Source organism: Lactuca sativa, chromosome 9 (genome assembly GCF_002870075.4).
Source record: "Lactuca sativa cultivar Salinas chromosome 9, Lsat_Salinas_v11, whole genome shotgun sequence".
Taxonomy (NCBI): domain Eukaryota; kingdom Viridiplantae; phylum Streptophyta; class Magnoliopsida; order Asterales; family Asteraceae; genus Lactuca; species Lactuca sativa.
Genome location: NC_056631.2, coordinates 2,651,397 through 2,723,485, shown reverse-complemented (window position 1 = coordinate 2,723,485; position 72,089 = coordinate 2,651,397). Strand labels below are relative to the sequence as shown.

The 72,089-nt window shown below is 36.5% G+C and overlaps 2 protein-coding genes across 3 annotated transcripts; one reads left to right on the top strand and one right to left on the bottom strand.

The window, feature by feature from the left end:
* Positions 1-24,585: 24,585 nt before the first annotated feature.
* LOC111902063 (probable WRKY transcription factor 65) lies at positions 24,586-26,311 on the bottom strand. Of its 2 annotated transcripts, none has more exons than XM_052767271.1 (3): positions 26,052-26,311; positions 25,776-25,916; positions 24,586-25,247 (listed from the first exon to the last, which is right to left on the bottom strand). In XM_052767271.1, exons 1-3 carry the CDS (start codon positions 26,096-26,098, stop codon positions 24,734-24,736), a joined length of 702 nt encoding a protein of 233 aa, XP_052623231.1. In that variant the 5' UTR covers positions 26,099-26,311; the 3' UTR covers positions 24,586-24,733. The 2 variants fall into 2 exon arrangements, with proteins under 2 accessions (XP_052623231.1, XP_052623230.1); XM_052767270.1 differs by having other exon boundaries at positions 25,776-25,912; positions 26,052-26,308.
* A 20,762-nt stretch (positions 26,312-47,073) lies between these two features.
* LOC111902080 (uncharacterized) lies at positions 47,074-48,684 on the top strand. The gene has a single exon (XM_023897956.3). It carries the CDS (start codon positions 47,535-47,537, stop codon positions 48,399-48,401), a length of 867 nt encoding a protein of 288 aa, XP_023753724.1. The 5' UTR covers positions 47,074-47,534; the 3' UTR covers positions 48,402-48,684.
* The last annotated feature ends 23,405 nt before the right edge of the window (positions 48,685-72,089 follow it).

Genomic DNA, 72,089 nt, shown 5'->3' with positions numbered 1-72,089 from the left:
ATATATTTGTACAAAAAAAAAAAATAAAGATCAAATTTGAAAATAACATCACATAAAAACTTAAAAGTAATAACATATTTTTTTATACTTCAATATTTTTAGAGATAAAAAGTAGAGAAACAAAAATGTTTAAATTACAATATATCATTAAATATTTTTGTTTTCTATTTTTCTTATCTAAAGATACTTGAATTACAAAATTATTTATTTTTATCAAAATTTGAATATATTTCTTAATAAATATATAAACTATTCAAGGCAAATTAAAAATTGTTTAGTAGCTAATTATTATATATATATATATATATATATATATATATATATATATATATATATATATATTAAAGTTCTGAAAATTTTTAACAGTAAAGTGGCACATTTTTGGTTTCTTTTGGCCCTCCACTATTTACAACATTGACCCTTTACCTTTATGCTTTTGTTCACAAACAACCCTTTAACCTTGGTTTAAATTTTTCATAACCCTCGTCTTTTATTACATATTATTAGTATTTCTACTTATAACATTAACCATTCACCTTTATGCTTTTGTTCACAAACAACCCTTTTACTTTGGTTTGAAAAATGGTCCCTCAACTATATTTGTGTCACTTTAACGTTGCCTCCTTTTTGTCTTTTTTGGTCCCTGTGGTTTACCAGATTTAACACATTGAGGACAACGATGGACACCGAAATTACTCTTTTACTCATAATCCGATTTTTTTTATTAATTTATAATTCTCTTTTTCGTTTTAAATTAATGTTTTATTTATTAGAAAATACCCGTCCAATACCATAAAGCCACCCACCATCTGCCATCACCACCACCACCACCACCGCCAAAATTACATAAATGGTCCATATGGTTTACCGTGGTCACAAATTCAGTCTCTACTACTTGAAAAGACCAAATTACCCTCACATTAACAGACAAAAAACAACGGTCTATATTTTCCTGATTGGTTTTCCGGCCGCTACCATACGTGGCAATAAAGTTCAATTTGTGATACCATTTCTTTATTTTCCTCATTTATTGTAAGAAATAATTATTTAGATTTCTTTACTTATATAATTAGATGACATTCTTTGTCTTCATTTACTGAATTATCTCAATTCAATTCAACATGCTACTTTACTTTACAAAGCAATATCTTCCGACCCCGACAACGCCGGAGAATCCTTTATAGTAAAATGATTAAATCTTTATAATCAATTTAGCCTTTTTTTCACCTAAGCTGCTACACATGTTAAAATAATTAACCATATGTATAATATGACATTAATTCCATTTAAATCCTTTTCTTTAAAGGAAAAAAAATAGTTTATATGTTTTAATGGTTTGTGTTTCAGAAATAATAGTGTATCATTTTTTTTTATAAAAATAAATATATTTATAAATAATAAATATAGATAATTCTAAAAAAATCATATCAAATTAAAATGGAAATTAGATAAAATGATTTTTTTATACATCAAGTACTTATAAATAAAATAATAGAAAACAAAAATATTTAATGATGTATTGTAGTTTAAATATTTTAGATAAAGTTTAAACAACAAAAATTATTTGTATATTAAATAAAATATATTTATATAAAATAACAAATCAAATAAAAAAGGTAAAAAAATTAAAATATAGAAAATGTAATATTCATATAACTAAATGTCGGAAATGATCTTTAAGCGAAGTTTCACAAATGACCCTTAGGTGAAGTTTCACAAAATATCCGAAATGACCATTCTCCAGAGATATTTCAATTTAACAGATCAATCTAATAGACATCCACAATAACGACCACTGGAGTGCAAAGTTTTGTCCAAACAGACCATTCATACAAAAAAAAGTTTCATAATGACTGTTTTGGGGACAAATTCAAAACTACACACACACATATATATATATATATATATATATATATATATGTGTGTGTGTGTGTGTGTATGTGTGTGTATGTATGTGTATGTGTGTAACGCCCTGATTCTCAGGTATTAATTACATAAGAATTATTGGATGAAGCCCTACTCGACGAGTCGGTTGACCTACTCGTCGAGTAGCAGCGGGGTGGGACCGCATGTTAAGTGACCTACTCGACGAGTCCACTTTGGGACTCGGCGAGTAGGAGCTGGCAGATGAAACCCTAAATCCCGGGGTTTGCACCCCTATTTAAAGAAGCCTCAACCTCCTTTGGCCTCCTTGCAGTCTATGAGAGCTCTTAAAACCCTAATACGTGTGTGTGTGCCATTGTGTGATTGAAGCTTGAAAATAGGATTTTGGAGAGAGAAGCCTTAGAGGAGAAGGGTATTGGAGCAATTGGAGTGTGGAAATCAGCTCTTATCTTAGTCATCATCTTCTGGAGGTAACCAAATCGCCTTTCTTCTTGTGAATCTCTTCCATTGTTGAGTTTTAGGGTTTTTGGTGAAGTATTAAGTTGAAAGGATGAGCTATGGGCTAGATCTGAGGTTGTAACTTCAGATCTGGACCCTCCTTGGATGCTAGAATCATAAAGTTGTTGTACTGGTTGTGATTGAGGTCCCTCTTAGACTTGAAGCTTCATTAAGAACTTAAAATAGACATTTAGAGCCTTTATAGCCATGCATGCACGTAAAGTTTGCAACTTTACGTGATAAGTATGCCCTAGAAGCTTGGATCTGTGATTTGGGGCCGCTACATGGCTCAAATCAAGTCTGTATGGAAGAAGAACCGAATGGACTCGGCGAGTCGCTAGATGACTCAGCGAGTCTTATGAAGATGGCCGTGGACTCGACGAGTTGGATGAACAACTCGGCGAGCCCGATGAAGATCACCATAAGACTCGACGAGTTGAAGAGCAACTCAGCGAGTCGGATGAGTTTTCTCTAGATTATGTATGCGTGTGTATCTGTCGAGTTGCAAAGGAGGGAGCTCGGGATACTTCGAGCACGCAAAACGATGCAAAACGGGAGAGAGAAGAGAGAAAAAGAGCAAATAAGCCGGCTGCCCTCGCATCCTATTTATAGGAGGCTGGAGCCTCGGAGTACGCGGGGGGTACCGGTCCGAAATCGTCATTGCTTACGTATCCGAAGAACTCGAGTGCGAGGCGTGTCATGCTTCGCTGTACGCGAGGCGTACGCTCGTACGCTGGGCGTACTTCGGATGAGTCCGATGACTCCTCTTCGGATAATGCCGGATTTAATAATTAAATTTAATTATTAATTATTTAATAAACTTCGAAAATTCATATCTTCTTCATACGAACTCCGTTTTCGATGTTCTTTATATCCACGCGTAGGTGAGACTACGCTCTACGACTTTCGTTTAGACTCCGCCGGCTAATTTTGACTTTATTTTTATTATTTATATTTTTATTATTTATTTTTAATAGGCCGGGACAGAAAATTTCGTTATAAATTCATAACTTCTTCGTTTGACGTCCGTTCTTGCCTAACTTTTCGTCGTTTCGCTACTAACAACGAGATCTTCGATTCTCGTTTAGATCGCTAAGGCTAAATATCACTCTAACGTAAATTCACTTTTTACGTCATTCAGCGTTGTGCCGGTTCTGTCGCGAAACTTCAACAAGTCATAACTTCTTCGTTATAACTCGGATTTTGGCGTTCTTTATATGCACGGAAACCTTGTAACATATACTACAACTTAGTTAGGATTATTCATCCTAAATTATCTTCTATCAAAAAGTCATTTTTGACGCTTATCGTCTCTAAATTGACTAGCCCTTATCTACGGGCGTTACATTAGATTATTTGTTATTTGATCCTTGTGCTTTGAAAAGTTTCATATTTTTCCCTTTAGGTTTTATAGTTTAAATTTGAACCCAAAGGTTTTGTTGTTTTGAAATTTAAATAGTTGAAACCCTAATGTTTTGAAAAAGGTTTCAAAACTTGCCCTCAAGTTTTGGAATTTAAATTTTGATTAATAGTTTAATTTTGATGTATATTTAAATTCTAAACCCTAATGTGTTGAAATGTTTCAAAACTTGCCCTATAGTTTTGGAATTTAAAAGTTGATTAAAAGTTTAATTAGGAATGTTAAATTCTAAAACTTTAGTATAGTTTTGAAAAAGTTCAAATCACACCCTTATGGTTTTATTAATTAATTAAGGTGTATAATTAAAAGAGGTTTAATAAATCCATAAAAGTTTAGGTTTACAATTTAATTGAATTAAAAGTATAATTGTTAAATTAGAACACCTAGTATTTTGAAAGTATAAAATACACCCTATACTATATATAACATTAAAAGTCTAACATTATATATATGTATGAGTAAAAGTCAGTCTTACCGTTAGTAGGCCTCATTCACGAAGCTGGTCTATAAGGGGTGTTTAAGGAAATTGCCTATAAAATGGCGATTGAATGGGTATCCACTCTTACCCACCGCACTCTTGACTAGTGGAGGGTCGTTAGCCGAACGGGTAGGATAGGACAAATCCTTCCATTATAAGTATAATGAAATATAAAAGTAACTAAATGTTTTCATTAAATTCCCAATCTTAGTTACTTAGGCAAAAGTAAATTGATGCAATTCCGTGAAATTACACTTTGTGCCCTTGCAAAGACGTTAGTGGAGCGTGTGTGGTTTACCGACACACTAAATGGTTCTAAGCAAAGGTAGCAAAGGGTGACTTAATGTTTGTCATAGTTCGGTGGAGCGTGTGTGGTTTATCGACACATCGAATAGGTGATGTAACATGTGAGGGCACCATGTAAGTTTGCATGGTTATTCACACCCGCTTTGTGATCCTCGGCATCCCAGTCACAAACAAGAGGGGCATATCGAGATTCAAACATGCCATTGAAAGTTCAATGAATCTCAAAGGATCTAGGAGTTTTCATAGATTTAAAACTTAAATTCTTTTTCGTTTTTCGTGGTGGAAATTAGTGAATCGTCATTCACTTACCTTCAAATATTCTGCAATTAGGATTACGACATCCGTCTCCCGAGTTGTAGAATATTGTGTTGGGTCCTAGCCTTAGTATCTCATTTGGGTGATTTACTAAGGACTCAATCAATCAACTAACTTGAATTTGTTTTTCTCCCGTTTTGTAGATGTCAAAGTTCGACAACTATGGTCTTCCCAAATTCCGTGGAACAAGCATTCCACATGAAGATGGTATTCCACGATTCAATCGAGGAATGAGAAATCATGCTTCACTTCCTCCTCCTCCTCCTATTGTTCTCCCCAACCCACAAGATCGAAGAATTGAAAGGTTCAATATCACTAAAGCCCTATTGGAAATGAAACATGAAGATGGTAAACCCGTGTGTGCCCACGTTCTAGGAATGAAATCACACATTGATAGGTTGATAATGTTGGGTGTGTCATTCCCAGATGAGTTGGTTGTGAATTGGGTTTTGCAGTCACTTCCTGAATCATATAATGAGTTCAAAAGAAAGTATTATATGATGGATCATGACGATAACCTCATTGACCTAACTTACATGCTCATTGCTGCTGAATCAGAAATGATTTGGCGAAGCAATGGAGCGTATTTGTTGGAAAAGTCAACCGACCATGCTTCCGAGGACGTTCTAGGAGAACCGACCTGCGTTTACTGCCAAAAGAAAGGGCGTTGGATACAAGTCTGCCTAAAGAGTCTGAAGAGTCCAGAAGATGGGAGAGTCAAAGAGTATGGCTGCGCTTCAGGTAAAATCCACTATCTAACTCCATTAAGTTCCTATTCATTAATTCTTAATACATAATGTAATAAGATTGCATTTGAATGTTTTACAGGATCGGTGAAAAGAAAGGTAGCTTGGTGAAAGAGCAAGATGAATCTAATCACAAGGAATGGATCTTGATCGCATGGACTTGAAGATTAGATTTTGAGCTTAGATAGTTATGATAGAGTTGTTAGAAAATTTTCTTTTGAAATACATAGTTTTCAATGGATTTTGCATTGTAAGGACAAATGTTTTCCGATGCTTTTATAAATAATATAAATTTTCGTTTGACATATTTATTTATTTGTTTATTTCCTTGCAATGAAATCGTTATGAAAATTGGTGTTTGCATATTTCTACAACAAATGGATATGATTCTTATTTATGGTGTTTATGGAAAAGTCGAAAATTTACCAAATAGGGAGAGTTTCTCATCGCCCAAGTTTCAATTGGACAGAAATTTGGAATCATGCAACTTGGTTGCAAGATGAATGAGAAATTTCATATTTGGAAATTAGACTAATTCATTGACAAAGTGTCAAGTGAAGGACTTGGAGATCGAATACACAAAGTTGCGTGTTGATCAAGTACACCATAAGAGTAACAAAGATATTCGTCATGATTTACTAAAGGTTTAGTAAATATGATTATACTTACAAGATTAAGTGTAAATCTGAATTGATTAAAGGGTTTAGATCAATAGCAGAACGAATAAGAAGAATCAAGTAGGCAGAAAGATAAAAGTTTCTCCATTCTAAGAAGATGGGAGAGTACCTTTTATGCTTTATGATAGGTCTTAATGATTAAGAACCATATCTCAATTGATACTCTAAATGAGTCTTAGTACAATTGTATGTCTAAGAAGAGGAATCAAGAATTGAAGAAATGGTTAAATCAATAAGTCAATCATATTTCATTCCAATAACGAGTCTTAAAGTTAAGATTGTGACATCGAGTGAAAAAGTAAGGTTTATAACATTCATCAAATGTGGAAAGTTGTGATGTCTTTGATAAGACAAAGACCAACTAGGACCAATTTATGAAGTATTTTGATAAAAACTACGCTAACTCTTGAATATGTGTTTGTCAAGAAATGGTTATTGACAAGAGAATCTTATATGTCAAGGAGTCAGTGGGAGTCTTAGTGGTCTTGAAAGGTTTCAAGAACAAATCAAATAAACCTTATCGATCATCACTAGCACACGAGTTGAGGTTTACAACCTATCGTGATGACATTATTTTTGTTTCTGTGCCAATCCAATCGAGTTAATTATGCATGTGAGTCCTATGAGTTCTCATTTGAATGCATAAAAGGCAAGGACCTTGATCAATGGAAAGGACATTGATAAGAAAAAGGTGAGCTGCTTAACTACTTGGAAGACATGGTGGGCAGCTGTGCTACCATAAGGCAAGAAATCAAGATTAAGAAAGTTCGGTCCATATGAGTTTGAATTTGTCGTAAACCTTGGTTTTGACAAATTCACATGGATAGGAACAAATACACCGTTTAAATCTAAGTGTCATAAGATTTCCTCCTTCATGAAAATGATTGTGAGGAAATGCTTTCACTAAGAAAGATTTTAAGAAGATAGTGATTGTAAAATTGCGTTCTCGAATTCAATTATGGTTACGGTACCCCTTTCCATAATTTGAATTGTGAGGTTTGGCAATTGTTTACACACACATATGAACTATCTAAGGAAAAGATGTATAAGTTCAAGAAGCCTTGATAAAAGATTATCAAAGCACTAAGTATTAGAAACATGAACCTAAGAAATTCAATTAGTATTGTTTTTCTGAAAGTTTAGCTGTTTCTGAATACATGTCGAAGCTAGTGGGAGCATAAGTGTTATGTTTTATAATAATCATCATGATAGTGGGAGCATAAAATTTATGATTGTATGATTATTAAGGAAAGTAATGCAAGGTTAGCAATATTAATTATAGAAAACAAGAGTCATACTTTGCAAAGTTGTAAGAGTTGAAAGGTTGTTTTGCTATAATTAAGGGAGAGAATATTATGCTTCATTTCAAATCTAAAGTATTAGGTTGAGAAATGTTAATAAATTTAGTTAAGGGTACATAGTGTGTTCTTAAAATTTCGATTATGATTACGGCATTCCGCTTCACAATTCGAATTTTGAGAACATAGCAAATAAAACATTGTGCATCGTGTCCCATACGCTTCGGGTATAGGATCGATTGCAAATGCTTTAATGTTTGACCATTCTAAAATTTTCCAAATGTCTAGCACATTTAGAGGGAAAAGGGACTAGAATCGGTTTTGACTAAAATAATTAAACAACTATCAAAGGACAATCCAAAGTTCGACGAGGATTGGTTGCTTGTGAGTAGTTGGAAGCATGGTATTCAATGGACCATATCGACTTATTATGAATAGAAAAGATTCTATTAAGAATGAGTTGTCATATGGAAATTATGGAAATGTTTCCATATTGGATGGACCATATCGACATCATTACGAATAGATAAGATTTTATTAAGAATGAGTTGTCATATGGAAATTATGGAAACGTGTCCATATTGGAAATTGAATATTGAAAATCTATGACTAGATTAGAAACTTTTATGCAAAAGGATGTTCAAAGGAATGTACTTTGAGTGAGAGACATCATATCTAAGGAATTGTCTTGTAACAATCTCCGATAGAGAACTTTGTAATATCATTGGCAATAGTCTTTGTGACGTTGGTGCAGTGACATTGCAGAAGGATCATTGCATAAAGTGTTAGAATCTAGCATATTCTATAAGTGGCAAGTATTTGAAATTATTACACTTATGAAAAAGGATTTGGAGTTGTGAAATGAGAATGGTTGGAAATGTGTTCAATTTGATCTATTTCACAAAAGTAAGAACCATAGGTAAACATTGTGTGCATGCTAAGAAGCATGGGACAAGTGTTGTAATTCAAGTAAGAAGTTGATTACCCGAAACGACAAATAATGAGTAATCGATATGGTGATAAATAAAAGGAGTTTTATTTATACTCAAAGGTTTGAGGCCATATGAGATTAGTATTATTCTTGTGTTTCACATTTGCATGTTTTGACTTCCAGAATAATTGAATTTATTAAGAATAATCGAATTATTCGAACGGGCGACAATCGTTCATATGTTGGATGTAGGTATGAATGAAGACTGTCGTGAATTGGTGTGTAGATTGTCTAAAGAGCATTAGACATAAGCAAATGTTTGCTGCAACGTTCATGAGTGCTTATGAATGTGATTTGAGCATTGGATTAAACCCACACTCACTTGGATCACTCCATGAATTGTATCACGAGTGATTGGTGAGACGATAACATCTTATATTCTTGAAACCGAGATGTGTGAGTTGTATCTTGCAAATCGGTTGCACATTGATAATATGTAAACGCACTAGTAACTTGGTGTTATAAAACATATTGTTGTATGTGATTTGGTTAGTGAGTGCAAGCAAGAATTGTATCAAAGTTTATCCATTCCTTTTATCCAAGGCAGGATAAAAGCGATATCTTTTGGGCCCCTCGATGATTTAGTGATGACAAACGTAAATGCTTGGCCGGGCTAGGGCTAATTTGATTTGTTCAATTAGTCAATCGTCATAAATCGGGAATCGAGACATAGTACAAAGAGAATGATTTGAAATCATATCTCATATGATATCTAGAATGGAGGAATATATGATCCCTTATCTAAGGACACGCGTATCTGATAGGATTAGAGTTGACAGCGGCTTTGGAAAGCTACGATTGCAGATCAGGATCTGAAGTCATACGCAGAATAGTTGTTAGACTTATCCAAGTGGGAGACTGTTGGATTAGTGTCTAAGTCCATAACTATTTTGGTATGTACTTGACCCGATGGTGCATGGTCCTTTTGGGTTGCCTTCACCAAAGCAACTTGATTGGAGAAATAAATAAAGAGAGAGGTTATTATGATTTATTAATATGTTATAAGAATAATATATTAAAGGAGAAATCACATTTGTTTAATTAATATTGGTCAATAATTAATTAAGAATTAATTTTGTGATAAAGTGTAATTAATTAAACTAGAGGGGCTGAATTGTAATTATGTGATAGTTACAAAATAAGGTAAGGATTATCTTATTAATAGGTTGGACGAATTTAAGGTGATAAGGCCTTAGAATTCGACTAGGATAAGGGTTTTCAAGGCTTATCTTATGGTTACTTGATGGGCAAGCAACTAGATAAGGATAAGGACTAAAACCCTAATCTCTACACCTATATAAAGACCCCCCAAGGCTCATGAATTCGTCCATGCCTTCCCAAGAGGTCCTAGAAACGAATTCAATACCTCTCCTCTCTCTTTATACCTTCTCCATTTGGTCTTGGTGTTTGTAAGCCATTAGAGGAGTGACACTTGTGACTCTAAGCCTTCCAAAGTCAATTCAAGGAGGAATTGGGATTGTTATTGCTACATAACAATCAAGGTAATATCATGTGACATCCCCAAAATCTCGGCCAGAAAAGGCCGATTTTCATTTATGCTTTTAAATAATTTCAGAGTAAATCCTTTTGATTTGAAAGAGTTGCGGAATTTGTTCCCAAAACAAAACATGATAAAATAATATTTATCAAAGCATTTCATCAAGAGATGCATTATATAATCAAAACTCGGGATGTCATGTTCCGATACAGACCATAAAGCATAAACGATAACATTACAAGTCATTCAAAAAATATATACATATACAGACTTGTAAACAAAACAACTTGATGATTCAACCATCTTATGCCCTCGCGCCACTACCTGTAATACAAATAAAACTGAGTGGGTCAGGCTTGGGAGCCTGGTGAGCATATAGGGTTTTCAACCCACAATAAATAAGTTATATTTAATTTCACCAACCAATCACTATCCCGATTACCCATTCCCGTTATCCTCACTTTACGTCCCTAAAATAACATCTATCTCAAGGGACCTAATCTAGGATTTTCATCGGGACGGACATCACTGCGAAGGGGTTTCCTCAACCATAGATATCCTAAAGGCAACCATGAGGGGGATAGAGTACACCGGTGAACACATCGTTCACAACACCTACAGGTTATGAACCTGCTAGCGTTCCACTGGACTGTCTAGAAAGAGTCCGTGGTCGTTATCCATACTCCGCTGAATAACTAGATCAACAACAACAACAACAACATTGAGGCCTCTCATCTGTTTATTACACACCAACTATCTACCCATGTTCTACCCAACATATTAGTAGATAAAAATATATATTCTCATACATAGTTTAAAACCTGTATATCATTTTCATTCAATATATATTCCACATAACAGATGAGGCATACCACATAACACGTATTTCATAGAAAGCAATTCAGATCTATGAGATGGAATAAAGTGAATATCCATTCACGCATACAATCACAGAATATACACATAACAAGTATATCACATAAAATACTTCATAGTTACTTGTTAGAAGAAAGTAACTACACCCTCACACATATAAACCACAATTTACTTAATACACTCAAACCGCACTTGTATTATTATCGTGTTTATGAAAGGTAGTATACACTCACTTGATCAGAAGACGATCGGACAACACTACGACTTGCAGAAGTAGTAATCCTCAGCAGATCTGGAAGATCTTCACATAAATCGAACTTCTCGCGGGCAGAGCTTCGGCTCGGGAACCGCACTTCTCGGGATCTTCGGGATCTCGGGACTTGCCTCGGGGCTAGAGTATGATACCGGGGCTTCGGGGTATTTCTGGCACGCAAAACGATGCAAAACGGGAGAGAGAATAGAAGAAATTGGCAAAAGACTCGGCTGCCTTCGGATCCTATTTATAGAGGCTGGAGCCTCGGAGTACGCGGGGCGTACTGGCCTCCGAAGTCGTCACTGCATGCGTCATCCGAAATTTCGACACTCTTCGGAGTACGCGGGGCGTACGTCGGATCGGACTGGTGACTCCCCCTTCGGATAATGCCGGAATTAAAGATTAAAAATAAATACAATTTATTTAATAAACTTCGGAAATTCATATCTTCTTCATACGAACTCCGTTTTCGACGTTCTTTATATCCACACGAAGGTGAGACTACGCTCTACAACTTTCGTTTAGACTCCGTCGGCTAATTTCAACTTTATTTTTATTATTTATTTTTAATAGGCCGCGACAGAAAAACTTTGTTATAAATTCATAACTTCTTCGTTTGACGTCCGTTCTCGCCTAACTTTTTATCGCTTCGATACCAACATCGAGACCTTCGAACCTCGTTTAGAATGCTTCGGCTAAAAACCGATCGATCTCAAATCGAGTATTTCAGGCTGCATACCGCTAAGTCGAAACTTCGATAAATCATAACTTTCTCATACGAAGTCAGATTTGGGCGTTCTATATATATTCGGAAACCTCGTTTCAACTACTACAACATTATCCAACGATATTAAGTTTATTTTACACTTAAATTTTGACGCTTATTTTTATTCTTAATTAATCAGACCACATAATTAAGCAATTAAGCACAAAACATATAATACTCAAATAATACATTCTTATTATTTCAAAACGGGTTACAAAGGTTAACCTAGACTATTACATTGCTAAAAATGGCAAGCCCAGAAACACAGGCGTTACAATTCTCTCCACCTTAGAATGATTCCGTCCCCGGAATCACACATCAACAAACAAATGCGGATAGCGACCCATCATGCCACTCTCCGTCTCCCAGGTGAGATTCGGCCCATTCGTGTGTTTCCATCGGACAAGCACTAACCCAACCACCATGCGTCGCAATTTCTTAGTCTTTCGGTCAACAATTGCCTCCGGTTCTTCAATCAACCTTTTGTTCTCATCGATTCTCAACTCGGAAAGTGGAATCATGTTGGGAACTTCTCTCGTGAACTTCCTCAAATAACACACATGAAAAGTGTTATGAATTCCATTCAGTTCTTCTGGTAGTTCGAGCTTGTAAGCTTGGTTCCCAATCCTCTGAAGAACTTTAAACGGTCCAATAAACCTTGGACTCAACTTTCCCCTTTTACCAAATCTTATAAGTCCCTTCCACGGCGAGACTTTAAGCAAAACCGAATCTCCAACTTCAAAAGTCATCGGTCTTCGCTTTTTGTCAGCATAACTCTTTTGACGATCCTGAGCTGCTAACATTCTTTCTCTAATTATTTTCAACTTTTCAGCAGTTTGATGAACCAACTCCGGTCCCATAAACTGTTTTTCCCCAGCCTCAAGCCAACAAGACGGCGTACGACACTTCTGTCCATACAAAGCTTGGTAAGGTGCCATCTTAATGCTCGAGTGGAAACTATTATTGTAGGAAAATTCTACCAAAGGTAAATGTTCATCCCAATTACCTAGGAATTCCAAGGTACATGCTCTCAGCATATCTTCAAGTGTTTGTATCTTTCGTTCGCTCTGACCATCAGTCTGCGGATGGTAAGCTGTACTTAAACATAACTTGGTACCCAATTCCTCTTGTAGACTTTTACAAAAACATGAGGTGAAACGACTATCACGATCCGATACAATCGTTAACGGAACACCGTGAAGCCTCACAATTTCCTTCACGTAAGAATTCGCAAGCTTCTCCATAGACCATTTCTCCTTGGCCGCTATGAAATGCGCACTCTTAGTGAATCGATCAACGACCACCCAAATCATGTCGTGACCATTCTTTGTTCTGGGCAGTTTAGTGACAAAATCCATAACAATGTCTTCCCACTTACCCATTGGCACAGGCAAAGGTTCTAAACTCCCATATGGTTTCTGATGTTGTGTCTTGACTCTCGCACAAGTCACACACTCTGCCACATACTTTGCAACATCAAGCTTCATCGTCGGCCACCAATAGTAGAGTTTCAGGTCCCTATACATTTTAGTGCTACCCGGATGAATCGAGTACATGGTCTTGTGAGCTTCTTCCATCAGAAGATCTCTGACTCCTCCTGTCTTAGGTATCCAAATCTGATCTTGGAACACCTTCAGTCCGTGATTGTTTACACCGAACACCAACGTTTTCCCCAAACGTTCCTCCTTTCGATCATTCTTCTCAACAGCTTCGCTTTGAGCTTTCTTGATACTTTCCAATATGGTCGAGACAACTTCAATTCTCAACGCTCTTGGCCTTTTCCTTTCAAGATTGACTTTCCGACTGAGAGCATCAGCAACAACATTATCTTTACCGGGGTGGTAAAGTATCTCACAGTCATAGTCTTTATGTAATTCTAGCCAGCGTCGTTGCCTCATATTCAATTCCTTCTGATTAAAGAGATATTGGAGACTCTTATGATCAGTGAAAAGTTTGCACTTCGTGCCATAGAGGTAATGCCTCCATATTTTCAGAGCGAAAACTACCGCTGCCAACTCCAAATCATGAGTCGGGTAATTCTTTTCATGCTCTTTCAGCTGTCGAGACGCATATGCTATCACCTTTTCTCTTTGGGTCAAAACACAACCCAATCCAACCCCAGACGCATCGCTATAAACGGTGAAGTCTTCAACTCCATCGGGTAGAGAAAGTATCGGTGCCTCGCATAGCGTCTTCTTTAGCTTCTCGAGTGCTTCTTTATGCTTATCACTCCAAGCATAAGTAGCTCCTTTGTGGGTCAAAGCTGACAATGGACTAGCAATCGAAGAAAAGCCTTGGATAAATCTTTGGTAATATCCAGCTAATCCTAAAAAGCTTCGAATCTCCGTGGGACTTTTCGGTTGCTCCCACTTCATCACAGCTTCGATCTTCACTGGATCAACCATTATCCCTTCTTGGTTGACCACGTGACCCAAGAATTGGACTTCACGAATCCAAAAATCACATTTGGAGAACTTAGCATACAGCTTCTCCTTCTTCAAGACTTCTAACACTTCTCAAAAGTGTCTGCCATGCTCCTCCTGGCTTTTCGAGTAAATCAGAATGTCGTCTATGAACACTATCACGGATTTATCAAGGAAAGGATTACAAACCCTATTCATTAAATCCATGAATGCTGCAAGAGCATTGGTTAGTCCAAACGACATAACCAAGAACTCGTAGTGTCCATATCTAGTTCTGAATGCAGTCTTCTCAATATCCTGCTCTCTTACTTTCAGCTGTTGATATCCTGACCTTAGGTCAATCTTCGAGAAATAGCTCGAACCTTGCAATTGATCAAACAGGTCATCAATCCTTGGCAACAGATATCTATTCTTTATTGTTTCCTTGTTCAGCTCTCTGTAATCAATGCACATCCTCATACTTCCATCTTTCTTCTTCACAAATAACACCGGAGCTCCCCAGGGTGATGAACTAGGTCTAATGAAACCTTTGTCCAATAACTCCTGAAGTTGCATCATTAGCTCCTTCATCTCCGTCGGTGCTAATCAATAAGGTGCTTTTGCAATTGGTGTCGTTCCTGGCAACAAGTCAATACGGAATTCCACTTGTCGATCAGGCGGTAATCCAGGAAGATCTTCGGGAAATACTTCCGGATAATCACACACAACTGGAATATTCTGCATCACCTTCTTTTCCTTCTTAGCATCAATCACGAATGCTAGATATGATATACATCCCTTGGTCAAACATTTTCTGGCTTTCATCAATGAAATGATTCCAGAATTCACTCTGCGTTTGTCCCCATACACCATAAACGAATCTTTCCCAGGCGGGTTTACTTTGACTATTTTCTTCTTGCATAAAATTTCGGCATCATTGGCGCTAAGCCAATCCATTCCCAACACGATGTCGAAACCATTAAGTTCGATAGGCAATAATTCCTCGTGGAACTTATTCCCATTTAAATCAATTAAGATGTTTTTCATACGATGGCTAACATGTACAAACTTGCCACTAGCAACTTCGACTAATAAGGCATCATTTAGTCTAACAACAGGCAAAGCTAGCTTTCTACCAAATTCATGCGATATAAAGGAGTAGTTGGCTCCAGAATCAAATAAAATTTGGGCAGACAATTCGTTAACGAGAAAGGTACCTGAAGCGACATCAGCTTCATCTTTAGCAGCTTCCAGTGTCATCTGGAATGATCTCGCCTTTGGCTTTGGTGGAATGTTGGGTCTAGCTGCCTCCTTCTTCTTCGGGCAGTCCCTCGACATATGTCCCTCCTCACCACAACCATAGCAAACTTTCTTAGTGAGGGTACATTCATTGGCATAGTGCCCTGGCTTTCCACACTTGTAGCATGCGTTCGCCACCTCACATCTTCCGTGATGCTTCTTCTTACATTTGTCGCACCACTTTGCTTCACCTCCACTTCCCCTCGAACCAGACTTCGAGAACTTGTTTTTCTTGTTGGACCCTGAAGTTCCATTGAACTTCCTCTTTTCTCCAACATCTATCCTTTCCAGACCCTTTTCCTTCTGTTGGGCCTCCACATTCTTAGCTGCACGAACAACCGTTTTCAGAGTGGTTGCCATCTTGACTGTCGGACCAAAGTCGGCAGGCAGTCCGTTAGCAAACCTCTCTATCTTGGAGAGTTCCGTTGGCACAAGGTACGGAAACAACTTCATTTTCTCAGTAAATGCAGTAGCATAGTCGTCTATGCTCATCTTTCCCCTCTTTAAGTTTTGGAACTCATTGTTCAGATCAATCAGATCTATCTCTGAACAATACTGCATCCTTAGTTGTTCCAAGAACTCCTCCCATGACATTTTCAGGGCTTCTCCTCGTGGCATAGTATCTGCCAACAACTTCCACCAACTCAAGACTCCAGTCTTCAGTTGTCTGACTGCAAAGACAGTCTTCTGCTTGTTGCTACAGTCGCAACTTTCAAATACCATCTCCATTTCGGAGATCCAATCCATTATCTCAACAGGCTTTGGGCTTCCAGAAAGACTTGGCGGCTTGCCTCCCAAGAAGTTCTTGTACATTCGCCCATCCTTGTTGTTTCTCTTTTCTGGATCGTTCCTTCGTTCCCCTTGAGTCCCAACTTGAATCATCATGCGACTATTGTTCCCTTCCTTCGATTGCTCGGGAATCAATTCAGGTTCCTCAATAGGTATGATAGGTTCATCCCTATTATTATGCAACATCTGTCGCATCTCCTCCCTTTGTTCGGCTAGCATAGCCCGAATCATGGCTTGCACCGCAACCATTGTTATTGGTTCTGGTGCTGCTGCTTCAACAGGTACTTGCTCAATCACTGGCGGTTGATTCCTGTTTTCATCTGCGTTTCCAATGCCACTCCTTGTTCTCACCATATTTGATCTACACACCGAATAAGGTGGAATTTAGATCCTCGTTCACGATAGATATTCAAATCATCCTTATTACTCCGAAACGTTTACATGCTAGTTCTAATACCATATACACACGCTTAGAATCCTACACACATAAGGTCTCCAGATCCGGTCGGCAACATACCGTAGATCCGAACAAATAATATCATATATGGCAACATATAACATTTAGCACATAAAAGCATTTTAGGCAACTTTCCTAAAATAACTAGTGCTCGTGTCTAAAATCCAACAGACACACAACTCACAATTTCACTTAGCATTCTAAGTTTAAGTCTAGAAATACCAACAAATTCCTAGTTCGCTTAAACTAATGCTCTGATACCAACTGTGAAATCCCCAAAATCTCGGCCAGAAAAGGCCGATTTTCATTTATGCTTTTAAATAATTTCAGAGTAAATCCTTTTGATTTGAAAGAGTTGCAGAATTTGTTCCCAAAACAAAACATGATAAAATAATATTTATCAAAGCATTTCATCAAGAGATGCATTATATAATCAAAACTCGGGATGTCATGTTCCGATACAAACCATAAAGCATAAACGATAACATTACAAGTCATTCAAAAAATATATACATATACAGACTTGTAAACAAAACAACTTGATGATTCAACCATCTTATGCCCTCGCGCCACTACCTGTAATACAAATAAAACTGAGTGGGTCAGGCTTGGGAGCCTGGTGAGCATATAGGGTTTTCAACCCACAATAAATAAGTTATATTTAATTTCACCAACCAATCACTATCCCGATTACCCATTCCCGTTATCCTCACTTTACGTCCCTAAAATAACATCTATCTCAAGGGACCTAATCTAGGATTTTCATCGGGACGGACATCACTGCGAAGGGGTTTCCTCAACCATAGATATCCTAAAGGCAACCATGAGGGGGATAGAGTACACCGGTGAACACATCGTTCACAACACCTACAGGTTATGAACCTGCTAGCGTTCCACTGGACTGTCTAGAAAGAGTCCGTGGTCGTTATCCATACTCCGCTGAATAACTAGATCAACAACAACAACAACAACATCGAGGCCTCTCATCTGTTTATTACACACCAACTATCTACCCATGTTCTACCCAACATATTAGTAGATAAAAATATATATTCTCATACATAGTTTAAAACCTGTATATCATTTTCATTCAATATATATTCCACATAACAGATGAGGCATACCACATAACACGTATTTCATAGAAAGCAATTCAGATCTATGAGATGGAATAAAGTGAATATCCATTCACGCATACAATCACAGAATATACACATAACAAGTATATCGCATAAAATACTTCATAGTTACTTGTTAGAAGAAAGTAACTACACCCTCACACATATAAACCACAATTTACTTAATACACTCAAACCGCACTTGTATTATTATCGTGTTTATGAAAGGTAGTATACACTCACTTGATCAGAAGACGATCGGACAACACTACGACTTGCAGAAGTAGTAATCCTCAGCAGATCTGGAAGATCTTCACATAAATCGAACTTCTCGCGGGCAGAGCTTCGGCTCGGGAACCGCACTTCTCGGGATCTTCGGGATCTCGGGACTTGCCTCGGGGCTAGAGTATGATACCGGGGCTTCGGGGTATTTCTGGCACGCAAAACGATGCAAAACGGGAGAGAGAAGAGAAGAAATTGGCAAAAGACTCGGCTGCCTTCGGATCCTATTTATAGAGGCTGGAGCATCGGAGTACGCGGGGCGTACTGGCCTCCGAAGTCGTCACTGCATGCGTCATCCGAAATGTCGACACTCTTCGGAGTACGCGGGGCGTACGTCGGATCGGACTGGTGACTCCCCCTTCGGATGATGCCGGAATTAAAGATTAAAAATAAATACAATTTATTTAATAAACTTCGGAAATTCATATCTTCTTCATACGAACTCCGTTTTCGACGTTCCTTATATCCACACGAAGGTGAGACTACGCTCTACAACTTTCGTTTAGACTCCGTCGGCTAATTTCGACTTTATTTTTATTATTTATTTTTAATAGGCCGCGACAGAAAAACTTTGTTATAAATTCATAACTTCTTCGTTCGACGTCCGTTCTCGCCTAACTTTTTATCGCTTCGATACCAACATCGAGACCTTCGATCCTCGTTTAGAATGCTTCGGCTAAAAACCGATCGATCTCAAATCGAGTATTTCAGGCTGCATACCGCTAAGTCGAAACTTCGATAAATCATAACTTTCTCATACGAAGTCAGATTTGGGCGTTCTATATATATTCGGAAACCTCGTTTCAACTACTACAACATTATCCAAAGATATTAAGTTTAATTTACACTTAAATTTTGACGCTTATTTTTATTCTTAATTAATCAGACCACATAATTAAGCAATTAAGCACAAAACATATAATACTCAAATAATACATTCTTATTATTTCAAAACGGGTTACAAAGGTTAACCTAGACTATTACATTGCTAAAAATGGAAAGCCCAGAAACACAGACGTTACATATCATAAACCTAATTATATGTTAATATCGATTTCCATATGCTAGAATTAGGGTTTATAGTCTTGGATTCAAAGCATGTACAATAGAGAAACCTAGATCCAAGCATTAGGGTTTGTATGAGCACATAGGATGTCTTATGACCAAAACCCATCATGTATATGCTAGTATATGATAGCTATGCGCACATGGTTATTTGCTTGTTGGTTGGTTTGAGGCGGTCCTGCTTTGTGCTGAAGGCCAACATACCCTATGAGCGGTCCGGGGAGACTGTAGGCCCACGTGGCGGACCAGTCATGCCGAAGGCTCGAGATAGATTCAGACAGACTGTAGGCCCGGTAGGGCGGTCCAGTCAGGCCGATGGCCCAGTATACATGATGATTGATTGATTATTACTGATATGGTATTGTCACTGTGGTATTGGTATTTTGGGGGTAGCTCACTAAGCCCTCAGGCTTACAGTTTTCAATTTATTGTTCCAGGTACTTCAGGAGTCCATGGAAAGGCGAAGGCGTGACTGTACCGCTCCTCATCCTTATGTTATGATTTTGGGACACTCTGATGGAAAATGATTTGAAAACATTTTGTAACCGATGCTTTAAGGTTTTTATTTATGATTGAAAAAGTTTAAATTTGACGTAAAATTTATGGATGTTACAGTGTTTGTGTGTGTGTATGTATTTGTGTGTGTTGGTTTGTCAGACTAACAAATGAATAGTGGTATAAAAAATTAAAATAAAATTAATACTATGTATAACCAAATGATAGTATAATTAAAGCATATGTCGAATACATAGGAAGTTAGGACACATATCAATTGTTAAATATCTTTTTGCATAAGGTATATGGTATTGACAGTAAAAATAAATAATAAAACATAAAAAGGTGTATGTGTGTTTGTGTGTGTATGGGTGGGGGGAGGGGGTGTTGGATTAAGGTGTCTATGGTCATAACTAAATTGGTATATACTTGTAATTAGAAACAAAGTCATTTTTAGGTCGCCCTCATAACTAGAACTTGGTTAGAATGACATTTGTAAAGAGATGATGATTTATTGATTTATTATATGATTAATAAATTGTAATAAATAATTGTTAATATATTATATGATTAATATATTAATTTGAATTAATTATAATTAATTAAGAATTAATCAGAAATTAACTGGAATTAATTACAATTAATTGAGAGTGCAAGGGCTGAGATGTAATCGTTCAAAAGTAGGACAAGAGAAGGACTCCATAACCTTCTAAAGGAGGCCGGTTTTGGCATGCCCTATTAGGGATTCTGTAATGTTCCTTTGGATAATTAAAATAGTAGATAATTACCTAATTTGAAATATTATTATATGTTCAAATTAGGCTTTGTAGCGTTTTTCAATAGCTATAAATAGGGGCATTACCCTATGATTTTCGTCAACTCAAAAAACACCCCGAGAAGTCCGATTTTCAAGCTCTCAACCTCTATTCTCTTTTGTCTTCTAGTTCTAAGGTTTGAGTACAAGCCATTAGAGACGTCATCCTTTTAGTGCTAAGCTTTCCAAGACCAACAAGTACAAGAGACTGAAGTGATTAGTTTACTACAACAAATTGAAGGTGTGTAACCCTATATCCTAGATTTTGATTATATTAGGGTTCGTGTTAGTTTTGTTATTTATAGTATGCTGCCTTCAAAGTGTTATCACATTGAAAATGCATGTGCCCTTTAATTGTTAAATGATTTTCCGCAAGTACATGTGTGTTATAAACTATAAAACCCATTGCCAAGGGGGGGGGGGGGGGGGGGGAGGGGGGAGTTTCTAGTGTAGGCAAAGACCTAACTTCTTTTTGGTTTTTAGTTTGACATTCGACTATGTGATTGATTTCATTGGATTGAATTTTGGATTTGTTTTTAATCTAGTAGCTCATATTTTATTTCAAATTAAAGTACTTGAATTTTACGTTGTTCATGAATGGCGACTTGAAATATCTTGTTCTAATAAACGTAGTTGATTTACGGAATACCTAATGAATTAATATTAGTAACATACAACAAATCAATTCTACTTTTTGATTTAATCTCGTTGTAGACTTGAAATCACGTGTCTTGACTATTTCGATCTTATGATAAGTATTAAACATTGTTAGGAATACTTGTAATAAAATTAATGTAAATTTTAATAAAATTCAAAGAGCTTGTTTGGATTATGTAAATATCTTTAGACGATGAAATATTTAATGGATCTGGTGTGGTCAAAAGTTGGTATTTTTAGTTGAGGACGCTTAAAGCGTTAAGTAGTCGATATTAAAGATAAAAAGTTTTCAATTAGGGAAGGGGGTGGTGGTGAGTGGACGTGGGCCCTTTCAATATTTTAAAAGTATTAAATAAAAAATTTCAAAAATAGAAAATTAACGAAAAATTTAATAATATATCTTGAATCGCGATTGTTTAATGACCTTAATTATAATATAATTAGGCGAATGACTGTGCGTTGCATGGAATACAATTATACAGTCGAAATATTTACAAATATATGTTTTTTTAAATATAACAATGACGTTATAAAATTTGAAAAAATAATTCGTATACTAAGTTTGTATGAAACAATAATTATTTTGAATTATATGATAAAGTATATCTATTAAAACTATTTAATCTCAATCGTCTCATTGACCATTACCCGCAGATTACTTGTGAATAAAGTTAAATATATACTATATCGTTTAATGTTCTTTTTAGTTGTTATGATTAATATATATTTAGAAAATTAATTTGTTCAACTTTCTAATTTCGATCATTATAATTATTTAAAATATCAAAAATTGTTTTCTTCAAAGTAACCATATAATTTTTTATATAATGTTGTCATTAATATTGTTATTGTTATTATTTTTAAGCTAATCCTTTGGAAACTCTTAATTATTATAAAAATAATTTTAGGAATTTTTTTATATCATTTGCAGTTACAATTTAGGTTTTAGGTTTTACATTTAAAATTATAATTTATAACTTTTAACTATTTGCAAAACAACTTTTCGATTTTCTTTTAAGTTTAATAAAAATTTCGATTTAGGTTAACTCTTTAATATTATTTTTAATATAACAATTTAAGTATTTTATATCAATTATGATCAAAAGTTATGGCTTTAAAATGATAGTGGTTCACATACAACAACATATCTAAAATAATAAGTTAAGTATCATATGTTAAAAGTTAAAGACATAATATAAGTAGTTATAAAAGGTGTTATCTAAATTAATATTATAGTTATTTAGATATTATAGTTTAGATTTTACATTTAATACTATATATTATAACATTTAACTACTTACAAAAAAGTCTATGATTTTTCTTTTAAGTTTAACTGATATTATGAATTACGTTAACCATTCATCGTGATATTTAAATTAACAGTTGAAGTACTTTATATCAATAATTCAAAAGTTATGCACAATAAAACGACAATGGTTTACATATAACAAAATATCTATGCTATTCAGTTAAAAAAACAATATAAGTTAAATATAATATGTTAAAAGTTAAAAGAAAAAGATGTTATTTGGACTAATATTGAAGTTGAATGTCATCAATTTAAATAATATGAAATGTCGGTCATTTCAGTTTCAAATAAATATGGTTTGAAATATTTTCAATCAAATCATTTCGGATGGTCTATTTATAGTATAGAAATAACAACTAACATATATTAACTTTCAATAACATAAAAACATTATAATTTTTTAAAACATTTTTATTCAAAGAACACATCAAAATATTCTTAAATCATACAAAAAAATTTGTAATAACAATTTCAAGTATATATATAGAAATAAACATATGTTGAAAAATCTATAAAAGTAATATTAACAATTGAGGCACCAAAATCCGTTCTTCAATTTTTTATATTTGAATCACAAACTCTTTCAAATAAGTGAATCTGTGAGAATCTTAGTTGTATACTAAAATATATATAAAAATGAAAAGAACATGAAAATTTATTAGTAAATACTGTTAATATAAGAAATATGAAAGGTAATTTAGGTTTCAAATTAAAATAGCCATAACATCCTTCTTAATAAATGAAGGTTTTTTTTGCCACATATCAATCTCTCATGAGTTTTGACACTTGTCATTTGTGGTATTTTTGAAAAAATATTATACATTTGTCAATTTTTGATTTGTTTTAATTTTTAAAATTAAAGTTATCTACTTATATATGTAAAGTATTAAATATCATATATATGATATTAAATTGCAATAAATAAGTTTTTTCATTTCTTATTTTAAAATTATACATTAAAAAATATTTTATATTAAATTTTAATTTAATATTTAATTTTTTTTAAATCAACCCGTATAACATACGGGTCTCACACCTAATATGTATATATTAAAGATATAAAAAAAATAAATAATAAATATCATTAACATAGGGAACATGAAAGTCATCCGGTTAAAACTAATTATGATTTGAGATAACAAATTATCTTCAACTATATTATTATGGACGACTTTTATTATAGTATAAAATAAATATAAATATAGATATAGATAATACAGTCATAATGATCGTTTATCCAGCTTTCATTTTATGATTAACCCTTTTTATTTATCAACTAAAAAGGACATCTTCTATTGATCTATCCAGCTTATAATCTAAAAAAAGACATGGGTCAAATATTCATATGATTAAATTAAGGTCAGAAGAATTATGGGTCCAAAACTAGCAAGGATGTATGTCAAACCGAGTTTTGCCATCATTTATCAAATATCAATTACTAAAAAGCTTTACCACGATGGATATCTCTTAATTAGTCTTTTTTGGTTATAAGCATTAGAATTTGTAAGATTTATATAGGTACTTGATAGTCCAATCATCAATTCTTTCACCTCAAACTAACCATAGTTGGTGGCTCTAGTAACCTATGAATCAACATGCAAGAATCTGTGGAGGTTTTAGATTTGGCATATAGCAAAAATAGGAATCTTCAACTGCTAGTGGTAACAAGACATCAACAAAACCAAAATGTTTGTCGCCCACTTCGTAGCAGATAGATTCTGGCACTATACAGCCAAAACCTTTTTTTGTAGTGCAGAAAAGGGCATACTTCCAATGGTACAACTGTGTTCCCACTTATGCTCCGAGAAAGAAAAAGCAGAGCTCCTCTTATATGCTCGTGTGCACTCTGACCTCGTGATCCTCGTGTAACTTTTAAATTAAAAACACAAACATCTAGGAAGCTAACATGCACTAGCTAATCCACTATATATGTGAACATTATAGTTGAGGGAGAAATTAAATAAGATGCCTTTCAGCATGTTATTAACTAGCTAACTAATATTATGAACAACTTAACTAGATGTAATTACACAATTGGGATTAAGGAGGTTGAACAAGAACTCTCTCCTCAAAAAAATTGCTTCTCATGAAAATCTTGAACGATGAGGAAGACATGGGTAGTTCTTCAAGTTCGTCATAGAAGTCGTTTTCTTCGGTTTTTGGTGCCGAAAAGGTCATGAGATTGGGATATGAGAGGGGCTCTTCATCAAAGAATGTATTTTCCAGGTTTAGTGTCAAGCGGGTTTCGTCTTCTGGGGTTTGGATGTAGTGGAAGTTATCGTTTTCAGTGCAGGTGGTAGCATCTTCATCTTCCACGGCAATGGTAGTTACGGGTTTCTGATTTTCGTTCTCTTGATCTAGTGGATCAGGGGCTGTATTCGTTTCGGAAATAGAATCATGGAGGATTTTGGTTTTGGGTTTTTTTGGGAGAGTAGGGTCTGGATGATTATGAGTAGAAGTGTAAGTGATGATGAGCATCGATGCATCTGTTCTACATAACTCCACTTGTTTCTTGGCCGAACAACTTTTGGACGTGCTGCATCTGTAGTAGCCCCTGTAAAGTTATAATTAATTTACAGTCAGAGAACAAAATGCAACAGCTTTGTGACGATCAATAATTGATGCGTATTTGAGTTGGTGAAACTGAGTGATGACAAAAGGACCTACACTTTTTAACCACTCAAATAAATACTCGTATTTAATGGTGAAACAGTGAAACCCCATTACCCTTGCTTTTTCACTACCAGACATACTACTATTGGTGTATGATTGAAGTGATTCGAGCTAAAATATCAGAGGAAAATAATTCTACAACAGGAAAGATATAACAAGGGAAATTAACCAGGAATCTATCACAGTTTTGTAAAAGGTTATAATGATTGACCCATACTAAAAATAGGAACGCTAGACAGCCAGATGCTACCCCGTCTTCCCAAAATAGGAGTTCATTCGGATTCTTCATGTATCAAATATGTTACTTTCTGATTTCAGAACTAAAAAGAAATCTTGATATATAACCACCAGAAACAAGAAAATGACATACGTTTCCAAAGTCAATAAGAGAGGATAGTGTTGAATGAACCTTGGATAAGGAGATCCTTTAATGGGTTTTTGGCCATATTTCCTCCAAGACCAACAATCACAAGAAGAAGAGTTTTCACTCCTCTTTTTCCCTTCATTTTCTTCAAGCTTCACTGTCACCACAATCTTCTCAGCCGCCTTCCTACCTTGCAAAAAGAAGAACCAGAAGAAGATGAAATTCTTGTGCTTTCAGAGTCATATATATAAGTCAAGTAAAAAGGAAATTAACGAATCAAACGAGTCTCTTGATCCTGATGAATACTCCTGTGCAGTTTACTTGCCTTTTCTTGGAAGCCTGAACATCTGGAGTATGGTTGGAGACATTAATTATGGAGTCTTCCATTATGATCTTGTTTATATGATGATGATGATGGAAGGGGAAACTGGAAGAGGGTTGTTGAATGGCTAAAGATGGAAGGGGAGAGGGGAGGGATGTAGGAAGAGGAAGGACGCATTAAAGAAAGCAATTGATTAAGAGGGAGAGAAAGGGAAATAAAGCAATAGATGACAAGATCCACAACATGCACTTCACCACTTTCATCCGCATGCATTTACTTTAATGCCCTTGCTCCCATGGATAGAGTTTTCTATCCAAAATTTATGAACTACTGCAAGTGACGATTTTTAGTATTATTTTTTATTTAGTAGTAGTTGGGTGATCTAAAATCCTCTAACTAACACATTGCCGGATTGATCAATAATTTTAAGGCACCCCCTTGTTTAGGGACTTAGAATAAGATTTCTATGATAATGAAGTTTCGCATTGTTTAGATTTATTTATATATGTATGATATTATATTTGTAATATTAAGTATCTTTATTTTTATCGTTATAAATCTTATAATAGAGATCATTCAAATCGATATGGTTTAAGATAAATCATCTATATATATCTTGAACCATATTAATTTGAAATTCTCACATTTATGCTAATTAACTATCTTATTAATTAAAATATTTTGTCTATATAAGAAAATTATTTCATTTTTGGTTATCCACAATGAAAGAAAGAGTTTGAATGATGAAATATAGGGTTGTAAACGAACTGAACGTTCAACGAACTATTCGTGAACCGTTCGGCAGGAAGTTCATTTATGTTCGTTTATTTAGTATATGAATGAACATGTTCATAAATTCTCGTTCGTTTAGTTAAACGAACGAACATGAACAATGGTCTCGTTCGTTCAATTATGTTCATGAGCGTTCGTTTATGTTGTTCGTTTACATTTGTTTATGTTCGTTCATATAAGCTCCTTATATCTTCATATATGTTTAATTGTGTCTGACTACATTACTATATTATATGTTCATTTATGTTCATATATGTTTGTTTATCTTTGTTCGTTTAGCATGTTCACGAACATAAACGAACGAACATGAACAATGTAATTTCTTAAACGAACGAAAATGAACAAGAAAACTCGTTCGTTTAAACGTTTGTGTTTGTTCATTTGTTCGGTTAACTTAAACGAATGAACATGAACAAACCCCTCGTTCGGTTCGTTTACAGTCCTAATAAAATATGTTAGGGAGAACAAAATGTGGATATTATAATCAAGCTTTTGAAAGCCTAAAAGGTATTTGGATGATTTGTTAGGTTTCAATTTACATTTACGTATTTTCCGTTATACTTTCTTTAGATTTCAAGAAAATATTTATGGTTGTATGTTTGGAGCAAAACAAAATATGACTATTAAATTTATTTGTTACAATTAGTTGAACATGTATATTCTTAGGTTGCAAAATCTTATAATTTTTTTATTCGGTTCCATTATCAGGTATGTAACTGAAATTATAAAAATGCAATTATAGTATTAATGAATATTTTACTCGAATGTATATGATTAGAAAATTTTAATAGCATGATGAGTTGCTCTATTACAATGTAAAAAACTAAAAAAATGAAAAAATAAATCTTATAAAAGAAACAATCCAAGTGAATATACTTCAAGATATGTCAAATACTTACATTATATTCATTTGAAATATCTACGACCTTTCAACTTTCAACGAATTAATAACAACCAGTCAAGAGAACTTATATCTTATAATTACTTAACTAAATGATTTTTCATATTCCTAAAATTAATGTCTATTTACTAACAACTTTTTGTTTTTCCCTCATTTATACATATTTATCCATAGTAGTTATGGGTGAACATGGTACAATATCAATTTTTTTTTTTCTAAAACGTGTTTCGTATCAACTATACTTGATATAAATAATTAGTTATCAATACCATATCAAATATAATTTGTACGTTTGGTTGGTACAAATTGGTATTGTCATATACCAATAACACAAGTAATATGTAATAGAAATATCTAATGCACAAAATGTGAAAGATCTAATGCCTAAAGAAGTATTTACCTAAAGGAATTTAAGAGATTTTGAGTTTGTTTATTGGGTTTTCTTTATGCTGTGAAGATTAAAGATTTAAAGGAGGTTCCAAGGTGGGCATTTGGGTTATTTTGTCCTTTACTAAAGATTGTATTTTTCATTTTTGAGTTTATTAATTAACTTTTTAAATCATAAACAGTCCATGTATTTTTTCTAAATCTGATGTTTAGTCTGTAATTTTGAAAAATTTCACAGATGGTCCATGTGCTTTCAAAACTTTTGATATTTGGTCTTTAAGCCTCACTCCGTTAGCTTTCTATCATTAAGTGAAGGGTATTTTCGTCATTTCACTATCCTAGTGACCATTTATGAAGTTTTATCTTATTAAAAAATTGAAATTTAATATGTAAGGTCTCTTTCTCCCCCTCTTTCTCTCCACATCAGGAAAAATGAAACCCATTCCCCCATCTTATTCTTCTTCCTCACCTATATGAACAAAGCTAAACTCGAAGTCCTTCTTCTCCATTTTGTTCAATAACTTTTTACAACGCATTTGGATCCTGAGAAATAAACACATGATCCCACCTGGTATTCCTCTTCCAATACAACTATTTTTCCAAACCATTCAATCAAACTATGTTGCGTCTCCCTAAACTTCGACACACCACGATTAGGGTTCGTCACCAAGCTAAATGATGAAAAGAATGACACATGGAACAACTCATCTGTAATGTCCCATTTTCAAAACCAAAATTTTTCATTTTTAATTAAGGTAAAACTTCGCAATTATAAAATCCATCTTAAGAAAACCATTTGTTCCGAATTAAATTTGTTAAAAATCAGAGTAATATAATAAACATGGAATCCTCAATACTGCTAACGAGTATGTACAGTCACACCTTCGCATTCCCACAATCACCGATGGTACCTAAAAACATACACAACTGGGTAACCACGAAGCTTAGTGTGTTACCCCAAAATACCTCACACAACAATACATATACAAGCATGCACATTGTGTCCACAATCATCAGTTTGGATTACCCTTGAGCCCACAACATAAGTCTGGATTGCTCTCCTGGCCCTCAACTTATGTATGGATTGCTCCCGAGCCCACAACATACGTCTGGATTGCCCTCCCGACCCTCATCTTATGTTTGGATTGCTCCTGGGTTTTTTGGCCAGCTGCCTCAACCCAATCGCTACTCTTGAGCCTCCGTGCCTATGGCTTATAGTCGGCCCGCACCTGGTATCTTGGCATACAACACACATCAGGACCGCGCCAACCTCACCCATAACGATATGTAGACATATATAATCAAACAAATAATCAAGTAAGCATATAAGCATAGGAAACTATAAATCCACCTGCCAAAAAACTCTCTACTGCCTACTCGATTCCTCATAGCAGACTGCTTCACTACCGACAAATCTCCAAGGAATGCATAGCCATATGTAACTAGAGGTGAGATAGACACCCGGACATGTGATCCTACTCTAGAGCCACAACCAAACAAGGAACATGAAAGAAAGCCTAGATCAAGAGTCCTTCGGCTATCCTAAGTAGCTACATACAACCCGTAAGGCATTCCTGTTGGGTTATGAGCATTCTAACACTCCTAAGTGTACATGCAACCCTAAATACCTTGGATCTATGTTTTCTCTATTATACATGCAAATATGAACATCCAAGGTATTATCCTAATCTAGCATACAAAACTATCAATATAACAAGATAGAATACATACCTCTTTGATGTAGAATGTCTTCATGAAGCTTGAGTGCCTAGTGCCCCAAGTGTGACACCTCCAATGGTTCACACAACACCAAATACACTTGGAATAACTTGAGAGAAATCCACAACTCATGAAATCGGCTAGCCCTTTCTAGAATGATACTAGTCGCCGATTTTGTCAAGAATAAGATCTTTCTATAGTGTTACAATTAGGGTAAACCCTAATTGTCATGACTTTCCATTTCCTTGGATCCATGGGTTCAAATACACCATGGAGCATCCATGGACCATCCTATGGGTTTTAGCCCAACTTGATTATCCATGGAGCATTAGCCCATTATACAAGTATGGATGATTTACACAATCAACCCATATATTTAATTAGTCTTCTTTTGATCAGTTAATTAATCCTAGATTAATTCTTGATCAATACTAATTACATAATCTTATTATTCTTATTATTAATATACTAGAACTTATAATATATTAATAACCATAAGTGTCTTATTTTTTGATGGGTTTTAGGCATAAGAACAATCCTATGTGTTCATACAAACCCTAATGCTTGGATCTAGGTTTCTCTATTGTACATGCTTTGAATCCAAGACTAATAAACTTAGATCTAACATATTATAAACTGAATTAGGGTTTAGAGAATTACCTTTGATTGTTATATAGCAATAACAATCAATTCCTTGCTTGGATTGGCCTTAGAAAGCTTAGTGCCTCAAGTGCTGCACCTCTAATGGAGTCACAAACACCTTATGCAACTTGGATGAAGAGGAGAAGAAAGGAGGCTGCCCAAAAAACGACTAGAAACCCTAGAGAATCAGTTGTCCACGTTTTTAGAGCCTAAGGGGTCCTTTATATACTTGTGTGGGCTGCTAGGATTTCAGTCAAAACCCTAATGGACAGCTTAAACTCTAAGCAGCCCATGGAACCTTCTGGATAAGGCCATGGACGAACATATGATGGGCTTCCATCATAATTTAGTTCACCCCTTGATCCTTTAGCATTCCTTAGCCCAATAACTCAATTATCCAATACTTGCAGTCCAGTCCCCTGAGTTTAATTAATCTCTTTTAGCCACAAAATTAATTATCAATTAATTCTTGACTAATATTAATTAAACAATATGATTTCTCCTTTAATATATTATTCTCATAATATATTAATAAATCAAATTTAAACCTTTCTCTCCTTAATTCATCCTACATATTGCTATGGTGAAGGCAACCCAAAAGGACCATGCTCATAATCGGGTCAAGTACATACCAAAATAGTTATGGACTTAGACACTAATCCAACATTTTTCTCATTATAGTCTATCCAAGTGCATGATGCCATGCAACCCAAATGGACCTTGTCGGGTCGGGTCAAGTCATACCAATTATAGTTATGGACTTAGACATTAATCCAACAGTCTCCCACTTGGATAAGTCTAAAACTAATATTGCGTATGACTTCAGGAACCGACTGGCAATCGTAGCTCTCAAAAGCTTCTGTCGAACTCTGACCTTGTCGATGAACTCTGACATTTGTCAATGACTTGTCCATTAGATAAGGGATCATATATTCCTCCATTCTAGATATCATATGGACTGAGACATAGATTATAATCATTCTCTCTGTCCATTTTTTGTTTCCCGATTTCCGATTTATGATGACTGACTAATTGAACAAATCAAATCAGTCCTCGCCCGGCCAAGCACTTCCATTTGTCATCATCAAATCATCGAGGGGCCCACAGATATCGCTTTTATCCCGAAGGTAAAAGGAATGGATAAACTTCGACTCATATGGCTTGTTCTACTACTTGTTGAATCATACACAAAGACATGTTTTATAGCACCGAGTTACCAAATGCGTTTTCGTGCAATCAATGTACTATCAACTCATAGTAACAACTCATATCTCTAGGTTTGAAGAATATAAGATATTATCGTCTCATGATCACTCGTGATAAAATCCATGAAGTGATTCCAATGAGCGCGGGTTGAATCCAATACTCAGAACTTATGAGCACTCATGAGTGTTGTAGCCCTTTGTCCAACACCTTAGACCTCTACAAGCCAACCCATGACAGTCTTAATTCATATCTACTTCCAACATATGACCGACTGTGGACGGTTTGAATAACTTAGTCATTCCGGAAGAATAACCTAGTTTATTCTGGAAGTCAAAACATGCAAAATGAAACACAATAATAATTGAATCCAATATGGTATCAAAACCTATGAACATAAATAAAACACCTTTTATTTATCACCATATGATTACACATTATTCATTGTATACTGTTTCAGCTATCAACTTTATTCTTGAATTTAAAACAATAGTTTCCCCATGCTCCAAGCATGTACACTATGTTTTCTAAACACTAGTCATGCCATACACCAATTATGAATACTATGTTTGTCAATGATCTTTACTTTGTGAACTAGATCCATTGAACATAACTTCAATGATTCTCTTTTCACACTCCCAAATCCTAACTGCAAATACAAGAATTCCAAATTCATGTCATTTACTGAAATCTGTTAGATTCTAAACTTATATGCATTGATCCTCTTGTAATGATTATGCACAAAGTCAGAAAGACTTGACAATAATCTTATAGAGTATTCCAAAGGAGATCAGCTCCTTGGAAACATCCTTCTTGCAATAAGTTTCCTAATCTTAAACAGATTGAAAATTCTAACTTTGAAACATTTCCAAATTCCATTTTGACTATCACTTCTGAACAAGAGTTGCCTCCTTACAGACTATGTCAATATGGTCCTTCTAGAATTATCACTATACTTCCAACTGTCCTTGAGCAACCAATCTTTGGTAAACCTTAGATTGTCCTCAACAATTGTTTAATCCTTTTAGTCATATCCAGTTCTAAACCTTTTCCCTTCTTAATGCCCTAGGCACTTGGAAAATTTTAGAAAGGATGAATATAGCACATGTAATCGATCCTATATCCGAAGCATATGGGACACGATTCATGATGTCTCACATAAAGACGAAACCAGTCTTTTGCTATAATATGTCCATTTCAATTTGCCAAGTTCTCATAATTCAGATTATGAAAAAAAAGGATGTCGTAATCATAATCGAATTTTAGAACGCAAATAATGGACCCATATATAGAATTTCCTTATGTTGAGCCATTCCAACATGAAATTCATATATATCCTTGACTAAATGATTAAAACCTCACGATCTAAACTTATAGATTTGAGATGAAGTATAATTTCCTCTCCCTTAATTATAGCAAAACAACTCTTTCCCAATTGAAACTTTTGTTTTCTATAATTAACATTGCTAACTTGCAATACTTATCATAATTATCATGCTCCCACTAACATGATGATTATTCGCATAACACTTATGCTCCCACTAGCTTTGACATGTACTCAGAAATCAGCTGACTTTCTTACCAAAGTTCAGATTTCTGATACTAGATTGTTTTGATAAAACTTTATCAAAATCACACACCTTCCCTTAGATAGCACACTTGTGTGTCTAAACAATTATGAAGAGGGATGTCGTAATCATAATGGTTAGACCTTTTTGCCACTTCTCACAAGTCCAGGTTAGTGTGCCGGTAAACCACACACGCTCCACTAACGACTTTGAGAATGCAAATATCACAATTGCTATCTAGCTAAAATCTACTTAGTGAAAGTGTTTCCTCACCATCATTTTCATGAATCGGAGAGAAACCTTATGACACATAGATTTAATGGTGTATGTGTTCTTATCCATGTGAATTGGCAAAACCATAGTCACAAGACAAGGATAATGACAAATCCAAACTCATATGGACTGAACTCAATCTTAATTTCTTGCCACCTGACAGCTCAAGGGCCTGCCATTGCTTCCAAGTTGTTGTGCAACACATTGAGAACTCTAAGAACTCAAATGCAAAGCCAACTTTAACTAGAATGGGCACAGACTATGTCAACACGATAGGTTATAAACCTCAAGTCGTGTGCTAGTGAAGAACTTCAGGTTCTATTCTTGATTAGTTCTTGAGACTTTCAAGACCTTTAAGACTCCCACTGTCCTCTTGACCTATAAGACTCCCTTGTCAAACATCCAAGAGATAGTGTGGATTCTAACCAAGACAAAACACTTCACACAATTGGCCTAAGTTGGTCTTTGTTTTATCCAAAACATCACAACTTACCAATTTCAAATGTACAAGAGTAGAAAACTTTTACTCTTACATTTGACAAGTGTTTTAAACCTTCTTTGAGACATGTCACTCAAGTTACAATCTTGGAGTATGACTCTAAGACTTGTATTGGAATGAAGTATGACTCCTCTTCTTGATTTAGCCACTTCACCAATTCATAGCTCCTCTTCTTAGTTATAAGAAAGCACTTAGAGGATGAATTGTGATAAGGTCTCTAAATCATTAAGATGATCATAAAAACTTATACTAAAGTACTCTCCCATTTTTTTAGATTTGAGAAACTTTTATCCTTCTACCTAATTTGATTCTTCTTATTCGCTCTGCCTTACATTGGAACCTTTTCCAATGTCTCAGAATTATACTTTAGCCTGTAAGTATAACCATATTTACTAAGCTTTAGTAAATTATGACGAATAATCTTATCGATCTTTTGTGGTGGACTTAATCAGTGCACAAGAATGTGTACTCGATCCCTTAGTCCGTTACTTGACTCACACATCCATGTGAACAAGTAGTTAGTCTTATTTTTCCAATACTTGAAAGTTCTCATTCATCATGCTATACAACTTGCATGATTCCAAGTTTCTATCCAACTGAAACTTGGGTGATGAGAATCTTTCCTTATTTGGTAAATTTAGACATTACCACAAATGAAAGAATTAATTTCATATTTCCACTCTTGTTATTAATGGAATCATATAAGCAACAATTTTTCCTCAAATGCCATTGTAAGGATATTTTAAAATAAATAAAATCTAAAATTTTCTTTTATTTTAAAACTTTGTGGAAAAACTTATCCTTACAATCCATATGAAAACTTGTTGTTATCTATTCCTAAGCAATATCTCATAACTCCTAAGAAGTAGCTCAAGAATCCGAACCTTAAACTACGCGATAGAGATCCATCTATGCGATCAAATTCAACATATTCTTTCTTTAAGTTTCTTCACTTTTCTTTGATTCTTAAAACATCACCATGTGACCCAGTCACATCATGTATCAAGAATCTCAGAATAGAAACTTAGCAGAGTTAGATAGTGGACTTTACCTGAAGTAGAGTCAAACTTATTGACTTCAACATCCTTAGGTAAATTTGGCAGATTCGTAACCAATGTCCCTTCCTTTGGCAATATAAACATATGGACCCTTTGATAATGGTACACAGGACTATCACATACTTAGTTTTTCTCTTTACCATTTGGTCAACCGAGTTGACTATGGCCGATCCCTTTCCATTGGGAAGAGAATGTTTTTCTGGATTTCCTGTGTCACTATTGTCAATGTCCATCAAGTTTTAAGGAAGTTGATCTTAACAAATAGATAAGATCATTAAGGGTCTTGTCATAGTCTGTTTCATAGGTGTCCCAAAGGAACTCTCTATGTGACTTAGAAAGTGATTGAACCACCAACTTTCTCAAGACTTTGACACCCAACTCTCCCGGCTTGTCAATATGTGACTACATCTCCAAGATATGACCACACCTAGACCTTGCCTTGCCAATAGGGCCTGAGTGACCTTAAACTTTTCAAGAACTTGTGGGTTAGGGAGAATAATTTGAAGAGGTGAAGAAGTATGATATCCATGGGACATCATCTTCATTAGGAAAGCTTGTTTCAAGAGATTTGGGAAGATCATAAATGTCTAAACCAGACATCTTTTGGGAGATATTCAAGATAGTTGATCTTAAGTCCTTAATATGACACCCAATATGAAATATTAAGGCTAGGACCCAACAAACTATTTTATAACTTAGAAGAGGTATGCCTTAATCCAAGCTATAAAATATTTGAAGGTAGGTGAATGACGATTCACCAATTTCCACCAAGATAAACGAAATGTATTATTAGGTTTTAATTGGTTTTGAAACTCCTAGATCTTTGAGATTCATTGAAATTTTCAATGGCATGTTTCAATCTCGAGTGTGCCCTTCAGGTTTTGTGACTGGGATGCCGAGGATCACAAAACAAGGTGTGAAGTAACCATGCAGATTACTTGGTACCCTTAAGTGTTTACCCCTCAATCGATGTGCCGGTTAACCACACACGCTCCATCGATACTATGATAAACATTAAGTTACCCTTTGCCTACCTTGTTAAATACGAGTTAGTGTGCCGGTTAACCACACACGCTCCACTAACCGACTTAAACAAAGTGCAAAGTGTAATTTCATGGATTAGCACCTTATTCACATTTTCCTAAGTAACTAAGATTGGGTATTATTAAGAGTTTAGTTACTTAGTATTTATCATTAATACTTTTAATGAAGGGAGAATTCTAGTCCTGTCAAACCCGTTCGGCTAATGACCCTCCACCAGTCAAGCAAGCGGTGGGTGAGAGTGGACACCCATTAAGTTGCCATTTTATAGGCAACAACCTTATACCCACCTTATAAACCGGCTTCGTGAATGAGGCGTACTAGCGGTAAGACTGACTTTACTCTTATACATATATATATTATTAACTTATAATATTATAAAGTATAAGGGTTGAATTTTAACTTTTAAAATTCTAAGGGCTAACTTGGAATTAAAGTATTCATAAGAGAAAACTTTAGAAATTCCAAAACTTGAGGGCAAGTTTTGAAACTATTCAAAACTAATTAATTCCATAACTTATGTGTTTAAAGTAGTTTTAATCCAAAAACTCTTCAAGTTCCATAACTTGAGGACAAGTTATGGAAGACTTTAAACTAATAAAAGAATTAACTTTTCTTTATTTTATAACGTATTGAATTAATTAAGGTTACACTTTTTGTTTTTTTATTATTTAATGAAGAGACTTTTGGTCCTCCATAACTTGAGGACAAGTTATGGAGTCATACACCCATTTAATTAGAACTAGACTCTTCATTTTTGTAACCTTTGCCAACAATTATGAGTTTTATGAAACTTAAATGTGACTTTTCATATAACTTGAGGACAAGTTACAAAAACACATTTTAGAATCAACTCTTAGATTAATTTGGATTGAAAACAACTATTTCACTCAACTTTTCTATTAATCTAAGCAACTCATAAGAACAAGATAATTCAAATCAAACTTTTTCATGTAATTAGTCTAAACCTTAAACTAATACAAAACATGAATCTATTGACAATTATCTTTGAAATTGGATTAGCATGAACATTACCACATCAAAAACAAGTTTATAAGTTCAAAAACATCTTAAGGTAATGTTCCTAGTCCAATTCTAGCCAAAAAAAAGTCGAATTTATGCTGTCTGGGGGTCCAACTCGTCGAGTGCACGAACCAACTCGGCGAGTTGGATGCTTTTGCCTTGGACTCGGTGAGTCTGCTGGGCAGACAACATCAAAACTCGATTTTCCAGCTTCTTTTGCAAGTATAACAAGAAAACAAGCCTAGGCTCTGATACCACCATTGGGTTATGAGCATTCTAACACTCCTAAGTGTACATGCAACCCTAAATACCTTGGATCTATGTTTTCTCTATTATACATGCAAATATGAACATCCAAGGTATTATCCTAATCTAGCATACAAAACTATCAATATAACAAGATAGAATACATACCTCTTTGATATAGAATGTCTTCATGAAGCTTGAGTGCCTAGTGCCCCAAGTGTGATACCTCGAATGGTTCACACAACACCAAATACACTTGGAATAACTTGAGAGAAATCCACAACTCATGAAATCGGCTAGCCCTTTCTAGAATGATACTAGTCGCCGATTTTGTCAAGAATAAGATCTTTATATAGTGTTACAATTAGGGTAAACCCTAATTGTCATGACTTTCCATTTCCTTGGATCCATGGATTCAAATACACCATGGAGCATCCATGGACCATCCTATGGGTTTTAGCCCAACTTGATTATCCATGGAGCATTAGCCCACTATACAAGTATGGATGATTTACACAATCAACCCATATATTTAATTAGTCTTCTTTTGATCACTTAATTAATCCTAGATTAATTCTTGATCAATACTAATTAAATAATCTTATTATTCTTATTATTAATATACTAGAACTTATAATATATTAATAACCATAAGTGTCTTATTTTTCTCATTATAGTCTATCCAGGTGCATGATGCCATGCAACCCAAATGGACCATGTCGGGTCGGGTCAAGTCGTACCAATTATAGTTATGGACTTAGACATTAATCCAACAATTCCAATAGGCGATAACCAACCTATTGGTACTTTAACCAGCATACCACAACTTCTACATCCTAACACACAAGGATATATATATATATATATATATATATATATATATGTATATATATATATATATATATATATATATATATATATATATAACAGATCTCTATAGCATAACAATATCCTATATACAATGATACATAACCAAATCTAATGGGCCGACATTGGTGCCTTCGACCCACGGGTATAGTGAGGAAGACTCATCTGGATTGAAGAACCCAGAAACACCGCGACACGTTCCCTTTCTACATAGATTGCTCCCACGAACCTACTAGCACCGAAACATAGTAGAATCTTAATCAACAACCCCAATCCTTCAAGTTTGACTCAAAGTCAATATGGTCAAAAATCAATGGTTAACAAAAGTCAACGGTCAACATGTCAATGGCTCCTCATGACGTGACAATCTCTTGGTCACGTCGTGACCAACTAAAAGATAAAATAGTCGCGAGTCTTCAATTGTCACAACGTGACAGATATCTCGTCACGTCGTGAGAACTAGCTGAAGGGAAACTTAATGAATTAAGCCCTCAATCCATTAAGCCACGGAACTATCTCCTGCAGAAGGCTTCCTTACATCCCATAAGCCATAAAAATTGATGTTTTATGGTCTTGCATGCACAATGTAAGTCTTGGGCTCAAATTAGGTCAGTTATGAAGAAAAAGGAGGTCAAAGCCTCAAACAAGAGCTCAAACTCTACCAAACTTCATATCTACCAGATATAATCACTAAAGGACTCTAAGGACCCATAAAGTTTCCAACTTTATGGAATCCCAACACTCTAACTCATATAAAAATGGATAGTAAAGCATAAAACTCTATATCTAGTAACAATAAACCATAAATCATGAAGCTTGAATACTGACAAGGGTTCAGAGGAGTTGCTACAAGATGGTAATGAGGCTTGCAAGCTGAATCTATGCTTCAAAGATGATCCCTTCACCTTCATGTCACCAATACACCACCAAATGTTGAAGAACTCATAGATGGGGCTAGGGTTTTGTTTGAATGGAGTGGAGGATGAAGAGAATACCATAAGGGTTGAGATAAGATCCTTAAATATGGAGAGAAACCTAAAATTCATGGGCATGGGCAGCCACCATCCTCACGATGTGACCATTATCTTGTTACATCGCCCTCAAAATATGTATATCATTTTTAACCTGTTACATCGTGACATCTCTATGGTCACGTCGTGACACCTGGTTTTACCCAAAATCCATGCCTTAGATTCCTCGATGCCCTAAACCGACTTGTTCTGAAACTAGGTGTTACAATTCTCCCACACTTAAATTAGATTTCATCCTCGAAATTAGTTCTCGTTTCTACCCTCGAAGTAACCTATTGTGGGACCTTCGAACATGACTGCTAAAACGCGGACTGAGATCGGTTGAATGTCAACACCTGCAACCATCGTCAACAATGGTTCCAACCCAGGATCGTAAGCCAATAGAAGAAGAGAATCCAAAGTCTGAATCACCTCTATTGAAACATCGATTAAATAGTCGACCATCTGCAAAAAAAATTGTCAACCCTAAATTTTGTGATACCACACGACTTGAAGACAACGTCTTCACACATCCTCCTTAAGTCGTGACGAAAAGAACCCACTTCCTTATCCGAAACCTGCATATCCTGAAGTCTTACACGACCTTCATGTAGAGAGAGCCACCCTTTTTTCACCCATGTTGACCAATACTCGCAGACCTGGCCGGACCAATAACTTTTTATATTGAACCGCCATCTATAAGTCGCAGAAGAAAACCACCACCCATGCCATAGTCGACAACCTCGTATATTGATGCACCAACGAGAAATTCTTACAAAAACCAAACGGATAAGGCTATACCAACCTTCACATCAACTATGCTGATTGAAAATCTACAGATTTGATCGGTCCCAGACACCGCCCTATGGAAAAATAAAACACATAACTCTCGGTCGAAGGCGATCATGCTAATCCTGTATATAATGCACTAACGAAACAAAAACCAAGTGGTCACAAATTAAACTAGACCATACTCCTACTCGGTTGTAACAGAACTACTCTGTTATCCACTAACAATACTCAAGCTCGCCCCGATCCACTAACCAATAACAGCACTTGGGCTCACTCCCAATCCGCTAACCAATAACTACACTCAGGCTTACCCCGGTCCACTAACCAGTAACTAATAACTACACTCGGGATTACCCTCGATCCACTAACCAATAACTGTACTCAGGCTTACCCCTGATATGCTAACCAATAACAGGACTAGCAGCCTACAATATCGCACACCGAACCAACAAGAATTAACGAACCCTACCAGGCCTTTGGGCCGTGACTTCCAAGTCCAAATCAAACAAGAACAAACAAGGAAACCCTCCTCACAACCCTCAAAATGGGCTCCTAACACCCTAGAGTCTAAAATGAGAGGGCACCCTAAAAATTACTAATACCACCAAAACTAAGATGATTCGAAAGGAAATTCAGTAGATAACGATGACCCCACTACAAAAATTAGAAGATTTAAGCAGTTGCGTGAAGGTCTTGAACTAGAGAAATCTGGCTGAGAGCTGAACCTTGGCATAAAGTCTTCCTGTTACAAGGTATCCACTCTCCCCCACTTGGAATATGCTAGACTCTAGCAGCTTCAAAAATCCTTCAATTTCCAGTCCAACTTGAACTCCACTACTCGATCCCCACCCCTAACATCCAGATACACAGAATAATCTGAACCCACAAACAACATTCACAAATTCCAACACGCACACAAAACTTCAAGGAAACTAATAAACCCATTCATAAATAAGATCATCTAAAACCAAAGTTAATTAAGATAATTCCATTCAACTGATCAATCTAGTTTAAATCTGAACCTCCTATCATACACAAAAATACAGAAGATATCATCAATGTAGTATCCGACCAAATCGAAGAACTGATAACTCAAACCTCAGTCTCTGGAACTTCAGCCGCCCCATGACATTCGTCGGTTAATTGCCAAGCTAGGGGTGTAGGGTTCTATACCTTGGCGAAAATTAGAATGAGACAACAAGCTCTGATGTGTCCCTCCAGACTGCATTTGAAACAAAACTGCGTACTCCACTTGCAATCCCTACCGAAATGACCCTCCTCGCTACACCTGCGATATACAAAAGGTCGGCACCTTCCATTGTGAAATTTCCCGCACTTAAAACACTCAAAACTCTTCCTCTCAATGGGTCCTGAACTCGATTCGGCGGACTTGAACCGCTTGGTCGTCGGTTGATACTGCCCTGAAGCTATCCTATCCTCCTTCCTCGGGATCTCTAACTCAATCTCCCTCCTCCTGACGCTTGACTGCAACTCAGTAAAGGTATGATATGGCTAAGTCGATACGAACTTTCGAATCTCTGTATTGAGCATACTCAAATATCGGTTCATCTGCACCTACTTTGAAACGACATACTCTGGGAAGAAGAGGCCTCTTTGTGTAAATATCTTGGTGATCTTCGTCACCGACTCAGTCGTCTGCTTGAGCAATAGGTACTCATGTACCAGCCGTTCTCGCTCCAGAATAGGAACATACTTAGCACAAAACATTTCCAGAAAATGCTCCCAAGTCACTATGGCTCGGTCTGCATGCGAAAATCCCTGGGTCATAAACTCCCACCAATCCTTTGCACCCTAGAGAAGAATATTTAACGTAAATTTCACTTTCTGGTCCTCGGGGCACGAACATGTGTAGAAACATATCTCCACGTCATATATACGTCTTAAGGTGATAATCGGGTCCCTGACGTCCCTGAACTCCGGAGGTTTAGTATTACTAAACTCCTAGTACTGCATCCCCCCCGTCTCTTTGAAATCCTGCAACGGAGACGACTATAGTGGCTGCGGCAGCAGCAACCTGCATGACGACGACATAGTGCCAGTCAAACTCCTAGATCAACATGGTCGTAACCAATCCATACAACTCCGAAATCCCCTCCCTGATCGCCATGACCACTTCGGTAACAATGATCCCACATACCTCCTCATCACTCGGACCCGTCCTCTGAGTGCCACCAACACCTGATCCCAATCCTTTGATAAGCACCATACTGAAATGTACAACGGAAAAAGGTCAACATCAAAACACAATGCTCAACACACCAGGCTGCACCTATTAGTTCCTTAGTAGCCTTGAGATTCCTTCTAACTCTCAGACGGATCCTGTGATTTTAGTAGTACGGGCCCATACTACCTTCCACACCTATCTATAGTCGATTTAGAATTCATCCCAAGGTCCCAAGTCACTGTACTAGATCACTCCTAGGTGTACTGACACCCTTCTGCTCCTAAGTGTTGCAACTAACTTCCTAGGTGTTCCTCTTAATATTGTCCGCAATCATGCTCCCACATTGGTGGTTGCCTTATGCATGCTAGTTGCACACAATACAAGATGAGATAGACAGTCGAATAATTGACTCTACCCAAAGACCACAACCAAACAAGGAACTGAAAATAAGGCTAAGTCAATCATTCTAAGGATATATAATCCTAATTGTATACAACTATACAACATACACCTAGAAATTCACATAATCAAATAACATATAACAAGAAATTCACTAAACCATAAAGTATCACAGAAATCATACATTATTATCCAACAGTTCCTGAAAAAGACTTAGCTTATCCACCAACATGCATTTCTAGCAGTTCACATATTAGCAAGTTCAAATTCAACACATATAACCAATATGAGTATTTTGGGAATCACTTTCCTGTTTGGGCTCTAGATGACTGTATACATCCCATCTTGTAAAACCAAGGTTAATTCAGAGGTCCATGTTCCCGACCCCAAGCCAACAATCACACAAGAACATGACAAGAGACCGAGCCCATGTCTCTGACCAAACCGTTTATTAGAATTTATTTAAAAAAATGTTTTGTTAAAATTTCTCGGATCCTAGTTTTATAGGAGCAATGAAAAACATTTCTTTGGAAATACTTTTACAGGACCAATTCCTCAAAAATAAAGAATACTCTGTTTTAAAATAAGAATAAATAAAAAGGTCTTTTCTGACGGTGAAAAATAGGGATGTCACATAGATAATCCATTTTCCACTGCATCACACATCCTACCCTCTTGAAATAATGCTCTACTATAAGATTTGGGGTTTGTTTCCATAAGGTATGCAAAGGCTACAAGTTTAAGTAGTTCAATCTCCTTCATGGCTTCATTGAATAAAGGCTCAGTGGATATCTTGCTTGCCTTCCAAAACATTGGCTCATAGTGTACACCATTAAATCTTTTCCTAAAGTTGGCAACAATATGCCTTCCAAAATGCCTATGTTCAGCAGTATGCAATACATCTTTGACAACCTCCAATATTCCCTAAAAATTAATGTCAATATGTTAAACAAAATGAAATTGAAAGTTACAATATGTAACAGAGGAAAGTAATAGACATACCATATACTGATTTGGCATCAATGTAATACCAAAACCATTCCTAGTTCAAGGTCATCTTTAATATTCTCCAAGTACCATTTCCAATTTTCTTTATTTTCTACATAGACAAATGCCCATGCGATTGGGAATATATGATTATTAGCATCCCTTCCTACAACACATATTAACTCTCCAGTACATAAACCCCTTAAGAAACAACCTTACAAATTTATTACTCTTCTATATTTCCCTTTCCAACCTTGCTTTAGGCCCTCAAAACATATGTAAAACTTGCTAACATAATTCTTACCATCTAGCATACAATTGACATCCATTTTGATTGTTGTTCATGGATTTGATCTTCTTATCTCCTCACTATATTACCAAAGCTTTGCATGATGCTCCACTAGTGTTCCTTTAATCATTTCAATTGCATATTTCCTTGCTCTTCTACATTGTTCCTTACTCACATCTATACCAAATTTCTCTTTAACCTCTTCTCTAAGCATCCTAACACTAACTTTTTGTTTCTGTAAGAATTATGTGGTCTAATTGCTACTAATCAAGGAATAGTTAACAATTAATCCCAATTTGAAGTTTCTTACACAGTTATGCTCATTTATGAGACTCTTAATCTGGAAAGACTTTTCTTCATTCATCCAAGAAGCCGACATTCTAAACTTGCACTTCCAGAACAACATTTAACTAAAAGTCTCTTACTATCGTTTTTTTGTAGCATAATTGATAACCATTTGCAACAACATAATTACACATCATATGTTTCAGTTGTTTAGGACTTTCAAATCTCATACCTAATATAGGCTTCTGATTTTTCCAATAACATTTTCATTATAAATATATTGGGCATTATGTATTACCTCATCCTCATTCATCTGATCATATGGCTCCTCATCAGGTGGACTGTCTGGGGTTACTTGCACCTTTGGGCACAACTTACTCAAAAATCTGATCATTTTTTGTCTTGTTCATAAGAATGCAATCATCAGGTTCATTGTCAAATTACATGTCAATGCCATCATCCATATCACCTTGTAATTCTTTAGGAACTTCATCTACACCCGACAATTCGTCTCGAGGACTGCATACTTTAGCTTGCCCATCAATAATCCATTAATGTACATTAACACCAAGATGATCCATGTACACAAGAACTACACAACCACTAGCATATCCTACTTCAATGAACTCCTGATAGTCCTTTTCATTAGCAATTATCCTCAATCCATCTGGAAATTCAATATCGAAATGCAATAATACACATTGATACATTTCTTATTTGCGAATCTTTAAACGAACACCATCGTTGTTCTCCATCCCGAAAAAATCGATATCCTCAAACCTTTGCTCCGTTCCATCTGAGTACATAATAGCGGGGTACCTCGTAAAAATACCTGCAAAATATAGATTGATCTTCATGTAAACGACCATAACAAGGATCCACTTCAGCGATTTGACAGAAGAATGGTTGTAGAAAAGATGGTGGGGGGGGGACAAGCAGAAGAAAGACGACGAAAGAGACGGTTGATTGGGTGTTCATCAAACATACTTTTTAGGTCTATTACTCACACCAACGTGGCAAACGAGATGGATTAGTTTTATCTTCGTAGCATTACGTGGCATATGAAAACTGATGATTAGGATGGGGGTCACCGAGTGACCCCTTCACATTTTCCATAAGGACCTTTTAAAATCTAATAAAACAAGTTTGTACCCTTCAAAGGAAAAAAAATCATGATAGACCATTTAAACTGATATATATATATATATATATATATATATATATATATATATATATATATATATATTCTACATTATTGGGGTATAGTGATAATAACCCTACATTCTTTAGATTAAAAATTGTGCATAGTGTGTAAACCTTGAACAAACTCCGATTAAACCCAAAACCCATGGCTTTATTCCTGTATATTAGAAAAAAGAAAAAACCAAACATTATTTAGATATATGAGAAGTAAGTATTCTTTTAACATATATCTAAGAGTAAATTACACGAATGGTCCATTTGGTTTTGTATAATATGCACACTTGGTCCCTAATTGTATTTTTAACTCAAGCGGTCCTTATAATGTATTTGTGTTGCGGGTTTGGTCCCTAACGGCTAACAGACCTAAAAAAACTATATTACCCTTATTTGTTTTTTTTTTGGATTTATTTATTGTTTATAACTTATATTTTAAAACCATTTTATTATTTATTTGAATTTTTATGTTGAATGAGATCCAGTCAACAACCATTTCTCTACCCGATTCTTAACAGGTAACATCTCTCTTTCTCTCTCTCTCTCTCTCTCTCTATTTCTCTCTCATCCCATAAAAAAGAATTGAAGTCCAAAAATTAGTTAATATTATGCTCAATCGGAAAAAGTGGTTGTGAGACGGAAACCTTAGAGGTCATCGAAAAACATGGCTACTCAGAGACTATTGATATCATGCTCAATCTACAATCAAATGATCAGTTCTCATCTTTCACTGATCTAAATGATAAGAAATTGCAGACTTCTAAGTACGACACATACTTGATCGCAATTACCGGAAAATGTTTTTGATCCGGTCCCCTTGCCGGAAAAATGTTGATTTTCAAATCTAAGGCACATTTGCCAGAAAACACCAATTTCCTTCTGCCTGAAAGCTATACTCCCACGACAACCACCACATAGCAACCACAGGTACCAGAAAAGGCGTTTAACCTGGTTCCATTTCCGGAAAAGTGTCGACTTCAGATGTAAGTTGTTCTGACTTCAGGGTTAGGGTTTACTTCGATTTCAGACCATTGCCAACGACGACTTGCCAAAGAATATCAACATCACCGGAACGATAACAGTGTTCCGACTCCAGGGGTTTGGGTTTGTTCACAGGAATTGAAAGATGGTGAGTAGAGGGTTCTTGCAGATGGCGATGCAAATGAGTGAGAGAATAAGAAGGCTCATGGCGACAATAGTGATAGTGTTAGCAAAGGTAGATCTAACCACTTTAGATGAAAAAAATGGTGCATTTTGGGTTTTGGTGGGAGAGGGATAATTTAGAAGTGGTAGGAGATGATTGAAATGTAATGAAGGTAAGGGTTTACATTGGGTCCCACCATATTAATTAATTAGATTTTTTTAAAAACAAATAAACAATAAAAAAAAATGGCAGTTTAGTCTTTTTATTATATTGAGAGACCCAACATGCAATGGAAATACATTCATGACCGTTTGAGTTAAAAAAATAGTTAGGGATCAAACGTACAGATTACCCTAAACTATAGGGACCATCCATGTAATTCACTCTAAATTAAAAAATGGTTAAAAATATTTTTTTTGGTTAGATTGTTGTTTTTGTTGGTATTTTAATGTTTGCTGATTTTGGTTAAAAATGTCTTTTATTTTTTATTTATTATTATTATTATTATTATTATTATTGAAACATGTTACTAATGGTTGAATGGTTGCAATATTGCATCAAATGGTCACTTATTTTTGTTATTTTGGATGTATGTAAAACAAGAATTACATTAGATGGCTGACTGATTTTTTTTAATTTTGACAACGTTAAAGCATGTAGAATATTTTTGTTATTTCGAACTTGCACTATTGGGCTTGTTTACGCCCCTATTTTCAAATAGTAAAATGCTTAACAAATTTGTTAGGATTATATAATATATTTTAGTAGATTGGTTGCCATGTGTAGTCGTCGTCCTCAATGGCATGAAGTGAAACCCTGTCATATGTCAACCAACTACCGAGTCGTGGATGCCACTCTATTCATTAGTCGTTGTTGCGAAAACACACATATATATATAACCTCTTCAACAAATGTCTCCTCTCAAGACGATTCAAATTCAAATTCTTGGAGAGTTGGAGCATATACGGGATCAATATGGCTTTCATCAAAATAACGAGGCTGAATAAGATCAGTGAGAATATTTTAATGAAATGGAGAGGCACCCTTCGTATTTTCACAACAACCCTTCTCAGCCTCCTCCTTCCCCTCTCATTCCTCCTCCTAGCTCGTCTTTCCACCGCTGATTATCTTTTGTCCCTGAATGATTTCCCGGCGGCTCAGCCGCCCTCTCTGGTCTTCTTCTCTCTCCTCCTAAATTCCATCCCACTCAGCCCTCTCCACATACTTGTTTCCCTTCTATGCGTTGCTTCCCTTGTCCATACCTTGAATAATGGCCGGATCACTTTCCCAAGCTTTTCCGTTTCACCAGGGACCACCGTCAGACCGCGTCTGTACACAGCGTGGATTGTTCTCTGCACGTTGCAAGTTTGTGTTGGACTGGGGATCGAAGGGAGTATAGGGGCTGGCATCGATGGTTCGGGTTTTGGTCATGAGAGAAATTTTATATGCAGGATTGTGTTTTTCTTGGGGTTGTATGCCACGACGGAGTACTGGTGGCGAACGATAGTGAAGCCGGTGGTGGATGATACGATATATGGTTTTGAGGTGGAGGAGAGATGGGTAGAGAGGGTGGTGATGGGGGTTAGTTTGGGTTGTTTGTGGTGGTGGAGGTTGAGAGATGAGGTGGAGTCGCTGGTGGTTGTGACGGAGATGAAGAGAGAGATGGATGTGGGTGTTGGTATGGTTGATTTCATGGGTTGGTGGTTGTATTATTTGGTGGTGACGATTGGGATGGTTAGGGTGTTGAAAGGTCTCATTTGGTTCGCCCTTATTTTACTTTATCGTAAGATAGAACAAGTAAGAGATGAAAACGATTCCCTTCGAGTTGAAGAAAAAGTCTAATTATCATTTTTTTTTTATAAGTTTTTTTTTTTTTTTTTCAAATTTTTAAACCAAGAATGGTCATATGATGTAATGTTCATAGATGGTGGGATGTTTAATGATATCCCTTTTATTCAGACCCATTTATTTTAAATTTTAATTGTCCCATTGATTAAATTTTAAGGATTAATTGCGTATATTGGCAACGAATTATCTGGATTCTATCCTTTCATCAAAACTCTAATTGGGTTCAATAAAACTCTAAAAGTAAAATTTTGTTAGGGTGTTATCATTGAAACATGTCATTGTTTGTTTAACAGGTTTATATATATATATATATATATATATATATATATATATATATATATATATATATATATATATATATATATATATATATATATATATATATATATATATATATATATATATATATATATATATATATATATATATATATATATATAAAAGTACACGAATGTTCCCTATGGTTTAAGATAATTTGTGTGTTTGGTCCATACCTTATTTATTTAACTCGGAAGGTCCATACTGTTTGTTTTTGTTACACGCGTGGTCTCTCTCTCTTACCTAAAAAAAACTATTTTGCCATTGATATTTTAATTTATTTAAATAAACACACCACCAACCTCATCCTCTTCACCTTACCTTACCTATCACACCATTTTTTCTTATTTAAATAATTGTATTTTTAGGTAAGATAGAGACCAAGGGTGTAACAAAAACAAACAATAGGGACCAATGACGTAACAAAAACAAACAGTAGGGACTTTCCGAGTTAAAAAAATAAGTTAGAGACCAAACGTGCAAATTATCCCAAACCATAAAGACAATTCGTGTAATTTAATTACTCTCTCTCTCTCTCTCTCTCTCTCTCTCTATATATATATATATATATATATATATATATATATATATATAATCAATCGACAACATTTGAGAATAAATTTTAACAACTAATTTTTAAATGTTGAAATTTTAATGATATGTTAAAAAAAATATTTAAATTTTATTAAAACATAATTAAAACTTTATTTTTATTTTTATAGATATTCCCTCTCAACGTATCTCTCTCATCTTTCTCTCTCTATGTATCTCTCTCATATTTTTCTCTCTTTACATATCTCTCTTTTATTTCTCTCTCCACATATCTCTCTCGTTTCTCTATTTACATATTTTTCTCTCTCTACATATCTTTCTGGGTAATTTGAACCAACATCACCATTGACGGAGCTCATCGTTAATTATCTCTCTCGCAAGTCCCAATCGACAGGGAAGTTGATCTCTACAAAGACGGTCTATGAGAGCTTCCAGATAGTAATTTTTCAATCTATACACATGCGTTTTTTCAACCTAAATTGACTCGATTTCTCACGAAATTCATGAAATTATGCTTATAATGAACGACTAATCGACGTCTAATACTTGATTTCACATCATAGAAGACGTTCTACTTGAAAAATTCCCTTATGTTTTCCTGTTGTTGATGAATTACGAACTTGTTTGTTCATTTGCTTGCTTTTGTGAGGAATTATATGTACAGTTGGATTGTTTTTATTGAAAACTGTAAGCTCTATGGGCTGAATTAGAGTCTATTAGAGAGTTGATGGTCACTGTAGGATTTCATGCACACCGGGTGTTTGTCATATTGTCTGAAGGAACCTAATAAGCAGTGTTGCAAAAATCGGCCTACTCGGTCGATTACTCAGAATCGGCCCTCCACCGAGGTGAATAATGTGAACTCGGCAAAAAAAACTCGGATTAAGCCAAACTCGGTTAAAAATCGGTCAACATCTCTCTAACTTGGGACTACTTGGTATTACTCGGTCTTACTCGGGCCTACTTGGTCAAACTCGGCCAACTCGGTCAAAATCGGTCAAACTCGATCAAAGGGACAAAATTGTCATAAATAGAGAAAAAAATCAAGAATTTCAAGATTAATATGTATAATACACTTAATGATTTATTATTTAGCACACACATGTGATTATTACTACATATATATCTTAAATTTTTGAGTAATTATTCACGAAGTGAGATAATTGTGTGTATTTCAGTTTTTATGTATTCACATGTATTTAATTTTCTTATATATTTCAATAAAATTATGATTTTAACTTATGATTTTGACATATATAATTTTCCTAAAAATATTTCTACATGAATTACCAAATCTGAGTACTCCCCGAGTACTCACTACTCCCCAGTCGGCCGAGCAGGTACCGAGGAGTTCTACAACCTTGCTAATAAGTGTGAAAGTGGCATTTGATGTGAAAATCCTTAACTTTGAACCTTCATTAAGCCAAGCATTAAGGCCCTTAGTTTAAATTGAATTTCACATCTCTATAGCCTGATAAGTAACCAAAAATCATGTTAAAGCTGATAAACTTAAGGCTTAAACATTAATTACTTAATAGACCACCAAAAGTGATTTAGAAGCTATTATTATCAATTTTCCCAAATCTGTCCTCAAACTTAGAAAATCCGTGCAGGTCAATAAGAACATCTAAAAATCATGAGACTTGGTTTTCTGAAAATCTTAGTGTGTCTAGTTTCTTCAAACTTTGAATCACATTTCGAAATTCCAACTCCTTGAGGGGTAAAATTGGCAATCTTCTCCGTTTGGTCCATGTTGTCACATATTTCATGCATTGTCTTCAAAAAATCATAATAAATTCATCAGAACTTCAAATTCTAAAATTTCAAAGCCTATAGTTAGATACGGATGTATAGTTTCCCACATATAAAGGAACTGATGTAATTCTTGGTAGATTGGTATAATTTATTCCAAGAGTGTTGAGTGGTCCAGAAAGTGACAGCTTAAAGTTACTAACTTGTAAATTTAATATAAAATCAACCAAAATTGTTAGAATGAGATATTTATATTTATGAATAGATAAAACAGGGTACTTTACCAATATTATTTTATTGAAATTTAAGAATGGGTTGAAAAGTAAGAAAACAGATTCCAAACAGAGCACTATGATCAAAGAGAAAATGAGGAAATGTGTACATAAGTTTTATAAGAGTAATACAACAAAGAACAAGCTAAATAATGTTATAATTGTTGTGTAGGTTCTCGGAAAGGAAATGATCCATATAGCTTAAGCTAGCTAATTTTCAAAATGTATTTTGTTTTCTAGTGAGACAAGCAAACAAGATTCATTTTCGCGTTCTCGATTTGTTAATTTTTCTCTTTTATTAAATCACATGTGATTATATGATCTAATCACATATGACTTTATGCACACAATTCATTTTTATGTTTTTGATTCAATAGTTGCTCTTTGTCCATATTAATCGTATGTGATTAAATACATAAAATGACATATGATTAAATACATAATAGCAACTAGATTAAATACATGATAACAATTTTTGAATTGAGAAATTAAATTTGAATCTTATTCACATAAATTATATGTGATTAGATATGTATAATCACATGTGATTAAATACACGAGAAAAATTATTGAATCAGGAACACGAAAATGAATATTGTCTACATAAATCATATGTGATTAGATACATATAATCACATATGATTTATGTGGCTAAGATTCATTTTTGCGTATCTAATCATATGTGATTAGATACATATAACCACATGTGATTATATACACGATAACAAATATTGAATCAAGAACGCGAATACAAATCTTTATCCTCATTCAACATATGTGATTAAATACATCTAATCACATGTGATTATCTAGACCTAATCACATATGATTTATGTGGACACAATTTATTTTCGCTTTGTTGGTTCAGTAGTTGTTCTCGTGTATTTTATCACATATGATTATACGCATAATCGCATGTGATTAAGTACAGGAGCACAACTGTAACGCCCCAACTCTCAGGTATTAATTTTCAGCTTTACTCTTTCATATTTAAAAGTCTACTCGACAAGTTGGAGGCCCTGACTCGTCGAGTAGGAACGCGTTTGGACCACAAAATTAAGTGACCAAATCATCGAGTTGGAGCTGGAGGAGGAAACCCTAATTTCCGGGGTTTTGCACCCTATTTAGAGGGTCATTAGCCTCCCATATAGCCCCTTGTGAGTCCAGAAACCATAAATCACTGTTTTCTCTCCATACTTGTGTGTTTTAAGCATTGGAAGGTGGATCTTGGTGAGAGGAACTTGAAGATCAAGAAGTTTGAGGAAAGGAACGTTTGTGGATTTGAAGTCTACCCCAGTTTAGCATCATTTGAAGGTATCAATTCGTTACCTTGATCTTCTTCTAGCTAGATCCTTCTATATTTGAGTTTTGGGGCCATTTTGGCATATTGGTGCTTTATTTCGAGTGATGAACCAAGATCTGAAGTTGCAACTTCAGATCTAGGTTCATCTTGGCCCTTACAATCAAAAAGTCCCAGTGTTTAGCATGCTAGTGTAATTCCCTTGCCTAGAATCACTTCTTTAGCTTGATTTAAGTCATTAGAACCTTGCATGTACGTAAAGTTTGCAACTTTACGTAAGAAGTATGCCTTAGGAGATTAGATCTACGTTATGGAGCTTTGGAATGGCTTAAAAAGCATCTGAATGGAGAAAAGACTGAAGGGACTCGACGAATTGCATGGTCAACTCGGCGAGTCCGATGAAAATTGTCGTGCAAGGGGTTTTGCATGGACTCGGCGAGTCAGCTAGGGTTTTCCCGACTTTTGTACATGCATGAACTCGACGAGTTTCAGGGAAACTCGACGAGTCGATGGGGGATTTCACGACTTCTCGAGTTCAGGAAGGACTCGACGAGTCGATGTACTACACTCGACGAGTCGGATCAACATGGACTGTTGACCTTGACCATTGACTTGGACTTTGACCAAGGGTTGGCTAGTTAACTTCTGGGGTATTTTGGTAAATTGGAAATTTATGAATGTGGTTCTATGGTAAATATAGGCGGTAAAGTACGTGGCGGTGATTTGAGAGTTTGAGCTTACAGGGCGGAGCTTCAACGTTTGCTTCGGGGGGGGGGGGGGGGGGGGGAAATATAATATGTAAAAAAATTGTTACGCAGGAGGGCCACAGCCAAAATTTTATATTTTTAGGCCAAAAATATATTAAATGAAAGTATGAGGGATGTTTATAACTAAAAAAATTAGGGTGGGGGGCACAGCCCCCCTTGCCCTTATAAAGCTCCGCCAATGTGAGCTTATCACTTCAGTTCGATAGTTGTGAGGTGAGTTTTCCTCACTATACTCAAGGGTCTAAGGCACCAAGGCCGGCCCTTTTGGATTGTCATCATGATATGTTATATGCTGAGTATTGTATGACCTGTTAGATCGGTATCTTGGTATATAGGATTGTATATGTTGTTATGATCCGTTAGATCAGTATCCTGGTAGATAGGATGTTATATACGGTTATGATCTATCAGATCGGTTTGTTGGTCTATAGACTGTTATGTGGTTATCTGTTATATGTGCACATGTTTGATTAGTGGTTGAGGCTTCTCTGCTTTGTGCTAAAGCCAATAGACATGTGCATTCCAACCTAATGGTTGTGGGCCGTGAGTATTTCATCCCGATGATGATTGGACTCGTAGTATGTGGGCATTCCAACCTGTTGGTTGTAGGCCTGGGGTATTCCATCCCGGGGATGATTGGACCCATAGTATGCTGGCATTCCAACCGGATGGTTGGGGGCGTGGGGTATTCCAACCCGATGTTTGACTAGACCCATAGTATGCTGTTTGTGATTGTATGAGTATTGTTGTGTGTGCAATCCTCAATTTCGTTAAGTCAAAGTCAAATAAAGTCAAGAAGCCAAACCGGTCAACTCATTTAACCCTCGTATATTAGGGTTTTTCATTTTGTTCCTATTGCTTGTTTCACTATCTCAATACAAAGTATCAGTTAGAGTTCTCACATGTTCGGAAATTTTAAGCCCTAATCGGGGTAAGTGATGAAACTACTCGGTAAAACATTATTCCATACCTCTCGGGAGCGTATAAAAATCATAACGAGGCTTAACGGGGTGTATGAACCTTGCATTACAAAGCCAAACACTCAAAAAGGTCACAAAAGAAGTCTCTCTCAATCTCTTTCACTCTATCTCTCTCTATTAAAAATGTCTCCCAAATCTCTCTCAAAAGTTCCTCTAACTTTTTGTAATCAATCGGGTCATCCCGACCCTTAACCGGGTCAAAAACCGCTTGAAACGGGAAGAATTCTTGAAAAATAGCCTTAAGGAACCGAAGCCCCTCTTGAGAACCGAAGCCTCTTGGAACCGAACTACTTAGAACCGAAATGCTACAGAACCGAACATGGATAGAACCAAACCCGAAGCTTCCCTGTAGGGACCGAACCAAAACACTATAGACCGAACCTGAAACCTCCTCCTTCGGACCGAAACCTCCCTTTCGCCTTCGGTTCGCAATTTTTCCTTTTCAGTCCTCAGCCTTATAGGACCGAACCTTCAGCCCCTTATGCGAGCAGCTTCACTGTAAAGCCGTTTCTTCCCAGTTATCGACCACGACTTCGTGTTAGGCCCGTTTTTCATGATTTTAACGCGGGATTTTCACCCAAAATTATATTTAAACATATAAGACCCCATATTTCATGATTTAATCACGTTTTGGGTATAATCCTTATCCAAGATTAGTGGGTAGGATATTTTAGGTAGAGTGTTGACTTTGTCTTACTGTATGACACAAGCAGCCACCCCATACCCACTCTATGACCAGCCCTTGTCCCTCCACCATACCTGGTCATTTCATTGTCCTTTTCCCACCATTTTCCAACCACACTCTTGGTCAAAGGATGGAAAACTCTTATCTCTCCTCACATTTCTCTCATTCTCCACCAAAAGAGCAAACCCCATTCTCTCTCACTTCTCTCTCTAAATTTCGAGATTCCAAGGCTGATTTCCAAGCTCTTCATCTGCTTTTGGTGAGTAATATTATCCTTCAGATGATTATTCCACCTCTTTCTACTCAAATCATAGGTTTCTTACACAAACTTCATCATATTTGTGTTAGATCTTCGAATCTTCAAGCAATCTTCTAAGTGTTCTTGAGTTAAACACTTTCCTTCTTCAACATCCATCCACTGAAAACCCACAAGGTGATTTCATACCCCTATATTTTCATGTTTTTATTAAGTTTTAAGGGGGGGGGGGGAATACAAGTTAAAACACCAACAATACAACTAAACTCATCCATCAGGTTTCATCAGAAAAGTTTAACTCCATTCATGGACTGTTTTGGGCAACTTAAACATTCTATTTTTCAAAACTGATTTAGGTGAAAATATTTCAGGTTCATACCTTTAAAAATACTACTTGCACATCTCCATACGATTTTTTTACAATTTATGGTGATTTTTACAAAACTACCTATCATTTCAAGAACAAATCCGGACCAATCTGTGAATATGGACATTTTCACACAAGTTCGAGGTCACTAAAAATCATAATAAAATTTACAAACAAAATAGACATATTTTCTAAACTCTCAGAATTTACGGATTCTGATTTCGACTTTTCATGATTTTTCTATAATTCTTCTAAGAAAAGGAACATAAAAGCTAAAACTAGAAAAATAGTTAACAAATTCATTTACACCTTGTAACTTGCTGAGCAAGGTGTGTACTTTTATGTAAATATATGTTGTTATATTACATGTTATTTCTCCTTAGTAAAATGTATATATCAGTAAACAAAAGGGTTTTTACCTTTACAAATATAGTAGTTAACTATAATAAACATTGCATTTAAACGTTTTGATAAACTATAATAAGTAAAGTTTATGTTCAACTACCACTACCACTATCTGATAAACTATAATAGATATAGTTTATGATTCATTTACGCTACAAACTCAGTACTAGAGGTTTCATTTACACAAAAAGGGTTTTCATCACAATAAACATTTTGATAAACTATAATAGGTATAGTTTATGTTTCAGTTCAATACAAGAAAGGGTTTTCATTTCACTACAATAATTCTGTTAATGACTAATTTGTGAGACATCGCTTCACGGTACTTTTCAAGTAACGCATTTAAGTCCTGTATTGTAACCAGGGTCTCTTGTAGGGAGAGCGTGATAGTTGTGTATAGATCTATATTGGGTCTGACAAACCCACACCTTAGTTGAATGCAACAGCTAGACCGGAAGGTCTGGGGTGACAAATGTCATAACATTTCTGACGCCTGAAGAACGTCGGCACAGGCCATCTAGGTCATAGCATGGTTATAATAACTCGCATGGAGTATTAACAAAACATAGGATTTACGGGGATTTCATTCATTTAAACTTACTTATACTATTAATAGTATGGAAAACACTAGTACATTTTCGGTCTTTGGTTTTAAGACTACATTCCATCTAGAGTTGTTAGTTTTTAGCTATAATTACTAAGTGTATATGCTAGAGTTATATAAAATTTAGTCGCGGTCAACTTAGAATTGGTGGGCCCGCCTTACTTCCAGTTCCTTGTTTGGTTGTGGGCCTAGTGCAGACCCATTACATTCGACAGTTTATTTAACTTTAATATTATATAAATTATATACACTTGGAGATTTTAGAAGGAAACTATAGGTTTTTCTATAGTACATTATTTCACAGGAGCTTTCATATTACAATTCACACTTTAAAGAAAATATTGGATTTTTTGGAACCATACTCTATCGCTTTTACAAGGAAAATGAATTCTTTCTCAAATAAAACTCTTATGAACTCACCAACTTAATTGTTGACACTTTTCAAAACTACTTGTATTCTCAGGAAATCGGTGAACAGATAATCTACTGCTTTTGAGGACGGGACGCTAAGGCGTTAAGTTTAAAACTCATTTTGTCATCATGATGTAATTTATTTGGAAACATGTAACCTGTACAACGATGTAACCTTTTAAATTAAATTTATGATGGGTGTGTTTTCTTCCTTCGCTATTATATTCATTGTTATGATATTGCCCAAGAAGTCATCCGCCCCCGAACGTTTCCGCCGTTCTGGTTTGGGGGTGTGACATTGTGTGTATGAGTATTTTGGGGGAACTCACTAAGCTTTGGGATTACAGTTTCAGTTTTGGTTTCAAGTACATTAGATGATCATGGGAAGGCAAAGGTGTGATCGTACAACTCCTCATGTTTATGGCTTGTTTCTGGGATACTCTGATATTATACTATTTTGAAAACAAGTTTTGTAATGATTAATGGTTTTGAAATGTTTTGAAAAAATTTAAATTTGGCATGATTTTTATGGGTGTTACAAGTTGGTATCAGAGCCTTGGTTTGATTAAATTGGAGGAACATTCGTGTGACTCCAGTCTCAAATCAAGGAAAAGATTTTCAAAATGATTTTCGAAATAATAAAGGAGGATGCAAGTGTACGATCAGCCGAATCCAGTAAGTAGACCCCAAAATACCATGCAGTTATTTGATTATGTGATATGTTAGAATAGCATGCTAGTACTAGGCTAGGGATCTTTAGGAATTGCATGATAGAATTGCCTGATTGTATGATTCTTGATAGCCTAGGGTTTTCCTTATATGAAATTGATATCATTACTATAGTTGCTTAGTGTATGCATCAGGGTCGTACATAATTAAGATCTTATAGCCTGAGAATGTTTGGTTTGGCCTTATTTCCTGTTCTTGTTTGATGAAGGTCTTAGGGTAGGATCAGGTACTTGAAAGCCTATGGGGTCTTGTGTTATGTATGACTAGCATACACTAGTGCTGCAGGGTTGGTGGAAGTTTCATGGATAGGTGGTTGTGTGAGGCCGGTGGGTCAGTTGTGAGACAGTTAGCTTTCCTCTAGGAGTGAGGATTGAGCGACCACCATGTATATGCATATTGTTAGGTGTTGTGATGATACTTGAGACAAATATGGGTATGTGTGGAAGGTAGTATAGGCCCATACTACTAAAAGCACAGGACGCATATGCGTAGCAAGGAAGTCACAACGCCTCGAGTTTAGTTAGGAGTTGGTTCCCTGTTATCCATGCAGATTAATTGATATATTCCTGTTATATTTTAAGTATGGTGGTTACGAGGCGTTTTGTGATTGGATCCGGATCGGGATCAGGGCAAGGCGATCAGGAGGCCCTGACAACGCCTGAGGTTATCGACCAAGATGGGTCAGTGTTGAAAGAGGACCGTTTCAGGGAGATCATACACAATGAGGTGGTCTAGATTGTCCTGGGTCATATTCCGGAGATGTTTGGGTCTATTAAGACTGGTATGATGGATTTTTTCGATGACATATACACAGACCTTGCTGAGACGGCTGCCGCAACAGCTACAGCGGCTGTATCAGTGACAGAGGGATGAGCTAGTAGGGCATTCCAGTACCGGGACTTCAATAACATGAAGCCCCTACTTTTGATGGGACTTAGGATCCCATCAAGGCCATAGGGTGGTTATCTAATGTAGAGGGGTGCTTCTTCACATGTTCATGTCCTACTGACCAGAAGGTCAGATGTGCCCTGAACCTGCTGAGGTCTGGGGAAAAGGGCTGGTGGAGGTTGATGAATGGGTCTTATTCGGATGACCAGAGCACTGCAGTTACTTGGGAGCAATTTAGGGATATGTTTCGGTCCCACTACATTCCATGGGTCGAGCGCGAGCGGTTGACACAGGAGTTCTTGGATCTGAGACAGGGTACGGAGTCGGTGACAGAGATCACCCGCATGTTTACCGAGAGGGCGATGTTTTGCCTGGATTTTGCTTCAGAGCAGGCTCAGATGACACGTTATCTGAGCATGCTTAAGACAGACATTCGTCAGCTTGTTGCCACCCAACGATGTGATATACTGTTGGATTTCCAAGAGGCCGCTAGGCGGCGTGAGTTGGAGATTGAGCTACAGTTGAGGGAGCAGCACCAGGCCCCGATACAGTCTCAGTCGGCGCCAAAGCAGTCTAAGACCGCTGATACCAGATCTAGGGAACAGCCATGCTGCACTTGTGGGAAGTACGGAAAGGCTCATTCAGTGACTTGCCAAACAGGGAGCGGGTGCCACAATTGTGGCAAGCAGGGTCATCTGGCCAAGGATTGCAGACATCAGACTCCAACTCCCGAAGTCAGACTTTGTTACCATTATGAGAAGGTGGGCCATATGAAGGCCCATTGTCCTCTTCTAGCCACCAAGCTGGGGCAGGCTCCAATGTCGGCTATGCCGAGGATTACCGATAGAAGGCAGGGTAGAGCGGAGCCCCTAATGAGCTCAGGGACGATCCTTCCAGCTTATAGTCGAGGAGGCCATAGTAGCACCGGATGTGGTTGTTGGTATGTTTCTATCCCTTATCATATTTATTATATATGTATTATGCTTATCTGTTGTACATGTGATTAGGTATGTTTTTAGTGAACTCCTTTCCTGTATTGATTTTATTTAACTTGGGGGTGAGTCGGTCGTTTGTATCTCAGGCATTTAGTGGGGAGTTCAGTGTGCCAGTAGGAGACCTAGAGTGTCCGTTGCGAGTCTCTATCGCCGACGAACACGGGGTTTCTTCTTCATTCTATCGAGGATGTGAGTTGGAGATCTTTGGGATGTCCTTCTTGATCGATTTGATTCTTATCCCCATGGGGGATGTGTGTGATTATGGGTATGGACTGGCTTAGTCGCTTTAGTGTTATGATCGACTGCGAGGGTCAGCGAGTGGTGGTTCGAACCCCAAGTAGGGGAGAACGGATCATTTATGGTGAGGGTACTAGACTGGGATCAGGGTTTTGTTCAGCTGTCAGGGATCGACAATATATTCAGCATGCGTGTGCAGGTTATCTAGCATATGTGGTGGATACGCGGGTCAGAGATCAGATTTCAATATCAGAGGTTCCAGTGGTCAGGGAGTTTGCTGATGTATTCCCGAAGGAGTTACCTGGAGTGCCTCTGGAGAGGCAGGACGTGTTTAGCATCGACTTAGTGCCAGGTTCGACCCCTATCGCCAAGGCATCGTACCGTTTGGCACCACCAGAGATGCGGGAGCTTTTGTCACAACTATAGGAACTGCTAGGCAAGCAGTTCATTCATCCGAGCAGTTCCGCAGAGGAAGCACCGATACTCATCGTCAGGAAGAAGGATGGTTCACACCGGATGTGCATAGACTACCGAGAGTTGAACAAGTTGACTGTGAAGAACCGTTATCCGCTCCCAAGGATGGACGATTTATTTGATCAGTTACAGGGTGCGTCTTGGTTTTCCAAGATAGACTTGAGGTTTAGGTATCATCAGGTCAGGATTAGAGAGGAGGACGTGGAGAAGACCGCGTTCCGAACTTGTTATGGACATTACGATTTCATGGTGATGTCGTTTGGGCGCACCAACACGCCAACAGTGTTTATGGACCTGATGAATCGGTTCTATAGACCGATGCTTGATCACTCAGTCATGGTATTCGTCGACAATATCTTGGTGTACTCCAAGACGCGAGAGCAGCATGATGAGCATCTGCGGGAGTTATTGAGAGTTCTGAGGCGGGAACGGCTTTATGGAAAGTTGTCGAAGTACGAGTTTTGGTTACGAGAGGTCTAGTTCATGGGAAACCTCATTAACCAGGAGGGGATTTTGTTCGACCCGACCAAGATCGAGGCGGTTATGTAGTGGGAGGTTCTGAAATCTCCCTCAAACATCAGGAGCTTTTTAGGATTCGCAGGGTACTACCATAGATTCATATAGGATTTCTCCAGGATTATAGTAGCCTTCACTCGTCAGACAAGGAAGGGGTGGATTTCCGGTGGGGCCCTGAGCAGCAGAAGGCGTTTGAGACCCTCCGACAGCGTTTGTGTAAGGCTCCAGTATTGACTCTTCTGGAGGGAGTCGAGGATTTTTTGGTGTTCTGTGATGCATCCTAAAGGGTTTTGAGCATTCTAACACTCCTAAAGTGTTCATGCAACCCTAGAAACCTTAGATCTAAGTTTTATCTATTATACATGCAAACTTTCATTTTTCCAAGGTTTCATCCTAACTAGCATACTATGATGTATATGTAATACTAAAACTAGTAGAATGACATAACTTTTCTTGTAGTTAGAAACCTTGTACCTTTAAGAACTTAGTGCCCCAAGTGTTGCACCTCAAATGGAATCACACAACACCACCAACAATGGAGGAACTTGAGAGGCGGTTACTTGCACTCATAAAATCAGGTTGCCCTCTTGTAAGCTTACTTAGGTCCGATTTAATGAGCTAGAGGGTTTCTTATATAGTGTGGCTTAATTAGGGTTACACCATGTAAACCCTAATGTGCATGACTTTCCATATTCCTCATGCTCCATGGGTTTAAACCTCCATGGATCTTCCATGGGTCACCACATGGGTTTAGACCAACACAAAGAACTATAGATCATAAGCCCACATTATAAGAATGAATGATTTACATAATCAATCCCCATATATTTAATTAGTCTCTTTTGATCACAAAATTAATTCTAAATTAATTCTTGATCAATACTAATTAAATAATATGAGTTCATATTAATATATTAGAACTTATAATATATTAATAAACCATGAATAACATCTTCTCAATTATCCATCCTTCAGATTGTTTCGATGCCATGCAACCCAAATGGACCATGCTACTCTCAGGTCAAGTACATACCGATTATAGTTATGGACTTAGACACTAATCCAACAGTCTCCCACTTGGATAAGTCTAATAACTATCATTTCAAGCATGACTCCAACCCGACTAGCAATCATAGCTCTTAAAAGCCGTTGTCGAACTTTGATCTAGTCAATGACGTGTCCATTAGATAAGGGATCATATATTCCTCCATTCTAGATATCATATGGATTGAGACATGGATTATAATCATTCTCTCTGTCCATATGTTGTTTCCTAATTTCCGATTTATGAAGACTGACTAATTAAACAAATCAGATCAGTCCAAGCCTGGTGCCATAACTAAATCAGCGAGGGGCCCACAGATATCGCTTTTATCCACATGGGATAAAAAGGAACGGATAAAATTCGACCCAAATTCTTGCTTGTACTTACTCATCGAATTACACACAACGATGTGTTTTATAACACCAAGTTACTAGTGCGTTTACATATGTCAATGTGCAATCGATTTGCAACTACAACTCACACGCCTTGGTTTCAAGAATATGAGATATTATCATCTCACAATCACTCGTGATAAAATCCATGAAGTGATTCAAATGAGCGTGGGTTGAATCCAATACTCGAATCTTATTCCAGGAGCACTCATGAACACCATAGCAAACTTGTCCTAGACAAAATACAGACCCATTCATGATAGTCTTGCCTCAATACCTACTTCCAAAGTATGATCGACTGTGGATGGTTTGAATAACCTAGTTATTCGGGAAGTCAAAACATGCAAAGTGAAACACAAGAATAATACTAATCCTACATGACTCCAAAACTTTTGAGCCATATTGATTACTCATCATTCATTGTATAATGTTTCAGATAATCAACTTAATACTTGAATTAAAACAATAGTTATGCCATGCTCCAAGCATGCACACTATGTTTGTCTAAACAATAGTTATATCATGCACCAAGCATGCACACTATGTTTGTCTCTTGTCCTTACTTTGTGAAATAGATCAATTGAAAAACATTTCAATGATGCTCATTTCAAAATTCTAAATCCTTATTGCAAGTGTAAGAATTCCAAATTCTCGTCACTGCTAGAAAGTGTTAGATTCTAAACTATCATGCAATGATTCTTTTGTAATGTTTGGGTGTCAAAAGTCACAGAGACTTGACCAATGATATTACAAAATATTCCTTTGGAGATTGTTACAAGACAATTCCATGGAAATGAAGTCTCAAATTCAAAGTAAATTCCTTTGAAAATCCTTCTTGCATAAAAGTTTCTAACTTTCTCATCTATTCTTCAACTCCCAATATGGATACATTCCACATTTTCCATATGACAACTCACTATTAATAGACTCCTGTCTATTCATAATAATGTCAATATGGTCCTTCCATTACTATACTTCCAACTATCCTTAAGCGACCAATATTTGGCGAACCTTAGATTGTCATTAACAGTTGTTTAACCACTTTAGTCATATCCGGTTCTATTCCTTTTTCCCTCTAAATGCCCTAGGCATTCGGAAAATTAGAACACAAGAATATTATAGCATATGTAATCGATCCTATACCCGGAGCATATGGGATGTGATTCATAATGTCTAACATAAAGACATGATACTTGACCAGTCTTTTGCTACAATATTTCTCTTTGCCATGTTCTCACAATTCGAATTATGAAGAGAGATGTCGTAATCATAATTGAATTTTGAGAACGCATTTAAGATTTCCATATAGAATTTCCTTATGTCGAATCTTTTCAACATAACATTCATATATGTCCTTGACTAAATTTTATTAAAACTCAATGTAAGTCTTTTAGAATTGAAATGAAGTATCAATTCCTCTCCCTTAATTATAGCAAAACAACATTTTCAAACCCTACAACTTTGCAAATTGAAACTTTTGTTTTCTATAATTCATATTGATAACTTGCAACACTTACCATAATAATTATGCTCCCACTAGCATAATAATTATTAACTTACCAACATAACACTTATGTTCCCACTAGCTTTGACATGTATTCAAAAATCAGGTGGACTTCTAGAAATCAATACTTATTGACTTTCTTACCAAAGTTCAGATTTCTGATACGAGATGCATCGATAAAACTTTATCTAGGCTTCTCAAAATCATATACCTTTCCTTAGATAGCTCACATGTGTGTCTTAACAATTTTAGAACTTACAACAATAAGTCTCAAATGTTTAGACCCTTTGCCATTTCTCACAATTCAAATTACGAAAAGGGATGTCGTAATCATAATTGAATTGGAGAATGCAAATATCACAATTGCTATCTTCTTAAAATCTACTTAGTAAAAGTGTTTCCTCACCATCATTTTCATGAATCGGAGAGAAACCTTATGTCACTTTGATTTTATGGCGTACATGTTCCTATCCATGTGAATTTGTCATAACCATAATCACAAGACAAGGTCAGTGACAAATCCAAACTCATATGGACTCAACTTGTTCAATCTTAATTTCTTGCCACTTGGCAGCACAAGGGCCTACCATTGCTTCCAAGTGGTTATGCAAAGAACTGAGAACTCATCGAACTCACAGTCATAGTCAACTTTAACTGGAATAGGCACAGAAATAAGAATATGTCAACACGATAGGTTATAAACCTCAAATCGTGTGCTAGTGATAAACAATAGGTTTTTATTCTTGATTAGTTCTTGAAGCTTTTCCATGATCTTTAAGAGTTCCACTCGCCTCTTGACATATAAGATTCTTTTGTCATGAATCATTCCTTGGCAAAACAAATATTCAAGATTTAGTGCGGATTCTTATCAAGACAAACACTTCACACAATTAGCCTTAGTTGGTCTTTGTTTTATCCAAAATCATCACAACTTTCCAATTTCAAATGTACAAGAGTAGAAAACTTTTACTCTACATTTGATAAGTGTTTCAAACCTTTCCTAAGATTATGTCACTCAAGGTTACAATCTTAGAGTATGACTCTGAGACTTGTTTTGGGAACGAAGTATGACTCATCTTCTTGATTTAAACTATTTCAACAATTCACGATTCCTCTTATTAGCCATACAAATGCAATAATATGTCTTTAGAGGATCAATTGTGATATGGTTTTTCCATAAACATTAAGATGATTATAAAACACGATACTTAAGTACTCGCCCATCTTTTCAGATTGGAGAAACTTTTATATTTCTGCCTAATTTGATTTTTCTCATCTGCTCTGTCATATATTGAACCTTTTCCAATGTTTCAGAATTATACTTAAACTTGTAAGCAGAACCACGTTTACTGAACTTTAGTAAATCATGACGAATAGTCTTATCAATCTTTGTGGTGGATCTTGGCCAGTGCACACCCAGTGTACCCGATCCCCTAGTCCTTCACTTGACTCACATATACATGTGAACAAGGAATTAGTCTTAATTTACCAAAGATGAAAATTCTCATTCATCATGCAGTACAACTTGCATGATTCCAAGCTTCTGTCCAATTGAAACTTGGGTGATGAAAATCTTTCCTTATTTGGCAAATACTCGACACTACCACAAACGAAAGAATCAAATTCATATTGCTAACATAGAAACATACAAACATCAATTTTCACAAATGCCATTGCAAGGAGATATAATAAAAATAAAAACAAAATTTTATTTATTTATAAAATGAGGAAAAAAACTTTTCCTTATAATGCAATTACAAATGAAAACTATGTTATTACATATTTCCTAGCAATCTATCATAACTCCTAAGCAGCAGCTCAAAAACCCGATCTTCGAACCATGCGATTGAAATCCATCTTCGCGATCAGATTCAACATACTCTTCCTTTAAGCTTCCTTCCCTTTGCAATATCCTACAAAACATCAAAATGCAACCTTGTCACATCATGTATTAAGATTCAACAATTAGGAACTTAATAGATTTAGACAGTAGACTTACCTGAAGTAGAGTCAAACTTTTCGATTCTCCCTTTTCTCAGATCTTTCAGGTAGTCAGGGTAGCTTCGCAACCAATGTCTCTTCTGTTTGCAATAGAAACATATAGACTCTTTGGGAATGGTACACGAGACAATCTCAGACTTAACCTTTCTCTTTCCCTTGGAAAGAAAAATCTTTTCTAGTCTTCCAATGTTTCCATTGTCATTGTCCATGGAAGTTTGGGGAGTAGATCTTCCAATCAAATTTGCTTTTCCAGTGCGCCAAATCATTGTTGATTTAGCAGCAACAAGCAAATAGGTAAGATCAATAAGGGTCATATCGTGGCCTGTCACATAGTAGCCCTTAATGAACTCGCTATATGACTCAAGAAGTGATTGAATAACCCTGTCATCTGTCAACTTCCTCAAGACAACGACACCCAATACTCCCAGCTTGTTAATATGTGACTTCATCTCCAAGACGTGAGTACACACAGGCCTTCCATCTTCATGTTTTAATTGCAAGTAGGGCTTGAGTGACCTTGAATTTTTCAAGTCTTCGACCTTGTGGGTTAGGGAGAGTAATTGGAGGAGGTGGAGGAAGTGAAGTATGACCTCCATGATCCAACCGTGGAACATCATCTTCAAAAGGAAAGATAATCCCAAAAGATTTGGGAAGACCATAGTTGTCTGAACTAGACATCTACAATGGGAGAAATTCAAGTTAGTTGATTTAATTCCTTAATAAAACACCCAAATGAAATATTAAGGCTAAGACCCAACACAATATTTTACAATTTGGAAGAGAGATGATGTAATCCAAACTACAAAATATTTGAAGGTAGGTATATGGCGATTTACCAATTTCCATCACGAAAAACGAAAAAGAATTTTAGGTTTTATGTGAATTGAAATTCCTAGATCCTTTGAGATTCATTAAACAATTCAATGGCATGTTTAAATCTCGATTGTGCCCTTCAAGTTTGTGACTGGGATACCGAGGATCACAAACAATGTGTGAATAACCATGCAAATTAGCTTCGTACACCCAATGTTACAACCGCCTATTCAATGTGTTGGTTAACCACACACGCTCCATTGATCTATGATCAACGTCAAGCTACCCTTTGCTACGCACTGTCAGTCCAAATTAGTGTGCCAGTTAACCACACACGCTCCACTAACGACTTAACAAGGTGCAAAGTGCAATCTCATGGGTTAGCACCATATTCACATTTTCCTAAGTAACTAAGATTTGGGAATTTATAAGTGTTTAGTTACTTTATATTTATCATTATACTTTTAATGAAGGGAGAATTAGAGACCTATCCTACCCGTTCGGCTAACGACCCTCCACCAGTCAAGGAAGTGGTGGGTGAGAGTGGACACCCATTAAACTGCCATTTTATAGGCAGTAGCCTTATACCCCCCTTACATAACGGCTTCTTGAATGAGGCCTACTAACAGTAAGACTGACTTTGTTCTTATATATATATATATATATATATATATATATATATATATATATATATATATATATATATATATATATATATATATATATATTAAACCTATAATATTATAATAGTATAAGGGTAGAATTTTAAACTTTAAAATTCTAGGGTTTGGAATTTAATGTTTCAAAAGTTAGACTTTTACATTTACAAATTCCAAAACTTGAGGGAAAGTTTTGAACTATTCAAAAACTTTTAGAATCCATAACTTATGAGTTTATAATGGTTTTAATGATAAGACTCTTGAAAATCCATAACTTGAGGACAAGTTATGGAGTTCATAAAAACATTTATGGAAAATGACACTTCAAGTCCATAACCTTTAAGTTTAATGATCTCTTTAAAAGAAAAACTTTTCATTTTCCATAACTTGAGGACAAGTTATGGAATTCATCAAAACATCTAGATCAACTAATGAAACTTACAAAATCGAACAACCTGTCAATGATCTAAATTAAACTCATAAGAATAAGACAACTCATATCAAACAAATTTCATGTAATTAGTATAACCATACAAACTAATACAAAACATGAAACTTTGACAATATATTTTAAATTGGATAAGCATGATCATTGCCACATCAAAAATAGGTTTATAAGTTCAAAATCAGTTTAGGGTAATGATCCTAGTCCAATTCTAACTTTAAACTCGAAAATCTGCATCCAGGAGCATCAACTCGTCGAGCCCATGAACTGACTCGACGAGTTGGTCAGTTTATAGGGCTGATTCGGCGAGTCTGTCAATGGACTCGGCGATTCCACTGTCCAGACAGTAGAAATTCGATTTTTTTAAGCTTTTAACACAAGGTAGCATCAAGTATAATTGAAAACAAGCCTAGTCTCTGATACCACTGAAGGGTTTTGAGCATTCTAACACTCCTAAGGCGTGCATGCAACCCTAGAAACCTTGGATCTATATATTCTCTATTATACATGCAAACTTTCATTTTTCCAAGGTTTCATCCTAACTAGCATACTATGAAGTATATGTAACACAAAAAACTAGTAAAATGACATACCTTTTCTTGTATTTGGAAACCTTGGACCTTTAAGAAATTAGTGTCCCAAGTGTTGCACCTCAAATGGAATCACACAACACCACCAACAATGGAGGAACTTGAGAGGAGGTTACTTGCACTCATAAAATCGGCTGGCCCTCTTATAAGCTTACTTAGGTCCGATTTCATGAGCTAGAGGGGTTCTTATATAGTGTGGCTTAATTAGGGGTACACCATGTAAACCCTAATGTGCATGACCTTCCATATTCATCATGCTCCATGGGTTTAAACCTCCATGGATCATCCATGGGTCACCACATGGGTTTAGCCCAACACAAAGAACTATAGATCATAAGCCCACATTATAAGAATGAATGATTTACATAATCAATCCCCATATATTTAATTAGTCTCTTTTGATCACAAAATTAATTCCAAATTAATTCTTGATCAATACTAATTAAATAATATGATTTCATATTAATATATTAGAACTTATAATATATTAATAAACCATGAATAACCTCTTCTCAATTATCCATCCTTCAGATTGTTCTGTTGCCATGCAACTCAAATGGACCATGCTACTATCGGGTCAAGTACATACTAATTATAGTTATGGACTTAGACACTACTCCAACACATCCATCACAGGACTGGGAGTGGTCCTCATGCAGAAAGGATGGTGATAGCCTATGCATCGCGACAGTTGAAGCTGCATGAGACGAGATACCCTACTCACGTTCTGGAGCTGGGGGCGGTGGTGTTTTTCCTCAAGATTTGGAGGCATTATCTATATGGGGTCTGTTGTACCATCTACACAGACCACAAGAGCCTGAGACACATCATGGATCAGCCGAACCTGAACATGAGGCAGCGCAGGTGGCTAGATGTAGTCAAGGACTATGACTATGTGATCCTTTACCACCCAGGTAAAGCAAATGTGGTTGCGGATGCTCTGAGCCGCAAGTTAGCCGGGTCTTCCACTCCGGTAATATGTATGAGGATATCAGTAGATTCTCCATTTGTGGGCTTGATAAGGGAAGCCCAGGCAGAGGGTATGCGTCAGGAGAATTGGAAGCTGGAGAGGATTAGGGGTGAGAACACCCGGTTCGTGCAGGATAGCCAGGGATTATTGACCCGATGCGGTCGGGTGTGGCTTCTGATGTCTGTAGGGGTTAGACAGATGGTTATGGAGGAGGCTCATAAGTCTCATTAATCTATTCACCCGGGAGCCACCAAGATATATCGGGATTTGAGCTTGAGGTACTGGTGGTCGTGCATGGAGTGAGAAATCGCTTGGTATGTCGAGAGATGATTGACCTGCAGGATGGTCAAGGACGAGCATCATAGGCCAGAGTGAGCGGACTATACAGACCGATGGCCAGAGTGAGCGATAAATCGCTTAGAACAGCATATCATCCGCAAACTGATGGCCAGAGTGAGTGGACTATACAGACCCTTGAGGATATGTTGAGGGCTTGTGTCATCGATTTTGGTGGGAGCTAGGATTCCTACCTACCCCTTGCAGTGTTTGCCTACAACAACAGCTATCATTCTAGTATTGGCGCCCCACCTTTTGAGTTGTTGAACGGGCGGAGATGTCGCAAACCGGTCTATTGGGGTGAGGTGGGCCACAAGGTGATGGGTCGGACCAAGGTAGTCTTACAAACTACCAAGATGATTCAGTAGATTAGACAGCAGTTGCAGACCGCACAAAGTAGACAGAAGAGCTACGCCGACCGACGCCAATCAGAGTTAGAGTTCCAGGTCGGTGATATGGTACTCCTGAAGGTCTCTCCCTAGAAGGGTGTGATCCGCTTCAGGAAGAGGGGGAAATTGGGTCCTCGATACATCGGGTCACTCAAGATCATTGTCATGGTTGGGAAGGTGGCATATAGACTAGATCTTCCTGAGGAGCTCAATCGGATCCACATCACCCTCCATGTTTCGCATTTGCAAAAGTGAATTCTGGATGAGCAGGCGGTGGTGTCATTGGATGACATTCAGGTTGACGAGCACCTGAATTATGTGCAGAGGCTCGTGGCCATTCTGAAGAGGAAAGTGAAGATTTTGTAGAACAAGAAGATACATTTGGTAAAGTTAGAGTGGGAGCATCGTAGAGGGTCTGAGTGGACATGGGAGCCGGAGGCTGATATGCGGGAGCACTATCCGGAGGTGTTTACCATAAAGAACTTCGAGGAAGAAGTCTAGTTCAAGTGGGGGGGGGGGGGGGAATTGTAACACCCCGAGTCTCAAGTATTAATTTTTAGCTTTACTCTTTCATATTGAAAAGTCTACTCGACGAGTTGGAGGTCCTGACTCGTTGAGTAGGAACGTGTTTGGACCGCAAACTTAAGTGACCAACTCGCCGATTCGGAGGACACGACTCGAGGAGTTGGAGAGGGAGGATGAAACCCTAATTTATGGGGTTTTGCACCTTATTTAAAGGGTCATTAGCCTCTCTTATTCTCCCATATAGCCCCTTGTGAGTCCAGAAACCCTAAATCATCGTTTTCTCTCCATACGTGTGTGTTTTAAGCATTGGAAGGTGGATCTTGGTGAGAGGAACTTGAAGATCAAGAAATTTTAGGCAAGCAACGTGTGTGGATCTGAAGTCCATCCAAGTTTAGCATCATTTGAAGGTATCAAGTCGTTACCTTGATCTTCTTCTAGCTAGATCCTTCTATATTTGAGTTTTGGTACCATTTTGGCATATTGGTGCTTCATTTCGAGTGATAAACCAAGATCTGAAGTTGCGACTTCAGATCTTGGCTCATCTTGGCCCTTACCATAAAAAAGTCTTAGTATTTAGCAGGCTAGTGTAATTTCCTTGCCTAGAATCTCTTCTTTAGCTTGATTTAAGTCATCAGTACCTTGCACGTACATAAAGTTTGCAACTTTACGTAAGAAGTATGCTTTAAGAGCTTAGATCTATGTTATGGAGCTTTGGAATGGCTTAAAAAGCATCTGAATGGAGAAAAGACTGAAGGGACTCGACAAGTTTCATGGTCAACTTGGCGAGTCGGATGAAGATTTTCGTGCAAGGGTTTCTGCATGGACTCGGCGAGTCAGCTAGGGTTTTCCCGACTTTTGTACATGCATGAACTCGGCGAGTTGTAGGGAGACTCGACGAGTCGATGGGGGATTTCACGATTTCTCGAGTTCAGGAAGGACTCAACGAGTCGGTGAACTACACTCGAAGATTCGGGTCAACATGGACTGTTGACCTTGACCATTGACTTGGACTTTGAATAAGGGTTGACTAGTTGACTTCTGGGGTATTTTGGTAAATTGGAAATTTATGAATGTGGTTCTATGGTAAATATAGGCGGTGGAGTACGTGGCGGTGATTTGAGAGTTTGAGCTTATCACTTCAGTTCGAAAGTTATGAGGTGAGTTTTCCTCACTATGCTCAAGGGTCTAAGGCACCAAGGCCGACCCTTTTGGATTGTCATCCTGATATGTTATAAGTTGAGTATTGTATGCTCTGTTAGATCAATATCCTGGTAGATAGGATTGTATATGTTGTTATGATCCGTTAGATCAGTATCCTAGTAGATAGGATATTATATGCGGTTATGATCTGTTAGATTGGTTTGTTGGTCTATAGATTGTTATGTGGTTATCTGTTATATGTGCACATGTTTGATTAGTGGTTGAGGCTTCTCTACTTTATGCTAAAGCCAATAGACCTGGGCATTCCATCCTGATGGTTCTGGGCCATGAGTATTCCATCCCGA

What these genes read in the sequence shown, in the direction of transcription:
- LOC111902063 (XM_052767270.1), bottom strand. Translation starts at nt 26,117, where the DNA reads ATGGAAGACTCCATAATTAATGTCTCCAACCATACTCCAGATGTTCAG. An exon ending in AGGCTTCCAAGAAAAGGCAA is followed by an intron (nt 25,913 to 26,051) that starts GTAAACTGCACA and finishes CAAGGTAGGAAG; the next exon opens with GCGGCTGAGAAGATTGTGGT. An exon ending in AAAGGATCTCCTTATCCAAG is followed by an intron (nt 25,248 to 25,775) that starts GTTCATTCAACA and finishes ATAACTTTACAG; the next exon opens with GGGCTACTACAGATGCAGCA.
- LOC111902080 (XM_023897956.3), top strand. Translation starts at nt 47,535, where the DNA reads ATGGCTTTCATCAAAATAACGAGGCTGAATAAGATCAGTGAGAATATT.